Below are 72,089 nucleotides of genomic sequence, written 5' to 3'. Positions count from 1 at the left end.
ACTCTAAATTATTTTTTTACTCTATTTTTTTTAAATGTTTTTCCCCGTGGTGCGCTCAGAGTGCGTGTACCGGAGAGCGCACCTTAGAACGCACCCAGCACTTACCCCGTGAAACTTTTTAAAAAAAATAGTTTCTTTGCCCTTCAGGGTCCTTCTAGGCCCTCCTCAAAAAACCTAGGGGGTCAGAGGGTGTCTACCCTGCCCCCTTTTAATAATTTGCCCCTTTTTTTTAACATCAGGTGTCTTGATTTTCCCGAGACACAACATGGCGGACTCTCCGGACTGTTAAGAATGTTGACAGACACCCAATCAGCTTTCCGCTCACGCACTCCCGTAGCGCGCCGGGTGCGCTCCCCGGTACGCGTACCGGTGAGCGCTCGGAGCGTGTCTATAGATATATATGTAATTTTGAAGTTGCTTTTCATAAAAACCACAGGAGCAATTTTAAACAAATATGGAAAATACCCTACTACATACCAGTGCCTATCATTTTCCCAACTTTTGTGTAATTCCTTTCAACCGTTCAGGCTGTAGCCGTGTCTGAATGTCCTACGGAAAATTGCATGGGAAAAACACATCTGACAGAATTGAAATTTAGAACCAATCAAAATATTACTTTTGTTTTGAATTTGTGTGTGATGAAGTATGATTGGTTATGTATATATCTTAAATGAGAGTAAAACACGGCCATTTTGTGATACTCCTCTCTGAGGTATTTTTGAGAGGAATTGTAGCTGCTCAATTTCCGGACTTTGAATTACACAGTACTTACTCTTCTACTTTCAAAAAGGTGAGTTGTTAATTTCTAAGGGGAACTATGTTGTACACTTTAAGATAATTTGGAAAATGTTTTCTGTTAGTTATTTACAGTCCTTCTGTTATAATTATGGATTAAGATAGGCTTCATCACATGCAGTGCTTTATATTTCTAGTTCCTGCCTGATACTATACACTGCCCAATTAATTTTAAAGAACTAAATACTTGATTAAGCAACTTTGATGTTATGTATTACTAAAAACGATAAATGAAAGTGATTACTTTTTTCTGCAATTTACAGCAAGAAATTTGAAATTAAAATGAATCAGAAAGAGGAGACCAAGGACATTTCATTTGAAATTTCAACGACATTTATTGAAATTGAAAATGTCACAGATGTCGACAGCACCATTTTATCACAAGGAGGAGATGACATAAATAATTTTTGGGATGAATCTCTTGACGAAGAATTAATTAAATGTTTGGATACAATAGAATCATCATGGCACACTTATAATGAGGACATTCCTGATCATATGATTGAAGAGGAAATTCCAGATGAGGACATGCCACAAGTTGTATTAAATTATGAAAATTCTGAACAAGAAATGGATTTCCTATGGTAGCTAGGTCCAAACTATAACTACCTAACGCCAGTAGGTAATATATGGGAAATATATATAGTTCTGGGGGTGCCTTCTTTGCACATGTCTAATCATGGTGGAGTTCCCAAAACTGTATTTTTTTCTGGGGTCACCCCGTAAAAGAATAGTGTGGCTTATCTTGCATTCCACCTTTGGAGCATTTACTTTCTTCTCACCTTCTGGAATGCTGAAAAACTTCCAGATGAAGTGCTCCTTAACTTTTGGTTGAGGAGGGTCCTCATGGAGAAACTCATCAGAGTCACTGCTGCTTGGTGCTCTTGCAGCCATTCTTTTCAAAGAATTGAAGAGGTGAAAAAGGGAACAGGTCTTGCTCTCTCCAAAGTGAAAGAGGTAGTGAAGGAAATGGGTGGGGTTTTCATTAGTTGTAAAAAAACTGTTAACAACCAATGAAAAGTGTTATTTTAAGGTCAAATGACTTGACGCGCTTACGCTACGCGCTCCGGAGCGCTTATGGGGGCGCTTATGCGGCACGTACGTAGGCGCTTCCGGGGGCGCTTACGTGGCACATACGTAGGTGCTTCTGGGGCCGCTTACGCGGTGCGCCTGCATTACATTTTGTTAGATTTTAGGAAATGCGTTTAAAGTTAAAATACGGTTATTTAAAATCAAAAATACTACTTTTATAAGTATGCCACTGAATGTCTTGCATTATTATTTACTTTAAATACATACTTATATTTTTTTTCGCACGCCGGTATAGCGCTCTCGCTATATGTACGGGTGCGTTTATGGGTGCACGTACCCTGAGCGCTCCGAGGCAAAATGTAAAAAAAAAAAACACAGGAAAAATACATTGAAAAATGTATTTTAGAAAAAAAAACTATTAAAAAAACGTAATAATTCACTTTAAAAAACGTAGGTTACAAACTCGTTATAGTAAGGAATTAGCTTTTAAAAAACCTTTAAAATTCACTGAAAAAACCATAGGTTTCACACTCGATATAGTTAGGAATTAGCATTTAAAAAAACTTTGAAATTCACTGAAAAAAACATAGGTTTCACAACAGTTATAGTTAGCTGAACATTTTACTCAGTGATGTCATTTGGGATGTCATCAGTGATGTCATTTGATATGTCATCAGTGATGTCATCAGTGATGTCACTGACCATGTCATGAATGATGTAATATGTGACATCATCAGCAGTGATTTGCGGGCGCGCGAGTTATAGTGAGTCCAACTAACTATAACATAGGAATTTCAATGGTTTTGTATGAGTAACATGTTCAGCTAACTATAACTGGTGTGAAACCTATGGCTTTTTTAGTGAACAAGCGGCGTTCGCGCTGCGAAACGCGTCTCAGACACTTGGGCGAATAAAGAAATAACGAGCACGAAATTTGGGTCCGTGTCCTGCTTTGACCGCATTGCAGGAATTGATACGCGGTGCAGGATTTGAAATATATATATATATATATATATACATATATAAAAATATATCTTCCTTTACTGGACATTAGTTACCCTTCCCAATATTCCCTTATATTTCTCATACATACAGGCATAATTTCCAGAAAAAAAATGGGGAGGGGGTATTTGTAACACAAGCCTTATTGGTTACCCATCACTATCTCAGCCTACATGAATCCACATCTCCTCGTCAATGTTTAACCCTCTTGGGGCCTTGCTCTGCAGTTTAATGATATATTTGGACTCTAGGGTGCATAATCTTCTCACCCTATCTGCATCTCTCTCACCTTTCCCTACCCGATCAAAGCAAAAAAATGTAAGTAAATTGCTGTTACTATTGTGCAGAAGTTCAAAATGTCAGGCGACAAGATATGTTGGATCTTTATTATTGGTTGCCCAAAGATGTTCTCAAATCCTTTTTTCGTGGGGTGGACCGTGCTTCCTATGTACTGTCTGCCACACGGGCACTCTAAACAGTAAACCGTATACTCTGAACTACAATTCAGAAACTTTGTAAGTTGTGTCTTAGATTTCTTGCCTGGTATAGAGTATTCCTTAACTTTGCTGCTATCTTTGGTGGCCTTGCATCTAGTGCATGGATAAAGTCCCTTTATTGGATCCAGTTTCTTAGATTTGGCTCTGTAGTGACTCATGACCAAATGGTGTTTCAATGATGTTCCCTTTCTGTATGTCTCGAATGGTGAATCTGATATCAAAGAAAAACCAAAGGAAATGATGGACGGAGCGTTGACAATACAAGCACTCACCCCCAGTCCACTGATCTGGGTTTAATCCATCACCGTTCTTTAGCCCACTCTGCCACCCCAGTTCAGACATGGCCATATGCAAATCAGTCTGACCCTGTGCCTCATGGGAACAGTCCAGCCCGAACTGCCAAGCCATGCCTTCCCTGGACCGGAAACAAGCTACCGAGGACCGGTTTCTGGCATTTCAGCCTTCTTCAACCCGGCTTGCTTGAATCCAGTGGCAAAGTGAGCAAGGGACTCACGTCTGAGCATACCCTGCCAACTTATGGCGAACAAAGAAAAACCAAAGGAAATTATGGACGGAGCATTGACAAGTCCCTTTATTGGATCCAGTTTCTTAGATTTGGCTCTGTAGTGACTCATGACCAAATGGTGTTTCAATTATGTTCCCTTTCTGTATGTCTCGAATGGTGAATCTGATATCAAAGAAAAACCAAAGGAAATGATGGACGGAGCGTTGACAATACAAGCACTCACCCCCAGTCAACTGATCTGGGTTTAATGCATCACCGTTCTTTAGCCCACTCTGCCACCCCAGTTCAGACATGGCCATATTCAAATCAGTATGACCCTGTGCCTCATGGGAACAGTCCAGCCCGAACTGCCAAGCCATGCCTTCCCTGGACCGGAAACAAGCTACCGAGGACCGGTTTCTGGCATTTCAGCCTTCTTCAGCCCGGCTTGCTTGAATCCAGTGGCAAAATGAGCTGATATTAGTCTGCCTATTACACTATATGATTGTAACATTCGCCAATTCCTTTTCAGGAATTCGAACACATGTGGTAATATGTAAATGGGTACATATTAAACTCTGGAGGGTCACTCACTAACCTCCCCCTTTTTGTGGTCCTTTTTTGGTCCTTGCCTATTATTCTGAATAATTTAAAACATCCACATATTCATTCAATACTCCAATGGAACCAACTGATTGTTCCATTTTTGTCCGCCTTTTTAAAATTGTAGTGGTCTAGTTTATCTAGAGCGTTAGGACTCAATGCTCTGCACGCTCCTAACCTGCCTTAACCAGCCGGAGGCCATCACTTCAGAAATATGTTGGCCCCAGTTGCAAACCCATCAGGTTGAAAGGCAGAGGCTGAGCCATGGAGTGGTAAGTGCAGTGGTAAGTGCAGCACTTGCAGCGCTCTTTCCTCACCTTTATGCCACACATTGACAAGTGCTGACTTAACAGGAACCTCATGTTCTTATTGCATTTTATTTTAACATGCTTTTCTTCTAGAGTGTGACTACTGGCTTCCCTCTCATACGGAGGATACATGATGCGTAATTTCAGTGTCTTATATGTATATGGTGTGTTTTGTAATATTTACATATATGTGCGTCCGTAGTGCTCTTCCATTTTGTGTGTTCGTGATGTTTGAGGTCACATATATTTGCTTTAGTATCACTCTCCCTTTGAGTTGAGTTGAGTTGAGTCCACTTACATGATGGATTTATTTCACGTATATTATCACCCATGGGTGTTCACTATGACAAAAGTGTTATGCAATGCACAAAGAAAAGCTGTCATATGCAAACAGCTCTATGGCTGTTCAGACTAACTCTATCTTATATTTCACATACAGTAATCATCAAGAAGGTGGCAAATATATACAAGCTAATTTTAAGCATACAATATGTGTTCGATTAACAAAATATAGCAGAAGTGGTACTGGGGAGTTAGTTTCCCTAGGTTCTAATGAAAAAGCGTAAAGGAGCACGGCTTTATAAATGTTGACCATTTAGAAAAGTAAGCACATAATATCCTCCTTTCCCACTTCCCCTTAACCATACCAACTAGAATCCAGAATAAATAAGTTGCACCTACAAGCCAGTTTTTTTTACTTATCACCTGCACAAAATCCTCCAGAGTATTCCTGCATTCCTCGTACAACCCAATTAAAAACATTAAGCATCAACTGGCAACTGCCACTACTGAAATAAACTCTGAAGGCCAACACATCCAGTGAGCTGGATAGTAATTGCCCAGCTTAATATTGTAGAACTGTGGCCCTGCCTCTGGGTGATTGTGGATATAAAAAGAAGTATAGCTATTCCATTACTGGTGAAAGTGGTAGATGTCATAGTTTTCTATGAGCTGCCCCCATTCATCATCCTCCAGCTTGGTGCCTATCCCAGCTACATTCCAGGACAAGATTTATATTTCCTTGACTTCAGTTGTTCTTTGTCTCTTCTTTGCACATGGCTGATTAGTTGGTAGGCTCTGCATCCCCCCCACCCCCGCCCCCGGGTCAAAACAGGCATGACAGATTTTGAGTGCCCCTTGATTGGCATGTACTATACCATTTTTGCTTCAATGGCTTTTAATAATTGTTTCAATGCCATGACCTCTTCCTTGAGCCGCCCAATCACCTCTAATAGATTTGCTGGATATGCAGGTGCCCGAGTTGGATCAATGAGAGAAGCCTTCAACACTTTTTTCACTTGTGTCACTGTCCTGTAGATATGGAACAGCAAACAATTTTTCACAAATTACATCTGGGTACACTGTAAATACAGCATTGTCCTCTGCATGTCCTCTGGGTGGACAAAATCGTTAAGGGACTGGGGTAGACCCATGGAAAGCCAAAACAAGAAAGTACCTCTAGTCAGACCTATATATTTTTTCAATGATAATCTTCACAATTTATTTCAGAAAGGATGCTATATGTGAGACGAAGACATTACATTTATTCAAACATACTATTTTTATGTTTTTCATTTGTTCTATTTTTATTGTAGTTAGTACATAGCAATTTATTTACATGTAGAAAATTAAGCACCACTTTTTTATAAATCACTCTTTACAATACATAATTGGACAAAAGAACCCCAGAAAATCCATCTTGCACTCATACCAATCATTACATCATGCAAACTACTACATTCGCTTCCCAGTCTAAAAGAATTGTGTGGACATATCAAACAAAAAAACAACAATAAACATACAATAAATTGTTTTAAAGGGACACCTATAAGTTAATATGACTAAAGGTTCTGAAATCTATACATTTTTTGATTCATGCATTTACTACAAATCTTTGTTTCTTTCTCTTTACATATAACAGATGATCTTCAATATGGGGGTCTCAGATGCGTACGGCCTACGTACGTTTCGGTGATTGCCGATATTTAGTTCACCTTCTTCAGGGCCAAAACAAGCTTAAACAGACAAACAACTACATACACCAAAATGCTAAAACCAGGGGGTTCTTGGGTTTCTGAAAAAAGAACATGTCACAATGCAAGTTAATTTTATTTCTTCTTTGATGCATCCTTATAACAAATCACATTATTGACTAAAACTCATTTTAAGTTGCTTCACATGCTATAGTATTTAGGGACAGGTAGAACCTATTGTTGGAACCTGTTCTGTAAGAGAGCCCGAGGTGGGAAATGAGAGCACCCAGTGTCTACTAGTGCATTATGAGTGTGATATACAAAGCAAGTAAAGTGAAACTTAAAAATATGCAGCCAGAGAAGTGAAGTTGGAGAGACAGTAATTGGAAACATCCTCTCACCATGTGTAATATTTAAAATAAAATGATATAGAATTTGGGATTGCTAAACAAGTTGCTATTGGAGATATTATCAGCTATATTTTAGGAAATGACCTATGACGCGGAGAAGCGGTAGAGACTAATCCCCAGCTCTTTATGTAGTGAAAGGCTCAGTTTGTTTAGATTCTGCGTCAAAGAAATCATTGGCAGTCATGAGACATTGTGTTAGCCAACAACAATGTACATATGGGCATAAAATCTATGAGGGTGTTACCTGAGTCTAAGGTCGATCCTGCATATGCCTGATTTGATGGATACAGTGGGAAAACCTGTTCCTTATAGGTGTTTCTTGTTTGTTGAAAATCTCCGTGTGGATCTACCTAAGGACATGTAGTAATGTGTATAAATATAAGCTTATATCTTATGGTTCTGCCATCTTAGTCGACAAAAGTACACATTCTTTATTTTTACCTTATGTTTATCAAAATTGAAAAGATCAAACAAGGACAGGCTGCACTTCCTTGACTTTTTGTATAAATTGCGATCTCACGTCCCGATCTGTGAAAATAAACCCAGGATTTTACATTCTATTTTAAAACCAACTTGTTCCTAATCGCAGCCTTAGCTATTTATTAGGACTAGATCAAGTACTCTGATAAAGTAGATCATTATTGTTGATATATGATCGGTTCACTATTGCAGTTACATATAGACGTAGAGAACCGATGTATTACTTTAGCTATTAAATGTCTTTTTTCGACTATCCACAAGTAAAACCAAATGTCTCGTATAGGTCTGTACAGTGAATCCCAGACACAAGCAGGGTTTTTTTAATTATGTAATAGACGGGCTTCTATCTAGTCGGTTCATACTAGGGAAGAGAGTTTCAGGCACAGTGGAACACCAAGGCATGAAAATGGGATTTTGAGGAGGGATATTGTTTAGGTAGTGTGCTGCTTTATAACACATATGAATGTGATCACTAAAACTCAGTTTCTCACACTTATGTTTCCTTTCTAGTTCCAAGTGATAGTGTGTATGCATTAAGGCCTGGGATACTGACCCCATATCTAGCCCATGCAAACAAAAACGAAAAGCTTTACAACATTGCTAATCTTGCTCATCAATGCACCAGAGCGATGATTGAATTAACATTTGGCATGCTGAATTCAAGATTTCGGTGCCTGCACAAGGGTGGAGGTGCAAACCAACTTTTGGCAACATGTGCCATGTTGCACAACATAGCAACCAGGTGCGGTCTACCCATCAGTTTGAAGGACACTGATTCTGAAGATGAGGATTGTGAGCCACTTCTTTAGCAGCCTGGACACCAGAGAACAGAGTACAGCGCTGGAGAGGAGATGCCTAAGCGGTCACATTGCAAAACATTGCTTCTCAAGGTAAATGCTATGAGACACTGGACTCACTGGAATGCAGCAAATTAAAGCAACCTTTAATGTCAGGCTAGTATATCCAAAGTTTAAGGTGTAAACTATATGAAAACCAAGTGGTCAGTATAGATCAAACACATTTGGTTACATCACCTAAATAACTATAACTATTCCAATATGACCTTACAAATGTATTAGCTTTCTGCAGCTATGGCCTATATGGCCTAACCCATGTGTTGTCCTGCTTCTGAGTCACATCTCACGTGCATCACGGACAGAGAGGCTGCTAACACTTGAGATGTCCTCACTGTAGGAAGCTGGCTCTGTATATACTATACCAACGTGAGGTATAGTTTACACAGAGTCCAGTGAAACTCCAAAGGGAGGTAGAGGTAATGTTAGATAGAACCTTACTCTCTATTTGTGGTAGTCTGGTTGAGCAGTAAAGCAGTATCAGAGGACAGTGTTAAGCATATGGTGTACATTTCAGCAAATGAATTCACTCACTCAAAGACTGAACTTCAGACCAATTGCTTGTGTACTAAAATATTCTTCTTGTTTTTTTATGTTCTAGAACCAAGCAAGCCCGGCACAGGTAAATCATACATACATTACAGTAGTAAATGCGGATTGTAATACAGTTAAATTGCAATTGTAAACGTACTATGGTTTGAGAGAAACCTAATCACTTGTAAATACAGTACATAGAATTGAATGGGATTTTCAGTAAAATAGCAGTTAAGTTACTTTGGATTACTTTTCTTACTCCGTACTGTATGCCTGGATGCAGCACTGGGACATTTCCTGTAAACAGATGAGTAAAAGCATTTTTGTTAAATCATACAATTTTAAAGAATTTCTTTAGGTTTCAAAACTCCACACTTAGAAACGTTTTCAGGCAAAAGTGTCAATGTTAACCTAAATATGTCAATTGTAAAGAATTCACACTTACTCGGTGAGGTTCCAGGTGCTCAGGTGTCAATGCTCCCCATACAAATAATAGCCGCAGGCTCCAAGGTGGTTTCAACTATGGTTTCCAGATCAGTGTGTATTGGGGCATTTGGAGGGTCCACCTTCTGTTGCCCTAGATTCCGAAAGTCGTGTTGCCACCTTTTCTTTAGTTTGTGACCTGAGGTCATTCCACCTCTTACGTGTCTCTTCTATAGATCTGTTGGTTACTCAAACTGCATTTATTTTTTGTTGCATTTCCTGCCAGTTTTTTTGCTTTTGTGAGCCTGCGACTGTCATGGGTGCCCTTCCAAATAGTACCTCATGGTTCTCACAATACTCTTCAGTCAGGATATCAACTTCTTTTTAGTGAATTTCAATTTTCTTTTCCCGCCTCCTGCATCCTTTTCTCCACGTTGGCTGGCCATTACTGCGGACGTACCTTCTTTAGCTTGCTATAGCTGTGCTGGAGCTGGCAGCTGCACTCCACCTCAACTCCACATCCACTTAGGCTGGTGTCCAGGTAGATACTGTGAGGCATTCCTTGGTTCAGTGGTGATTAGCCATGACCAGGACATTTTTTTTTCGTTTTGGATTTGTGTTTGCAATTTGCGACTCCTTCCACAATTTGCAACTCCATTCGCAATGGGCGCCTCAAGTTGTATGTACATGAAGAATTGCAAATTCCTGATTGACCTTAGCAGTGATTTGCAATCATGGATTTGCAATTCTTTACATTTGTACATCTTCCCCTTGATTCTTTAGCCTTTTATTAAACTAAATACATTAAATGATTTACATTTTGTAGCTCAAAAGTGTATGTTGAGCTTGGTAGGCACTATGGGCCAAATTTGTAGAAGAGTTGCGTCGCCATTGCATCATGCAGGGCGATGCAGTTCCTATGTTAGAATTATCAAGCCATGCAAGGCCACCTTCCGTTACTCTGTCCCAGGGAGGCGTCCCCTGGGTGGAGAGTGGGTTTTCCCACGCATCCACCCATGGATTTTGGTGCATTCCCAGATTTATCATTACTAGTAGACCTGAGAATGGGTCAGAATGCTACACATCACCAAGGGAGGTAAACAAGGAGAAATATCTTGGGTCCTCCTCGTTTTTCCTCTTTCTATGTATGTTGCATTCTGCAGCACATGCAGAAAGAGAAAATGTCTCAGGGGATTGCTTTTGTGCAGGAAGTTGTTTTTTCCTGCTCAAAAACAATCTTACTTACAATGCAGACACCCTTCCACCATGGTGCAAAGGTGCCTGCATTAGCACTGGGCAGTACATTGTGTGCTAGCGCAGGGAAAAGGCAGGAATGCGCCGTGTAAGGCTGAATATCGCACATTTCTGCCCTTTCTCCCTCACAACTGGTGGCGTCAGGGTGTGTCATCGGTCCAGGCATCATTGGGAACTGCTCTCTTAATCAGCAGCATGTTCTCATCATAGTGTACCACCTCGTCCAAAAACCAAATACCACATCCATCCACTATTTTAGCAGAACGCGTAATATCACATTTATACAGAGCTACTTTCATCCAAGAACTAGTTCTATTGATGTTATTGAGAAAAAAAAACTGAATACAACTGAACTTCAAATATCTGGGAGACCTGAATTGCTGTAACTTAGCATATTGGGAAGAAAATAACCGGATGTATACCTTCTTCCAATAACTGAGTTGGCTAGCTTATTGCTTGAACTCAGTGTGGACAGTGTCCGCTAGGGCTGATCATTGTCTACCAATTTAGTATGCTTTTTCTGAGCTCTGAGGATTTTTGGCAGTCTCTTTCTGGGATGCACATGGACAATGCTTACCAATCATTCTTCAAAAAAACAATTGATGGACAGAAAGTTGAACAATGTCAAACTTTCACCGCAGTACAGAAATCTGGGGCTAAATCCATCATATTTTTTCGCCTCATACCAGCAATTTTCACACTAGGTGGGACGGGTATGCCTAGATGTGAGTCTCTTGCTCATTGTGCCACTGCATTCAAGCTAGCCTGGCTGACAAGGGTGTTACCCTGAAAGCGGCCCCATGATGCTTGTTTCCAGTCCAGGGATGACCCAACTTGGCAGTTCAGGCTGGACTGTTCCTATGAGGAGTAGGGTCTGAATTTACATATGGTTGGGTCCAAACTGGGTGGCGTAGTGAGCAAAAGAATTATGGATTTAACCCAGATCACTTGACTGGGGGTGAATGTATGAGTCGTTCAGCATTCCGTTGATCATTTGTTGCTGCAAACCGTTCTTCGCCGTAAGTGGGATGGGTATGCCCAGATGTGGGTCTCTTCCTTTCTGTGCCACTGGAATTCCAGTTAGCCTCGCTGATGAGGGGTGCTACCATGAAACCGGGCCCAATATGTTTATTTACTATCGAGGGAAGACCCGGCTTGGCAGTTCGGGCTGAATTGTTCCCATGAGGAGCAGGGTCAAGATGGATTTACATATGGTTGGGTCCAGACTGGGGTGGCGAAGTGAGCAAAAGAACAATGGATTTAACCAAGATCGTTTCACTGGGGGGTGAATGTTTGATTCATTCAGAATCCTGTTCATCAATTGCTGCTGCAGCACTAACCGTTCTGGACAAAAACCTGGGGGTCTTTCAATAACAAACTTTGGGCATGATAAGGCCACCTTAAAGTTCATCCTTTCAGTAAAGGCAGCCAGTGGAGCTGCAGTAAGAAGCCAAAAATGTCACTGGGTTTCCTTAAGACTGATGCAGAGAACATGGGTTATTAATATACAACTCCCTGTTACATCTCAACATAGTTCTTTGAGACTCACTGCTCAACCCCTGGTAACTGTAGCACAAGCAGCAGGCAATTCCAATGAGAAATATGCATGACGCAGGCCCACCAATTTAGAAATCGAGAAAGCAACAAGATACAATTTCGAAACCAAGGAAGAAGATTAGAGACAAATGTAATAATCAAATATATACTAAAACAATCAACATCTGATAAGAACTGGAACATTTTGAGACAAAAAGTGCCAAGAAACCCGAAACTCAATGTAAAAGTTCAGTTAGTGTCTGACTATGACCCAGCTGTGATTTCAGACTGTACGTGATGGATTGGAGGTTGGGCGAGCCAGGTGGCTCACACCAGTCAAAGTTTTTATCCTAGGACTCAGGGCCAGACTGTGTCTTGACTTAAGCCTAGTCCATTCCTAAATGTTATGTATTATAATGGAAGGTTACCAGATGAGCCAGACACTTTCTACACTCTTTACCAGAGTTTGAATACATCCAACAGCCCGTGTCTCTCTTTACCGGTGGTTGTTCTTCGTATGCGCGGGAAGGTGGCGAGTGAGAGGTCGTCTGTTGAGGTAGGCTGGGCCGATCTTGTGGAGTGCCTTGTGTGTGTGGGTGAGGAGCTAGAAGGATATCCTCTTGTTGACTCGGAGCCAGTGCAGGATTATCAGGCGGTGGGTGATGTGGCCGTGGCGTGGTATGTTGAGGATCAGTTGTGTCGAGGCATTATGGATGCATTGTAGTCATTGGATGAGCTTGGTCGGGGCTCCAGCATAGAGCACGTTTCCGTAGTCGAGGCCATTGCTTACGAGGGCCTGGGTGACTGTCTTTCTTGTATCTGTCAGGATCCATCTGTAGATCTTGCCGAGCTTGCGGAGGGTGTAGAATCAGGAGGAGGAGACGTTGTTGACTTGCTTGGTCATTGGAAGCGTTGAGTCGAGGATGATTATCAGGTTGCATGAATGGTCAGTGGGTGTCAGGGCGGCCCCCAGTACTGTCGGCCACCAGGAGTAGTCCCAGGCTGAAGGGTTGGTGCGGAGGATGCGGACCTCCATCTTGTCGGAGTTCAGTTTCAGATGGCTGGTCTTCATCCAGTCGGTGACTGCCTTCATTCCTTTGTGGAGGATGGCTTTGGCCGTGATGGGGTCCTTGGTGAGGGAGAGGATCAGCTGAGTGTGGTCGGGGTAGGAGTTAATGTTGAGGTCGTGCTGTCGGGCGATGTGTGTGAGCGGGGCCATGTAAATGTTGAACAGCATCGGGCTGAGAGAGGATCCCTGGGGTACGCCGCAGATGATCTCGGAGGCTTTGGAACGGAGTTGAATACATTGTTTTTTACCTATTTGCCTCTAGTAACAGCATGTCACCTGCGTTACTACTGTAGTGTACACCTCCGAACTACTGTAGCGTAGTTCCTATATTCGCAATAGGCTCTGCGCACTGGAATAATATATCCTATAGATTTGACATAGAACTTATGTCTACTAGGTCTCTATCGAATAGAGACCTAGTAGACTTAATTGTGAGTGCCAGCTAGCTCAGAGGCCCCAAGAAACTTTCTCAAATTCACAAGAAAGGATTATTTCTGACAACTGCATAAACATGACAACTTTGTTTCCCCAAGAATAAACGTATCTTCAGTGTCGTGGAAACAATAGATAGATATTTTAGTCAGTCAATTGTGCATGCTTCATTTCATCAGAGGTGGAGAGAAATGGAGAGACAGACGTTTTCAATGAAAGGATTTATTGAACAGTGTTCTTTCTCCTGCAAGTAAAGTGAACTGCTACAATTGTAATACTGGCTGCAAATTATAATGCGTACAGCAAGATGAGTATTGTAAAATAATACTGTAAAAGCATTGTATGGTTTCTAAACCATAGATAAATAGATACATAAATAACAAAGGCTAAAAGTACTCAACTGATGCTTCTAAAATACATCTACCCCGATGTACCTAACCTAAGTCTAGTACAAGGGAAGAAGTAAGTGTGGTGTAGCATAGGTTTAGTCTATTTGCCAAGAATCAATTCATGATTTCTCTTTAGGATCTAATAAGATCCGTACCTTGGTTTAGAATGAAGGAGGTCTGGTATAAGTATGGGGTGGATTTTTTTTGCTTGGTCGCGCTTGAAAAATACAATATCGCACGCGCGGCATTGACTTACCATAATTCTGAGTTCGCCGAGTTGTTTTTCTCCCGGTTTGCGTGTGCTGCGCTATTTTGGATCTTGCTGCGTGATCGTGCGAGAGTTTTTCGACCACGAGTACGTCATCGCGGCCCGCCATCTTGCACAGCTAGAGTTTGACAATGCGAGTACGTCATTCGGGCCCACGATCAGGCATCACTGGAGTAAAGAATTGCGAACACATAGATGCGACGCGCAGCTGACTTCCGGCGGGAGATTTGAACAGCTCGTTTTCCCGAACTTGCAAAAATTGCAATTCTGCACAAGAAATCCACCGCAGGCAGCATAAACCTTCTGAAAATGATGATTTTGATCAGAATAACTCCTCAGATTGACATTTGGCTGCACTTTTATGTGCAAGGAGTCCATTTTGGGGGTGGGGGGGTGGGAGGAAGGAAGTGCCCCAGAGTCTCCAACTTCCTGTTCCTGTCCAGCAGGCTCCTCCCAGTGCTTTGTCCATGTCCTGGTCACTTTTCATTTGGATCTGGAGCTGGAAGGATAACTTTTTGTGGCTGCCGCTGGATATTTGTATTTGAGGACTTTGTGGACTTTGGAGTTATTGGATCACTTTTGGATTTGAGATTTTACAAGTAAATTGGTGTTGTTTGTTTGTTTGTTTGGGGCATTGCAGTTGCTGCAACTACAATTTGAAAACTTTTTCACAACTTTAAAAAAAATATATTGTGGGTAGCCACAGTATCCAGTAGGCCCAGGGTTAGTCATGGGTGCCTGATACTAAGTATGGGCGAAATGCGCACATTTGCGGTACGTGAATTTGTGCGAAAGAGAAGTCGCAATCAGCATAATCCACGAATTCGTGCAAATTTGCGGATTTATTTTTGCGTTTAGCGTTTTTTTTGCGTATTCACGGTCCGCTTGCAGCGCACCGACCGCGAAGTTGCCCATGCGGTCGTACATGGGCTCGGCCATCTTGTGCGTGTTGCGTATTTACGTTTCCAGGCGCTACAGGCAATCTCGCGTTGTGTGCGGTACGCTATTATGAGTTTGCGCGTGTTTTTGCATGCTCGCGGGGGAAATATTGCGCAAACGTACCCACGCGGTATTCAATGGGAGCGGACATCTTGTTTTTCATGCATTGCTATGGTTCTGGGCCTGGCTTTTCTATCCTCTTTTAATCTTTGCAATCCTTTGTTTCTTTGAACTTTTTTTGCTCTTTTTTTCTCATTATCTATCTCTCTGTTTGTCTAGATCTATATTTTATGGTTTTTTTTCAACTTTTTGTTACTTTAATAACTATTTGTTTTGTTTAGCTCTCTCTTTTATTTTATTCATTTTTTCCCTCTATTCTTTTCTTCTTTCGGCCAGGACCATCGCAAAGGGATCCGGCAAGTCAAAGGGGAAGGGTCCCGCACCCCGTAGCCGGCTCCCTTGCGGGCGACTGAGGGGAGTGGATGCAGTGGCCAGGGAGGTTTTTACCATGGTGGAGGTTGCCACCCTGATATTTTTTGTTCAGGGCCACCTCACTAAGACCGTGGCAGCAGGGGGCGGGCCCGGACAAGGGTATGGCCTCCGGGAGTGTCAGCAGCGGTGGGATAAGGTGTGCCGGGTCATGCGGAGGCAGTCGGGGGTCCGGCGCACCTACGACCAAGCGACGCACTGGTCGGTCGACGTCCTCGACCGGGAGCAGGACCTGCTCTACCTGCTAGGTGTGGGGATCCCTGGCCTTTGTGAGTAACTATTTAATAACTACTTTGTATTCGTCTGCTCTGTGTTATATTGCTAATATATGTTTTTCCCGAAGAGCAAGAATGCTGCCTATTCGATTACATTGCAGGTAAAATAGTGTTTAAATAGCTTCTGTGATTTCAGGTGCTCGCCTCCTCAGTGCCGTTGTTACTATGCTTACTTGTTTGCAACTTTATGCTCATTTGGCCTGAGAATATGAATGAGTGTAGTACTTTACAGAACTGCGTAATGCTAGAGAGACTAGAGACTCATGTCTAGTTCTTCCTTTGTACTCCTGCTGCCACTAAGAAGAAGAGATAGTGATGGATTAATAGGTTAAGTATACTATGACTTGTTATTAGTAGTAGTAGGACATTTTATAGTGCTCTGCAATCATGAGGATGGACTTTGTCTGTCACTTCGCGTGCTGCTGAGTGCTGGCAGTCGTAGTAGAACCTTTTTGTTGTTGGTTTAGTTAGTGATTTACATAATTTTCCAAGTAGACAGTCTGCGAATACAGCAATACTGTACTAGTAGTATCCTCCTAGTTGACCAGATCAGATACGTCAATACATGTAGTGTAATTGTTGCTAATTTGTTTCCCCAAGATAATTTTAGATTGTGGTCAAAGAAATCAAATATTTCAAAAAAACAATCGTCCATGTTGTGTTTCTTTATTTTATGATCATCAGCACTTCCCAGGGGCAAGGTTACTAGCACCATTGAGACTTCGGTGGAAGAAGGTGGACAGTCACAGGATCGGTCTCTTGAAGGCTCTTCTGCTGGCCCCAGTAAGTTGTTCTATTGTTATATTAATACTTCTACTTCCCTAACTTGTACAGCTCCTATTCATTACAAACTGTTTCCTAATTCTATTTTTTACAAAATAGTCTTTGATCTTCTTCTAATCTAGACTACTTTCTACATTCTTATCCTGACTCTACCATCACTCTCTGTGCTACTACTATTTACGATTATGAGTCGGTCTGTGTAGGTAGCTAAGCTTGCCCAGTCGGCAAACGGTGTTAAACAAAACTCTGATCCAGCAATAGCTCTAGGCACTGACTTCAGTCATCTGGGTTGCCCTTGCTGTCTAATCCAGTCTTCTTAATGTAAGTGCTTTGCAATTTCAAACAACAAAATGTCAATGTTTACACCAAGAAAAAGGTAGCAGTTGCCTTTTTGATTTGCTAGGAGCACATACCATACCGCTAGTGTTTCAGGGACTATTCTGCACATTAAGAAGTATGGACAAGAGAAATAAGACATTATTGATGATAGGTGCAGTTAGACTTTCCACATACCTCAGTCCGAACAGAAGTTGAACCCCCAATCCCCTGACCGGCTATCTGGTGTGTCCGACCAATGATTTTACAACCCAGAAGAACAGAAGAAGACTACCGCCGAGTCCCGGCCTATCTGAGTCACTGAAACATGACTGCCAAGTGCAGTAGTTCAAACCCTTCCGCTCACTCACTCGTGAACAAAGACCACACAGTATTTTTTCTTTTTAAAGTTTTAATTTCAATTAAGAAATGAAAAAATTATTTCTTTATCTTTAATGGCGTAGTATTCGGAGCGAGCACTGCTGATAGCTGACGTTAAAGTTTAAACAACATTCCCATAAATCAAATTACTTTAACGTAATAGTTAACAGACACATACAATTATTATAATAACTGTGCGGGAGCCACCACCTTCTTTAAAGTACTTAAAGTACTGCTGGTGATGACTTACTAGTAGTTGGTGAATCGTCCTGTTGGCAGAAGGGCAATGTAATCTTCTTTCTGTAATTAGAAAAATGGTGCACGTTAAGCAAGCATTCATCAGTTGTCCTAAGAAGTGTAGCATTGAATGGAATAAGCATATAAAAAGTTAACACCCTCCCCAAAACCGTTACTTTTTTTCAATCCCAGTAATAAAAAATGTGTTATGTAACATTCTCTTCCATTACGAGACGAAATAGGGGGTTGTGTATGGCATCTGAAAATATGACATGTTTTTTCTAGACGTCACAACATCTGATGCGGCACAGATAACCGCCGGGGCCAGCAGTGCGGAGGGCTCCACTCTAGGGGCGGATGTGGCGGCGCCACCAGGAGGAGCTGGAGGGAAGGCTCAGCGGCGGCGGACAGTGGTAAGGTATTATACTCCTTGCTTATTGAAATTTTTGAGTAGGCTCGCAAAGGAGTGTATGATGTACTGTACAGTACACTGTACTGTTAAGAACAGTTACTAATTTATAACTACTTTTTTGGCTATCACGGAGAAGACAGTCAACCTTGAATTGTAAAAGCATTAGCGGCGGTACTTCTCGGGTAAGCAATGGCCCCCTCTATTTGACTTCAACTCAGCTGGCAAACGTATCATGAAGTCAAGTCATATCAGATGTACTTTAGGGATGTGAAGAACGAAAAGTGAAAGAAGGGTGAAGGACGAGCGAGTCTTAACATTTATGACTGTAAAGAATGGTGTTTTTGAATGCAAGTCAAGAGAAGAAGATGGTGGTTTCCAAAATATAATGAAAAGGGTGTTAGTTGGTTGTTGAGAAAAAGATAACTTGGTACATTTGAGACATTAAGAAGAATGATAGACGTACTTTGGAAGCCTGCATGTTATCTTCTTTTTCCTCATCGATAGCAGAGGTGTATGATATAGTAGAGCAGACGCTGAGTGGATGAAGATTGTTACTTTGCACAGCATGTCCGTGCCAGAGTAGCAAAGCTGAGGAAATCCAAATACTAGAATTTGTGATTTTTCGCAAATACTCCCTGCCTTGACTAACAGTACAGTACCTTACTTTGCAAGCACAGCATCTATTGTGGATGGATTGTATAGTTGACAACATTATATCAAGTCAAGTCCCTTCCTCCGCCAATTATGGGTACCACACTCACTCCCTATGTTAATAATTTTATTTCAGCTGTGTCATGGGTGGACTATCATTGTAATTCACTCAATCTATCAAAACAAAGCACCTGAAGTCATCCATCATATAACCAAAGATCATGTGATCGGCAGGATAATGATATATGATCTGAATTGAATAATCTTCATTCTTCTTTTGTAGTAGTCAAGGCGTGGGGGAGCAGTGCGAAAGATATCTTTACACTGAGCAGTAGCCCTTGATGTAACCAAGTATGGCCAGTGGCAGTGCCACCCCTATAGAAAAGTAAGAGCTTCCTATCCCCACCTGCATGTACTGCTTAAAGTACTGCAAGTCTGCGTCATCATGGCTTGTGTCTGTTTTCTTGGGTGCAAGCTGAGTGAGCTGCCATGCCGGCTACCACAAGTTCACGTACCAGTAATTTCTTTTGCAAAACAAGAGAAAAAAACAGAAGACTTTTTTTAGTACTCTCTGACTATGTATGTATTAGTGAGTCCATCCATAGTCCTGCTAGTGGAATTCCTGAAACTCCCAGTAATGTCACAGGCCTACAAAGACAGCGGAAAGATACATGCCAAAATGTTATACTGTGTTTGCTACTTGCTGGTGTTACTGAGAGTCAACATTCCGTTGAATTATTTTGACTTTATGTTAAAGACTATTGGCTACAGTATTTTTCTTTCTTTCTTCATATAGATGCTACTCCGAAAAAGCTCACCAGAAATGAGATGGCTCTCCGGGCCAGGGCCCGTAAGCTGGAGGCTATTTGTGCCGAGTATCGGCGGCTGTGGGCTCGGGAGCAGGAGGAGGAGACAGCAACCACTGTATCCTCCTCCTGTGCCCCCGTGTCCACCAGCCAGAAGCCTCCAGGAAAACGGAGCCGTGGCCCGAGAGCCTCCCGCCGCTGCCGCAAAGCAGCAACACAATCAGCTGCCCCCCCCCCCCAGAGCCTGGATGGTACATCAGCGGCGCCTCCGTAAAAGAGTGGAGTACCTGGTATGGTTGGCCAACAAACATCAGCGCCAGCTCCGGTACCTCCGCAAAGAGTTACGGGACGTGCAGCAACAGCTGTCCACACTATGCCACCGGAGGAAGTGACTGTCCCTTGCCCCTTTTTTATAGACTGTTGGGGGGGGGAATTGGGTGTTTCGGAAAGGGGACTTTTGGACTTTTGGACATTGGTTGGGGTTAGGCAGGGGGGTGAGTTGGGTTAATTTATTTTATTTTTTGACTACATCAATATATTTCTGAATAATTATTTTTCATACCAAAACATAGTAAACGCGTTCATATTATTTTGTGTGGGGGTGGGCGTTGGTTACTGGACGTTTGGTTTCTTCCAACTTACCAGCATGAATGAAACATCTAGTCCTGAAAAGTACCAAAGTGCCAGTAACCGAGTTAGTGAATTCCCTAGCCCTACTAGTACTTTACTATTAGTACTTGCAGTCTCTGCTCTCCTCCCAGTCCTAGCCCATTATTCTACCTCTCCAAAATGCTTATCTTACCTGTGATTCGAGTTTGAGAACAGGGGTAGCCACAGGGCTGCCTGCATGGCAAATGGTGATTAAGGTTGGTTGTTGACTTGAATCCTCGACGGATGAAATATCATTGTTGTGCTGGTAGTAGTGGTGGTACACACTGGCAGTAGCAGCATATGAAAAAAAGGAAATGAAACATTGAGTAGACTGATCGTAGCATTAGAAACAGTATGATAGATAGTACGCTACAGAACAGTGCCATAAATTGTAGCCTAAGCAGTGCTAAAGTATTCTAAATATAAGAGTTAGTTTCGAGGACTGTGGCTACTTTAAGAAGTATTATGAAGGCAAAGAATACTTAAACATAAGAATTAACCATTTGATTCGTCATGTGCACGAGCATGATGTTTGATGCTCAATCCACGATGTTGCACATGAAATTCCATTTTCCAACATTTTTCTGTTGCTTAGACCTTATCCTCATTTTTCTGTTGCTTAGACCTTATCCTCCCCTGCAAGTGTGTGGAATTTCTTGTTGTCATTTAGTCATAACTCAATGAAAAACCACACAGCCTGGGGGAAGAGGGTTAGGGATTTTGAAGATTGGATGGGAATGGGGTTTTTTGGGAAACATTTTGTGGAGAGAAGAAAAAAAACACTGCATGGACAAACAACAAATGAAGAGAAACAAATGTTTGGATTCAATGTTTGGATTCAAAGATATCCATAAATCTTTTAAGGGACATAAATGTAGTTCACTACTGCATGCAGGAAGTTGTTTGCTAAACGGATGGTTAGGTTACTGAAAAGTTGTACTTACTACATCTTATTAGTAAGTATGAGGAAACAATTTGACATTGACACTAGTACAGGGCTGTATTAATTGCGCAATTTCACTTGCCTTTCTGCCCTCATAGAGAATAAACACTTATTATTAGTACATTAAGTTAATTATAAAAATAGCAAAGAAACTTATGAAATAGCTGGAGAGATGACTTTTAAGCAGAGAACAAAGAAACGCACCTAGTCACATTCGTAGAAGTTCAAGTTTACAACAATAACATTTAAAAGATAAGGAGAAGTTAAGAGAATACTGTAAATTTATGTTGTAGTTGTCCTATTGAATTGGTGTAGTTGAATGCATCCAGCCATTCCTCTTATTCGCGATATACTCCTCCAATCCAACATACGCTCCGTTGATTAAAATTGGTGACCAGACACACTGTCCAGTGGCTGCCTGATGAGTAATTGCGGATTGCGTCTGAGTTCAGCGTTTGTTCCATGGCACATGGTGAAAGCCGTCCTGTAATTTTTGATGAAAAAAAAACAGGAATCCAACCAGTTAAAAATATCTAAGGTACGCTGTGTAATGCAAAAATAACGTTTTCAGAGCTGACATTATTATTATATACAATCATCACTGTGCGTAACCTGGTTCTCCTTTAGAAGGATAGTAATAGTAACCATGATTGAATTCTGCGGATCCACCATGGATTTCCTTAAAAAAAATTGCAAACAAAATTAGACATTCCCAGGAGTGCTCCGAGACCCCTGAACCACAAAATGTCAAAATTTAGAACACCCCCAAGTAGCCCCCTAAAAACATGTGATACTGCTACCAGGTTGAACCCTAACTTCAAATCGTGCCAAAAAGCACTCTGCAACTAGGCCCAAACCCCCCTTTTCCTCCATGGATTTTCTTCAAAACACTTGCATTCAATATTAGACATTCCGAGGAGTGCTCCCAGACCCCTGAACCCAGTTGCAAACATGTAGAACCCCCCAATTAGCCCACTAAAATCATGCGATAGTGCTACAGGCCTAAGTTCAAACGTGCCAAAACGCACTCTGCAAGTAGGCCCAAACCCCCCTTTTCCACCGTGGATTTTCTTCAAAACACTTGCAATCAAAATTAGACATTCCCAGGACTGCCCCTAGACCCTGTAACCCAGCACAAAACTGTAGAACCCCCCCAAGTAGCCCCCCAAAAACATGCAATACTGCGACAGGGATGAGGCCTAGTTGAAAATCAAGCAGAAAGCGCACTTTGAAACTAGGCCTAAAAGACCCCTTTTCCACTATGGATTTTCTTCAAAACACTTGCAATGATTATTAGACATTCCCAGGAGTGCTCCCAGACCCCTAAACCCAGTCTCAAAAATCTAGAACCCCCCCAAGTAGACCGCCGCAGAAAAGCACATTTTGAAAAAAAAATTTCACATTGGATTTTCTTCAAACCACTTGCAATCACAATTACGCATTCCCAGGAGTGCTCCCAGACCACTGAACCCAGTTGCAAAAGTGTAGAACACTCCCAAGTAGCCCCCAGAAAAAATGCGAAAGTGCTAACCTTAACTCCAAATCGTGCCAAAACGCACTCTGCAACTAGGCCCAAACCCCCCTTTTACACCATGGATTTTCTTCAAAACACTTGCATTCAAAATTAGACATTACCAGTGGTACTCCCAGACCTCTGAACCCATTCGCAGAAATCTAAAACACCCCCAAGTAGCCCCCTAAAAATATGCGATACTGCTACCAGGTTGAACTCTAACTCCAAATCGTGCCAAAACCCACTCTGCAGCTAAGCCCTAACTCCCCTTTCCCACCATGGATTTTCTTCGAACCACTTGCAATCAACATTATACTATCCCAGCAGTGCTCCCAGACCCCCGTCCCAACCCCACAAATCTAGAATATCCCCAAACAGCCCCCCAAAAACACGCAATACTGCTAGGCCTCAGTTTAAATTGTGCCAAAACGCTGTCTGCAACTAGGCCCAAACCCCCCTTTTCCACCATGGATTTTCTTCAAACCACTTGCAATCAAAATTAGACCTTCCCAGAAGTGCTCCAGGACCCCACTGACTCACCCCCACAAATCTCGAACACCCCCAAACAGTCCCCCAAAAACATGCAAAACTGGTATATTAAAAAATGTCAAATTGCTCTGTTCACAAAAAATTGCTGTTTTCAGCACTTCCACTACTTCGATCCTCTTGAAACTTACATGGACATTTGTTCCAGTGATTCCCAAGAACCTCAGCAAGGCAGAACAAAATCTAACCACTGCGCTCTTTGAAGAAGAAGAAGAAGAAGAAGAAGAAGAAGAAGAAGTAGAAGGTCTACGACACTAGTTTTCACCCAAACACACGCGCCCGCAAAACATCAAAATTCTGCCAATTCTGGACCAAAGAATGCCAAACCCCCCTAAAACCTTGCCAACATCATTATGAAGGAGTCTGCATCGGACCCTGAGCCCTAGACTCAGCGGGAACCCTACCAACTTAAACCCAAAAACCCTAGTAATTCGCACTGAACCCTAAACCCTGCTTTGTCTGTCTGTGTCAAAGAGCCTAGGTATGCTACATCAGAATGCTTCACTCAGTGGTGCCTGCCTTGACCATCTGCATGGCCCTGCAGCAAGCATGGGCCAAAAATCCGTTCCGCCCAAGAATTTGCGATTTTTTCAGCAATTTCGCAAGATTCGCGAAAAAACAAAAAACAGCAAATTTCGCAAACATAACGGATGTTTGACCCAAGCTTGAGGCAGTGCCATGCAGACGGTCAAGGCAGGCACCACTGAGTGAAGCAACCTGATGTAGCATAACTAGGCTCTTGGTCAGACAGACAAAGCATATCCAATTGTATGCAGCAAGCCACATAGACCCAATTTTACATGAGCTGCTGTCTGGACTGGACTCTGCCTGGCATAACAACAGCAGTACACTGCCTCGCCCTCGACCACTACATACCACGAATAGACAGACATGTAGTTCTGCTGTAGTAGTTGTTGTAGAATGGTTTACCTGTTTGCCACTCACGAATTGGCCATAGTTCTTCCGTAAACCGACGCTAATGATCCATCCATCCCAGTTAGTGACTGTAAAGAAAAAATAATTATTATTTAATCAATAATCATGGTATATTGGCAAGTGCGTCCACTCCAAGGACATTTTGCATATTGTAAAATGCAACATAGTGGGCCCTGAATTTGAAGTACAATTTAAATTAAACAAGGTAAAAAAAACAGTTGACTTGAGTTACAATTACCGTGTAAATGATTAAATAATAACTAAGACAAGACATATGATTCATTTCATGCACAAAAAAACATACAGCAATTGGTTTCATCAGAGCCAGACAGTCATTGCTGTCCACTGCATGCCATCTTCTCAATTATTCATTACCTGTTCTACTTTTTGTCCGAATCTTCTTCGGAAAGTGAGGGCCCACAGGGCAGCCTCTCCTGTCAATTTCAAAAGCAAATCTGTCAGCAATCAGCAAGCATGTAGTCAGTCAGTAATTTCAGTCCCACTTGAGGGGACTCGTCTATGAAAACAAAGTTTCTTTATTCTTGGTAATCCATCTGCCTTGAGGGAAATGGATAGGTGGAGTCTGGAGAAGGAGGATAGAGGAGCATGATTGAGTTGTGAACTTGGGAACCTCAGGAATGCAGACTGCGGCACCTTCAAATCACTAAGGAAAATAAGATGAAGACAGTGCTGCTGATGGACTTGTTGTGAGAGATTTGTTGTGGTAAAAGTTGCAAAACAAAGAAAGACACACAGGAATAAAAGTGAATAAGGACGAAAAAAAGGAAGTCATTTTCAGGCCTCGGTGTCAGGGAAGTAGAGCTCGTCCTCAAACTCTTTGAATTGAGACGGGAGTAGGACAGCTAACGGAGAAGAACTTACGTCTCCTAAGACGGTGTCCTCTTCTTCCTGCGTGCATTCACGTAATTTGTAATCTGGTGGTATGAAGTTCTGATTTATCTTGATCATTGTTAACCTCTCCACATTTTTGGGAGAGAGGCTGGTCCTTTTTGAAGTTACAATGGCACCAGCAGCACTGAAAACACGTTCAGAAGACACACTTGCGAGTAGGCAAGACAAATAATTTAGAGCCAGGTTGGTGATCAGTGGCCATAGAGGCCTTTTCCTATACCAATACAGCAATGGGTTTTCGATTAACAAAGACCTCTGTTGGGTCATCCAGATAGGCCTGCACCATCGACTCAAGGTTATCCATGGTTGCTCCACTTTGCGTACCATCTGTGACCTTTGCAGCACTGGAACGAGCAAACCCTTGATGAGTTAGCCAATCCGCTTCCGACAATATTATGGCTGGGCCTGGTACAGGTGAGGATGATGATACGGTTGCTGCTGGTGTCGTTAACGGCTGTGAGGGAAAGTGACCTGCTGATTCAGTTGTACTTCTGCTCGCTCCTTGAATTTTCTGCCGCTCTTTTTCGAACCGAGTGGCTGACACAGCCAATGTTTGTACTTTGAAACATCTGCTTCATCAAAAGGAATTAATGCTTTGCTGGCCACTGCCTTTTTGTACCGTGGATCCAGAATAGTGGCACAAATGTAATGTTGTTCTGTATGTATGGGTTTTAAGCCTTTCATTGGCAACTAGGCGGCTTAATAACCTCTCCGCCAACTGATATGCGTCTTGCTTTTCAGCATCATCTTGGAACATTGAAGACAACGCCTTCAGTTGGTGCTCTAGCATGACCAACAATGGGATAGCCCTGCCCAAAGAACAGTCCTCCCTGCTGACTTCACGTGTGAATACCTCAAAAGGACGAAGCATGTCTGTCCGGCTTGCAACTAGCTTCCATTCCTCCAACTCCAGCCTCATGTCTTTCATAGTAGAACCCAGTTTATAGACATAATCATTTATTACCCCCCACTGCTCAGACAGACGCTCAAGCATGTAAAAAGTTGAGTTCCAAAGTGTTGCCACCTCCTGGATGAGTTCTTTGACTTGCAGTCTACGTTCATGTTGAATGCTCCTCAGCTCCGTCCGGGCCTTAAAAGAATGGCTGAAATGTGTGCAGATTCTTTGGCAGGTGGTCAGTAACTTGCTGACTGTGTTTCCTTTTTTCAAGAAATCTTGCACCACGATGTTAATACTGTGCGCCAAACACGGCACTCTGAAATAGCCACCTTGCTGCATGGCCTTCACTATATTACTGCGATAATCCATGGAAACATAACCAACTATGCGATTTCGTGGATGCAGCCATTCAGAGACCTTCCTATCAAACTCGTCCAAAAGGTTAGGTGCAGTATGAGTTTTCTCCATGGCAAACATGGCTAATGTTGCATGTTTCCGAGTAGCTTGAAAAACTGTGTCCGGGTCAACACCTGGATTTGTCTTGTCTCTAACCCCTGCAAAAGAGACCCATTGTGCAGTGGTGCACATGTAATCAAGGGCTTGGCAACTGGTCCACATGTCTGTTGTCAAGTGGATAGCACTCTTCTGCAAAGCTGTCACAATCACCTCCAGCACATCTTGATGTAGTGCTGGAACCGCAACTCTGGCAAAATATGACCGCCTAGAACCCTTCCATTTAGGGCAGACTGTTGCCACAAATTCTAGAAAACCCACCCCTTCCACAAAAGAAAAAGGGAGAAGGTCCAGCGCTAACATTTTACCAGCTTCGCGTTATACAGACGTAGCATTGGGTGGTTGCGTTCAAATGGCGCATACGACCAAAACATACTTCTAATGGTGGGCTGGATGATGGAGACTTCTTCAAACCAGTTAGGCTCATTGATGTAGTTTTTCGCATTGGTGTCTCTCCCAGACTCTTAGTGTGCCTCATACATGTTGCAGGAGTAGAGGGTGTGGGCGCTACCCACTGCAGTGCTGCTGCCAGGGGTACTGGGTGTACCAGAAAAAATGTTGGACGGTTCTTGACTTCCCCCCTGCACAATCATCCCCTTGCCAGCATCAGATGCAATGTGAATGGATACATTTGTATCAGTTCTACTTTGGGCTTCCCGGATGTTCGCATCCCACTTGATAGTGTGGTGTTTTTTTAGATGACCTCTCTGGCCTCCGGTACCATAGTTGGTACCAAGCTTACCCCGGCTAACTAATACTTTACAAATCGAACAAACAACCATGTTTTCCCGCCTTTTCGCTAACAGTAAAGAAGTCCCAAACTGGGGACTGGAGATTTCTGCTGGTGGTGGAGGTGCTACTTTGACTTTCAATGCCAGATGAAGTGGAGGAAGGGCGTGGCTGAATTTGTTTCTGTTGTTCACTTACAGCAGCACTACTTTAGGTAATGGAGGTCGAGGTGGATGGAGGTCCCTCCCGGCCCTTCTGACTAAAAAATATGGAAGCTGTAGGTCATGTTGGTGTTGTAGTTAACTGCGTTGGTGGTGGTACCAGTGCCACGCTGCCCACATCCCGCACAGAAGCCATTCGGGATAGGGTGAAAATGTCTGTCTGCTGCATGCCCGCTGGGGCTGGAGTGACAACTGTGATGAATGGGTCATCGTCAGACTGTTCATCAGCAGCAGAAGACACCACTTCTTGTTCGTCGTCATCACCCATAAGTCGAAGCCTTGCGAGAACCTTCCTTTTAGGCTTAGCTACCTTTGTCGGCTCATGGCGTGCCTCACTCTCAGACTGCATTTGTGGGTTCCGATCAGGATCCAGGTCATGAGAATGAAGGGCGCTTGAAGAAGAACTTGTAGTAGTAGCCCTCCTTGACCTTTTTCTTGCTGGGGATCTGGAAGACAATGGATCATCATCAGGAGGAGTGGCTTCCTCGGATGATACCTCCGCTTGAATATCAATTTCCTGATGTGCCCCTACTTTTGGAGGAACTAGTGTTGTAGGCAGTTATGCCGCTCCATGAACCTCTAGTTGCGCCTCTCTATGAGCCTCTCCTTGCACCTCTCCTTGTGCCTCTCCTTGCCCATGTACTTGCGCTTGTACTATTTGCACCTGTGGTTGTCGTTGCGGTTGTGGTTGTTGAACACTGGACAGCTGAGTTACACCCGGCGTTGATTGGATGGTACTTTCTTCTGATGAGCCAACATCACTGGTCGATGGTGATTGAGAAACTAAAGTGGGTGCCTCAGCAACACTCATGGTCTTGGACCTAACTTGGCGTGGTGGCACTGAGCCCAATGAAACGGAGGTGCTGCTTCCAGCTTGGTCCCCGGCGGACATCGCTGCTGCTGCAGGCGTAGGTTTTTTTCCCAAAAAAGGTGTCGGTGGGCACACCAGTCTCCTTGGTAGGTGGTGCCACTTGCTTCTTCTGCTCCTTCTTACTGACAGTGGCACTGGCAACTTTTTTTGCTGAGGCGCTACGGCCACCTTTCTTTGGGCCCATCTTCTTCAGATGTCAGAACAGCAGGCCGCAGTGGCACGAGTTGCAGAGTTGTCTTGTCTGTGGCCACATGTGACGTCACGTGACGTTGTGCTGCACATCCCGCTGCAGGACTTCTTCCTGGCACTGGTGGTTCTCTTGTGCAGCTAAAAGCAATGTAAGCCAGAGGAACATCAGTTAAACACCCCAAAAAGTCAGAAAAGCACACACAACGCACCACAATCCAATGAAATCCATGCCCTTAATGATGTTTAAATTCAAGACACCCCACAGAAAGACTTGGTCCATGCACCACTCACTACCCCTGGGCCTAATGGAAGAAAGCAAGGCAAACTGGGTGCAGGCCTGAGCACACTGCCTGGCTTCAAAATGGGCCCTTGACCCCCAGCCACATGTCCAGGCCCTGCCTGGACCAGGCCTCAAAATGGCCCCCACCCACATGGCCAGGCCCAAACAACACCCCAAAAAGTAAAAAAACACTCAACAATCAACACAATCCAATGCCATCCATGCCCTCAATTATTTTGAAATTCAAGAGGCCCCACACAAAGCATTGGTCCATGTACTACTAACTACCCCTGGGCATAATGGGTGAAAGCAGGGCAGGCAGGGTGCAGGCCTATGGCTCAAAACACACTGCCTGGCTTTAAAATGGCCCCTTGTCCCCCAGCCACATGGCCAGGCCCTGCCTGGACCAGGCCTCAAATTGGCCCCCACCCACATGGCCAGGCCCCAAGAACCCCCCAAAAAGTTAGAAAACACACAAAAATCAACACAATCCAATGCCATCCATGCCCTCAATGATGTTTAAATTCAAGAGGCCCCACACAAAGCTTTGGTCCATGCACCACTCACTACCCCCGGGCATAATGGGTGAACGCAGGGCAGGCTAGGTGCAGGCCTATGGCTCAAAGCACACTACCTGGCTTTAAAATGGCCCCTTGTCCCCCAGCCACATGGCCAGGTCATGCCTGGACCAGCCCTCAAAATGGCCACCACCCACATGGCCAGACCCCAAAAACACCCCACAAAGTCGAAAAACACACAGAAATCAATACAATCCAAATGCCATCCATGCCTTCAATGATGTTTAAATTCAAGAGGGCACACACAAATCATTGGTCCATGCACCACTCACTACCCCTGGGCATAGTGGGTAAAAGCAGGGCATGCTGGGTGCAGGCCGATGGCTCAAAGCACACTGCCTGTCTTCAAAATGGCCCCTTGTCCCCAGCCACATGGTCAGGCCCTGCCTGGACCAGGCCTCAAAATGGCCACCACACACATGGCCTGTCCCCAACAACACCCCACAAAGTCGAAAAACACACAAAAATCACCACAATCCAATGCCATCCATGCCCTCAATGATGGTTAAATTCAAGACACCCCACAGAAAGACTTGGTCCATGCACCACTCACTACCCCTGGGCCTAATGGAAGAAAGCAAGGCAAACTGGGTGCATGCCTGAGCACACTGCCTGGCTTCAAAATGGGCCCTTGATCCCCAGCCACATGGCCAGGCCCTGCCTGGACCAGGCCTCAAAATGGCCCCCACCCACATGGCCAGGCCCCAACAACACCCCAAAAACTCTAAAAACACACAAAATCACCACAATCCATATGCCATCCATGCCCTCAATGATGTTTAAATTCAAGAAACCCCACAGAAAGACTTGGTCCATGCACCACTCACTACCCCTGGGCCTGCTGGCTAGTGAGGCTTTACAGGCACCCCAAAATTAAAAACAAATCAACATATAATAGTAAGCTAAAATTCCATGACATAAATGAGAAATAAGTTTAAAAAATCACAGAAACAGTTGTATCATGCACCCATGACTAACCCTGGGACTACTGGATACTGTGGCTAACCACAATATATATATTTTTAAAGTTGTGAAAAAAGTTTTAAAACTGTAGTTGCAGCAACTGCAATGCCCCAAACAAACAACACCAACTTACTTGTAAAATCTCAAGTCCAAAAGTGATCCAAACTCCAAAGTCCAAAAAGTCCTCAAATACAAATATCCAGCAGCAGCCACAAAAAGTAATCCTTCCAGCTCCAGATCCAAATCAAAAGTGACCAGGACATGGACAAAGCATTGGGAGGAGCCTGCTGGACAGGAACAGGAATTCGAAGACTCTGGGGCACTTCCTTCCTCCCCCCCCCCAAATTTATTCATGCAATTTTATATAGCGCAGACTTTACCCGAAGGTGTCAGAGCACTTCACAATAGGAACAGAAATGATACAGGATGAAAACATTACACGAGAACAGATTACAAAAGCAAACATTAAGTTACATACTGTACAGTGACAATTGTGAGCAAACAAAAATACACGAGGTAGTAAAAATTGTGAGCAACCAAAATACATGAGGTAGTAAAAGGTGCACAAGAGTAAAAAGTGGCAAGTGTGCAGGTTACAAGTGAAAACAAAGTATAATTTGAGGTATAATACTGCAATATATGCTAGACACTCAGGCACAAGAACAAACGTTACGTAGGTGAAGGAGGCACTTGTGCAAGTATCAAAGGTAAAAACATGAAAGAGGTAGAAAACCGTGTGTTACAAGGGCAAAGTGGTGAGCGCATGTTGCAAGAGGGTACCAAACACACGACAAGGATAATACTACAGTAAAAGGCAAACACTCCAACAACAAGAACACACTGGGAAGGCACTTCCATGGTCATGGAAAGAAGACATTTTCAGTAGTGGGAGGTCTTCCTTCAGATAACAGAGAGGACGTGAGTTACTTTTGGAGGTGTCTCTGGAGGAGGAGAACTTTGAGGTCCATTTTGAAGGCCTGGGCGGAGGCGGTGGTCCGGAGCTGAGGCGGAAAGGAGTTCCAGATTCTCACTGCATTGCCTGAAAAGGATTGGGCCATCGTTCTTTCCTTCTTGAAAGTAGGAGGTTCAAGCAGTAGCTTCTCCACATTGCGTGAGGGTCTAGAGCCCCCCGAGAGTTTCAGTTTATTAGCCAGGTAGCGAGGAGAGGAGGAGTGCAAGGCTTTGTGGGTGATACAAGCGGTCTTGTAGATAGCTCCAGCCTCGAGGGGAAGCCAGCGGAGGGTAGATAACATCAGTGTAATGTGATCGCTTCTTTTGGCCCCATAAATGAAACGAGCTGCTGAATGGAAAACAGACTTAAGAGGGGACAAGTGGGAATTGGGAAGGCCAGTAAGAAGAGAATTGCAGTAGTCTAGTCTGGAGAGGACCAGCGATTGCACCAGGGTTATAAGGTCCTGCTCCGGGAAGAAGCAACGGAATCCCCAAACAAGGCGCAGTTGGTATTGAGCAGATTTTGCAATGGAATTGATGTGTGGAATTAGATTGAGTTTTTTGTCTAGTATGACACCAAGGGATTTTGCGCTGCCGACAATGATGGGATTAAGGTTTAGTAGATTCATCTGATCCATCCATGATTGAACCGGGGGAGGAGAGAGTGAGGAGGAGAAGAGGAGGAATTCAGTTTTGGAGGGATTCAGAATCAGTTGATGAGTTGACATCCAGTTTTGAATGGAGTCGAGAGTGGAGCTTAGGATGGAGAGATCGTGAGTGGAGGCAACCTTGAGGTAGAGTTGAGGGTCGTCTGCATAGAGATGATAGTGAATCCCGGATTTTCTTAGGAGATTTCCCAGTGGTTCTGAATAGAGATTGAACAATGTGGGTGCAAGTATAGAGCCTTGGGGAACACCTTGACCTACAGCCACAGGAGATGAAAGACTGTTCGCTATTTTGATCATTTGGGATCTGTCAGAAAGGAAGGATGCAAACCATTTAAGCACTGTGCCCTCCATGCCTATTCTCTGTTGAAGTATATTGAGGAGGGTGTTGTGATTGACAGTGTCAAAGGCTGCGGAAATGTCAAGGAGAATTAGAAGACAGGACCCCCCCTGAATTGAGTATCCTCAGCGCGTCATCAACCACTTGCAGTAGGGCTGTTTCAGTGCTGCAGTTTTCAAAGAAGCCGGACTGACAATTGTCAAGAAGATCATTGTCCTTGATATGACAAGAGAGTTGTTTTGCTACACATCTTTCATTGACCTTCGCAAGAAAGGGAAGGTTAGTGATGGGGCAGAAGTTGTTGAGGTCATTCGCATCAGCAGTGGGTTTTTTAAGCAGAGGGGTGACCTGCCCAGTTTTGAAGGAGGCGGGAAGGGAGCCTTGCCAGAGGGAGAGGTTGATCAGAGTGGTCCAATAAGAAAGGGAATGGGTATAGAAGTCAATGGCCATGGCACTGGGGATAGGGTCAAGAGAATGGTTGGAGGGTTTTGTTTCGCGTATGCACTTGAGAAGGGCATCTTCAGATATGGGGTCAAAGCTCTGCCAAATGGCTAAGGATTTGCATTCCTCTGGCGGGGTAGGATGAGAGACCTGATCCACAAGTGATTTCACTTTTTCATCGAAGAAAATAGCGAAATCCACTGCTCTCTTCCACCTTGGAGGTTGGGGGAGAGCAGTCAGGAATCGCAGCTTTCCCAAGGAAGATGTGCTTGTGGTACTTGGATCTTGCTGAGCGAAGCATGGTCAAACTGTCAGTGGAGGGCACTTGCCTCCATTATTTCTCCAGGAATCTTAGTTGCTTCCTTTCCTCATAAAGGGATTTGTTGAACCAAGGTGCTGAGGGAGTGGGCTTTAACCTTTTGCTTTTGAGTGGAGCGACATTATTAATTTCAGCTGCAAGAACTGTGAGGCATTGGGAGGTGAGTTCGTCAACATCTATGTTCGGGTCTAGTCTTGGAAGTGATAACAAAGCTGATTCACAGAGGGGACCGACATCAATATATTTGGCATCACGGAACCATGAGATAGCCCTCTTGGGTTGGCCAAGAGTTATAGAGTGTGAAAGTTGAAGAGAGAATGGGATGAGTAGGTGGTCAGACCAATCTACATGAATTGGGTTAGTGGTAGAATGCATGCCTGCTTTAGAAATAACTAGGTCCAGGATTGTGCCCTTACAGTGTGTTGATTCAGTGCAGTGTTGGATAAGATCGTTTGCAGAGAGGAAGGTGGCCAGTGAGTTCGCAGAGGAGTCTTGCGGTACGCCCCAGTGGAGATTGAAGTCACCCACGAAGGTCTGATTGTCACTTCGTGAGTATTGGTTGCTGATGAAGTCAGTGAGTTCTTCCATAAACGAAGGGCCACTACGAGGCGGGCGGTAAATGACATGGAATCTGAGGGGTGGGCGGTGTTGCACTTGAAGCTCAAGAGAAAGGCATTCAAAGGTGTGGGAGGAGCTGTTAGGAGAGGCCTTAAGTTGGAGGGCATTTCTAAAGATGACTGCAACACCTCCCCCCGTGTTGTCAGTTCTGTCATTCCTAAATAAAGAATAGCCTGTGGGTAATAGGAGATCAAATATAGAGTGAGAGGTATCTTTGAACCATGTCTCTGTGAGGAAGAGCATGTCAATCTTGTGAAGGGTGATGGTATCGGAGATTTCAAGTTTGTATTTTACTGCAGATCTGCAGTTGTGAAGCATGCAACGCAGCTCTGTCAGAACTGTTTTGGTGACGGGGGCACTTAGGCTCTGAAGGGTATTAGGGATATTGTACTTATGCAGGGGTGCTCGGGAGGGTTTGGGTGGATGCTTTGTTCTGACAGAGGTGATGGTCGGAATAGTGTAGATAGTGGGGTTGCTAGGGTATGCCTGTTGAAGAAGGGTGGCGTTCAAGGGCTTGTGTGAGTTAACGACGTTTTCAGATGACAGGTTGGGCTTGGTTGTATTGGGGTGAGGAGGCGAGGTGCATCTCGTGGGAAGTTGGGAAGGAGTAGAGGTGCATGTAGGGGAGGAGATCTTAGAGCATAAGAGTGCAATGGCAGCTGTAAGCTGGGAGATGGAGGTGATAAGAGAGGCAAGCGTATTTTCCAGTGAGAATGAGGCAGAGCACGGGAGGTTGTGTGGCTCGATTGGGACAGGGGGGGTGGAATTGGTGGTGGAAGGCAGGGAGAGGTGGGGGGACCAGAGGTAAGTTGGGGTGTGGGGTTCATGAGTGGAGAAAGGTGGAGGTTGGGAGCGGAAGTTAGTGAATCGGAGGTTAAGGGAGAGTTGTCTTTGTTGGTGTTGCAAGAGGGAGAGGAATTAAGGGCAAATTTAGGGGGAGAGGGGTAGGGATCACGGCGGTAGGGTGGAAGGCGAGGGGAGGCCTGTGTGGAGTCATGAGAATATAGGAGGTTTGGGAGGAAAAGAGGTGCGGTGGATGTGGAGGTCCAGTCAGCTAGGAGAGGTGGCTGTGAGGGAACGGGCATCTGGCAGAGTGGGGGGGGGGGTGAGAGAAAGGGAAGTTGAGGAAAGGAAGTAGTTCTGCTGGGCCCGAGGGAGAGAAATGGAAAGGGTTACTAGGAGGGGAAAGGGAGTAGTGCAGCATTACTGGAGGAGTAGGAGGGAGGAGAGTGAATGGACTCCATGCACCAAAAAGTGCAGGCAAATGTCAATATGAGGAGTTATTCTGATCAAAATCATCATTTTCAGAAGGTTTATGCTGCCTGCGGTGGATTTCTTGTGCAGAATTGCAATTTATGCAATTTCGGGAAAGCGAGCTGTTCAAATCTCTCGCCGGAAGTCAACTGCGCGCCGCATCTACGTGTTCGCCATTGTTTACTCCCGCAATGAGTAATCGTGGGCCCTTATGAGGTACTCGCGTTGCCAAACTCTCGCTGTGCAAGATGGCGAGCCGCGATGACGTAATTGCGTTAGAAAAACTATTGCGCGATCACGCAGCAAGATCCAAAATGGCGCAGCACACGCAAACCGGGGGAAAAACAACTCGGCGGACTCAGAATCACGGCAAGTCAACGGCTTGCAAATTTGCCCGATTCGCAGATGGCAAATTTGCCCAAAAATCCGCAAATTCCGCAAACGAAACGGATTTTATGCCCTTGCTTACATGATACAACTGTTTATGTGACTTTTGTTGAACTTAAATCTCATTTATGTCATGGAATTTTAGCTCACTGTTATATGTGGAATCTTTTTTTTTATTTTGGGGTGCCTGTAAAGCCACATTAGCCAGTGGGCCCACGGGTAGTGAGTGGTGCATGGACCAAGCCTTTCAGTGGGGTGTCTTGAATTTAAACATCATTGAGGGCATGGATTGCATCGGATTGTGTTGATTTTTGTGTGTTTTTTTGACTTTTTGGGGTGTTGTTGGGGCCTGGCCATGTGGGTGGGTGCCATTTTGAGGCCTGGTCCCGGCAGGGCCTGGCCATGTGGTGGGGGTCAAGGAGCCATTTTGAAGCCAGGCAGTGTGCTCAGGCCTACACCCAGTTTGCCTTGCTTTCATCCATTATGCCCAGGGGTACTTAGTGCTGCATGGGCCAAGTCTTTCTGTGGGGAGTCTTGAATTTAAACATAATTGAGGGCATGGATGAGATTGGATTGTGGTGATTTTTGTGTGTTTTCCGACTTTTTGGGGTGTTGTTGGGGCCTGGCCATGTGGGTGGGGGCCATTTTGAGGCCTGGTCCAGGTAGGGCCTGGCCATGTGGTGGGGGTCAAGGGGCCATTTTGAAGCCAGTCAGTGTGCTTAGGCCTGCACCTAGTTTGCCGTGCTTTCATCCATTATGCCCAGGGGTACTACTCAGTGGTGCATGGTCCAAGTGTTTCTGTGTGGTCTCTCTTCTATTAATTTAAACATCCATTTTGTATTAGAATTGCAAGTTTTTATTTTGTGTCTTTCAATTTTTGGGTGTGTTGTTGTATTAATAATAAATGCAATGCCAAGTTGCAAATATTAATTGAAGCACGACATATGCAACATTTATTTAACTGATGTTCCTCTGGCTTCCTTTCCTTTTAGGTGCACAAGAGAATCACATCAGTCATCGTTCATCATCATCCGGGCCAGAAGAAGTCCTGCAGCGGTGTGTGCAGCACAACATCACGTGACGTCACGTGTGGCCACAGACAACTCTGCAACTCCTGCAACTGCGGCCAGCTGTTCTTACATCTGAAGAAGATGGGCCCAAAGAAAGGTGTCCGTAAATCCTCTAGCAAAAAAGTTGCCAGTGCCTCTGCCAGTAAGAATGAGCAGAAGAAGCAAGTGGCGCCACTTACCAAGGAGACTGGTGCGCCCACAGACACTTTTTTGGGGGAAAAAAACTACGCCTGCAGCCGCAGCGGTGTCCGCCGGGGACCAAGCTGGGAGCAGCACCTCCGCTTCATTGGGCTAAGTGCGCCCACGCCGAGTTAGGTCCAAGGCCATGAGTGCGGCAGAGGCAGCCACTTTAGTTTCTCAATCACCATCGACCAGTGATGTTGGCTCATCGCAAGAAAGTAGCATCCAATCAACATAGGGTGTAACTCATCTGCTGAGTGTTCAACAACCACAGCCGCAACGACAACCACAGGTGCAACTAGTACAAGCGCAAGGAGAGGCGCAAGGAGAGGCGCAAGGAGAGGCGCAAGGAGATGCGCAAGGAGAGGCCCATGGAGAGTCGCATGAAGCGGCACAACTGCCCACAATGCTTGTTCCTCCAGAAGTAGGGTAACATCAGGAAATCGAGATTCAAGCGGAGGTATCATCATAGGAAGCCCCTCCGCCTGATGATGATCATCTGGCATTGAAAGTAGCACCTCCACCACCAGCAGACATCTCCAGTCCCCAGTTTGGGACTTCTTTAGTGTTAGCAAAAAGGCAGAAAACATGGTTGTTTGTTTGATTTGTAAAACTGTAGTTAGTCGGGGTAAGCTTGATACCAACTATGGTACCGGAGGCCAGAGAGGTCATCTCCAAAAACACCACACTATCATTTGAGAGGTGCACATAAAGAATATCCGGGAAGCCAAAAGTAAAACATATCCAAATGTATCCATTCATATTGCATCTGATGATGACGAGGGGCTGACTGTGCAGGGGGGAAGTGAAGAAGCGAAAGACATTTTTTCTGGTACACCCAGTACCCCTGGCAGCAGTACTGCAGTGGTAGCGCCCACTATCTCTCTACCACAGCAACATGTATGAGGCAAACTAAGAGTCTGGGAGAGACACCATTGCGAAAAAGTACATCAATGTGCCTAACTGGGTTGAAGAAGTCTGGATCATCATCATCACATATGAAAACGGTCCAAAAAGCATGTTTTGGTTCGAGGCGCCATTTGAACGCAACCACCCAACGGCACGTCTGTATAACGCAAAGCTGGCTAAAATGCTAGCGCTGGACCTTCTTCCTTTTTCTTTCGTGGATGGGGAGGGTTTTCTCAAGTTTGTGGCAACAGTCTGCTCTAAATGGAAGGTTCCTAGCCGGTCCTATTTTGCCAGAGTTGCGGTTCCAGCTCTACATGAAGATGTGCTGGAAGTGATTGTGTCAGCTGTGCTGAAGAGTGCTGTTCACACTATCCACCTGACAACAGACATGTGGACCAGTTGCCAAGCCGTGGATTACATGTGCATCACTGCACACTGGGTCGCTTGTCCAGGGGTTAAAGAGAAGCTAACTGCAGGTGTTGACCATGCCACAATTTTTAAAGCGACTCGGAAACATGCAACAGTAGCCATGTTTGCCATGGAGAAATCTCATACTGCATTAAACACTTTGGATGAGTTTAAGAGTAAGGTCTCAAATTGGCTGGTGCCAAGAAGTCGCATGATTGGTTATGTTTCCACGGATAATGGCAGCAATATAGGTAAGGCCATGCAAGATGGTGGCTACTTCAGAGTGCCGTGTTTGGCGCACAGCATTAACATTATTGTTCAAGATTTCTGGAAAAGAGAAGACACAGTCAGCAAGTTACTGATCACCTGTCGAAGAATCTGCACACATTTCAGCCATTCTTTTAAGGCCCGGAAGGAGATGAGAATCATCCAACGTACCCATGGAGTGCAAGTCAAAGGACTCATCCAGGAGGTTTTAACACATTGGAACTCAACCTTCTACATGCTTGAACGTCTGTTTGAGCAGTACTTGTTAATCAATGAGTATGTCAATAGCATTAACATACGGTCTGCTGCTGTGAAAGATATGAGGCTAGAGCCGAAGGAATGGGACCTAGTTAAAAGCCTGACAGACATGCTTCGTCCTTTTGAGGTCTTCACCCGTGAAGTCAGCAGGGAGGACTGTAGTTTGGGCAAAGCTATCCCATTGTTGTTCATGCTAGAGCAACAACTGAAGGCGGTGTCTTCAACGTTCCGAGCTGATGTTCACAAACAAGACACATATTAGTTGGCGGAGAGCTTATTAAGCCGCCTACTCGTCAATGAAAGGCTTAAAAAAATACATTCAGAACAACATTACATTTGTGCTACTATTCTGGATCCATGGTACAAAAAGGCACTGACCAGCAAAGTATTCATTCCTTTTGATGAAGAAGATGTTTCAAAGTACAAACAATGGCTAGCTGTGTCAGCCACTCGGTTTGAAAAAGAGCGGCAGGAAATTGAAGGAAACACCACAAGTACTACTGAAGCAGCAGGCCTTCCGGCGTCAAGGTCAACTTCTGTGGCCGAAGGCAGTCACTTTCCCTCACAGCCGACAGCAGCAACAGTTTCTTCTTCATCATCACCTGCACCAGACCCAGCCCTAATATTGTCAGAAGCGGATTGGATAACTCAGCAAGGGTTTGTTCGCTCCAATGTTGATGCAAAGGCAACACTTGGTACGCAAAGTGGAGCACCACCCAGGGAGGCCCTTGAGTGGATGGTGCGGGCCTATCTGGATGACCCAACAGTGGTCTACATTGATCGTGACCGATTGGTGCATTGGTATGGGAAAAGGCCTCATTGGCCACTGCTCAGCAAGCTGGCTATAAATTATTTGTCTTGCCCACTCGCAAGTGTGTCTTCGGAACAAGTTTCCAGTGCTGCTGGTCCCATTGTCATTTCAAAAAGGCCCCGCCTCTTGCCAAAAAATGTGGAGAGGTTAACAATGATCAAGATGAATCAGCACTTCATACCACCAGATTAGAAAATACGTGAATCCATGCAGGAAGAAGAGGACACCGACTTAGGTGACAGAATCTCTTCTCTGTTAGCTGACCTACTCCACGTTCAATTCACAGAGTTTGTGGACGAGCTCTACTTCCTTGATGACAACTAGGCTTGAAAAACTTACTTTTTGTTTTCTTCCGTCCTTTTTGACTTTTATTTCTGTGTGTCTTTCTTTGATTTGCAACTTTTAGCACAACAAAACTTTAATCACAACCAATCCATCAACAGCACTGTCTTCATCTTATTTTCCATATTGAAGGTGCCGCTGTCTGCATTCCTGAAAATCACAAGTTAACAACTCAGTCATGCTCCTCTATCCTCCTCCTCTAGACTCCCCCTATCCATTTCCCTCAAGGCAGATGGCCGGATTATGCAGATTTTAAGAATTGTCGCTTCAGTCCGTACACAAGTCCCCTCAAAAGAAGTGGGACTGGAATGACTCACTATGCTGACTGCACCTTCTGAAATTGACACGAGAGGCTGCCCTGTGGCCCTCCACTTAAGATGATGACAAGTGGAACAGGTAATGAATGATGAGATGGCATGCAGTGGTGACACTGGCTGTCTGGCTCTGATGAAAGAAATTGTTGTTTATTTGTTGTGCATGGAGTGAATCCTATCTATGTGATCTGTTATTATAATTTAATCTTTTACACACTAAATGTGACTCATGTGCACTCTGTTACCTTGTTTAATACAAATGTACTTCTACTGCAGGGGCCAACCACTACGTTGCATTTTTCAATATGGAAAATATCCTTGGGCTCAGTGTGTAGACAACATTGAGTTTGCCAATAACATACCATGATGATGATGATAAATCTTGATGATTAAAGCTACAGAATATCTTTATTCTCTACACAGTCACTCACTGGGATGGATGGATCATCATCATTGTCGGTTTACGGAAGAAATATTGCCTTTTCATGAGTGGCAAGGCAAACAACAGGTAAACAAGACAACAAAAAACACAGCAGAGCTACATGTCTGTCTAGTCGTGGTATGAGAGTGGCCGAGCCAGTGTAGTGTATGCCACAAACCAGACAGCAGTTCATGTAAAATTGTGGCTATGTGGCTTGCTGCATAAAATTAGATATGCTTTGTCTGTCTGTGTCAAAGAGGTATGCTACATCATCAGGTTGGTTCGCTCAGTGGTGCCTGCCTTGACCGTCTGCATGGCCCTGGCCTGCTGTGTGCAATTACTATCCTTGAAAAGGAGACTCAGAGTACGCACTTTAGATATGATGCCTCTATGTGTCGCCTCTGAAAGTGTTATTTTTGCACTGCACACCATACCTTATATTTTTTCTCAGTGCTGTTTTAATATTCCTTCCTGTTTTTCCATCAACAATTGCAGGCCCGCTTTTACCTTGTGCCATGGGAAAAACATCAATCCGCAATTCCGCATCCGCCAGGCAGGCAGTGGACAGTGTGTCTGGTCACCAAGATTGATCGACGGAGCGTCAGATGGAATGGAGGAGTTACGCGAAGAAGAGGAATGGCTGGATGCATGCAACTTCCCAAATTGAACAGGACAACAACAACATACAGTTACAGTATCCTCTTCACTTCTCCTTATCTTTTAAATAACTTATTGTTGTGAACTTCTATGAGTGCGACTCTTTGCTTCAAATTTATCCCTACAGCAATTTCATAACTTTCATAGCTATTTTTAAAACTGATGTAATGTACTACTAAGTCATTCTCTCTGAGTGAAATTGCGTAATTACAGCAGCCCTGTACTGTCTAATAGTTTAGTACTACTTAGTAAGTTGTAGTTACCAGCACTACTTTTCAGTAACCAAACCATCCATTTAGCAAACAACTTCATGCATGCACTTCCTTTATGTCGCTTAAAAGATTTATGGATATCTCATATGTTCGTATTGAAAGATTTGTTTTGCTTCATTTGTTGTTTGTCCATGCTGTGTTTTTATCCTCTCTCCACAAAACCATCCCAAAAAAAAAACATTCCCATCCAATTTTTAAACCCTAACCCTCTTCCCCCGGGCTGTGTGGTTTTCATTTAGGTGTGACTAAATTACAACAATAATTCCACACACTTGCTGGGGAGGATATGGTTAAAGCAACAGAAAATAAATTTCAAGGATGGTGAAGGAATCCGAGGATATGTTCTTACTGTGTTCTGCACTATCTATCGGACTGTTCTAATGCTACGCTCAGGCCACTCAATGTTTCATTTCCTTCTTTTTCATATGCTGCTACTGCCAGTGTGTACCACTACTGCTACCAGCACAACGATGACATTTCAACCGTCCTGGTTTCCATCCATACCCAACCTTAATCAGCATTTGCAATGCATCCAGCCCTGTGCCTAGCCCTATTCTCAAACACGAATCACAGGTAAGATATGAATTTTGGGGAGGTAGAATAATGGACTAGGACTCGGAGGAGAAGAGAGACTGACAGTAGTTCTAGTAAAGTACTAGTAGGTCAATTGAATTCACTAACTCTGTTAGTGGCACTTTTGTACATTTGTGAAAGTTTTAGATAATTCATGCTGGTAAGTTTGAGGAAACCAAACGTATAGGAACCCCTGCCCACCACCCATGGAAGTAATATGAACGCGTACACTATGTTGAAGTATGTAAAATAAATAATTATATATTATTTACCATAACAAAAATAAACTAGACCCAAAGACCCACCCCCCTCCCTAACCCTAACAAATGTCCATTTCAAATGTCCCGCAAAAAGTCCCTCATAATCCCCAACTCCCAATTCCCCCCCCCCCCCTTACAGTCTTTAAAAAAGGGGAAAGGGACACAGTCACTTCCGGCGGTGTCCTGTGGACAGGTGGTCCGGCAGCTCTTTGCGGATGTCCCGGAGCTGGTGTTTCTGCTTCTCCACCGTGCGCTCCAGGTAGTCCACTCGGCGGCGTAGCCGGTGCAGGCGTGCCATCCAGGCTCTGGGGGGCAGCTACTGCTTTTGATGTTGCAGCTGAGCAGCGGTGGCGGGAGGCTGTCGGACCACGGCGCCGTGCTGGAGGCTGCTGGCTGGTGGACCCGGGTACACTGGAGGAGGATGCAGCTGTTGCCGCCTCCTCTTCCTGTTTCCGAGCCCACAGCCGGCGACATTCTGCAACAATGGCTTCCAGCTTCCGGGTCCTGGCCCGGACAGCCATCTCCTTGCGGTTGAGCTTTTGTGGAGCATCTATATGAAGAAAGAAAGAAAAATACTGTAACCAATATTCTTTAACAATAACACACAATAATTCAACAAAAAGTTGTCTCACAGTAACACTAGCAACTTGCAAGCACGGTATAACCTTTTGGCATGTATCTTTCCACCGTCTTTGTAGGCCTGTAACATTAGTGGGAGTTTCAGGAATTCTACTAGCAGCACTATGGACTCACTATATAGTCAGAGTGTCATAGAGTACACCAGTCTTCTTCTTTTTTTATCTAGTTTTGCGAAACAAGTTACTTGTACGTGTACTTGTACGCATAATGCCAGCTCAGTCAGCTTGCACCCAAGAAAAAGAGACACAAGCCTTGATGACGCAGACTCGCATTACTTTAAGTAGCACATGCAGGTGGGGATAGGGAAGCTCCTACTTTTCTATAGGGGTGGCACTGACCATACTCGGTTACATCAAGGGCTACTGCTCAATGTAATTTATATTTTGCACTGCCCCCCCGGCCTTCAATACTACAAAAGGAAAATGAAGATTATTCATTTCTGATCATGTATCCAGCCGATCACATGATCTTTGCTTATATGATGGATGACTTTAGGTGTTTTGTTGTGATAGATTGAGTGAACAACAGCGATAGTCCACCCACGATTGACACAGCTGAAAGAAAATTATTAACATAGGGAGTGAGTGTGGTACCCACAATTGCCGGAAGAAGGGACTTGACTTGATATAATGTCAACTATACATGAATACATACACAATATATGCTGTGCTTGCAAAGTAAACTAATGTACAGTTAGTCAAGGGAGAATTTCTGAACAATCACAACTTCTAGTATTTGGATTTTTTCTGCTATGCTAGTCTGGCACAGACATGCTGTTCAAACAAAGTAACACTCTTGATCCACTGGGCGTCTGTTCTACAAGCACCTCTGCTATCTATGAGGAAGAAGATACCATCCAGGCTTCCAAAGTAAATGTCTATCATTCTTCGTAATGTCTCAACTGTACCAACTTTACTTTTTCTCAACAACCAACTAACACCCTTTTCATTTTATTTGGTAAACCACCGTCTTGACTTGCATTTCAGTTTCACCCAAAAATATATTTCAATGCACACCACACATGCATTTTCTGATTCACCCATATAGGTAGACATCTTTTCTTTCTCCTCCAACCATCCTTGCTTCAAGCAGCCATGCATCTGATTCTTTCCTATCAGCCACCTCTGCATGCATTCAAAAACACGTATCATTCTTTACAGTCATAAATGTTACGACTCCCTCATCCGTCCTTCCACCTTTCTTTCCCTTTTAGTTCATCACATCCCTCAAATTCATCTGATCTGACTTGGCTTCGCGATAAATGTTTCACAGCTGAGTTGACGTCAAATAGAGGGGGCCATTGTCTTCTCCGTGATTGGCAAAAATGTAGTTCTAAATTAGTAACTGTTCATAACCGTACAGTGTACTTCTACTAGTGTAGTGTCATACACCCCTTCGCGAGTCAGCCTACTCTAAAATGTAAATAAGTAAGGAGTATAATAACTTACCACCGTCTGCCGCTGCTGGGCCATCCCCCTCAGCTCCTCCTGGTGGCACTTGTGGCACCACCACATCTGCCCATGGAGTGGACCCCTCCGCGCTGCTGGTCCCGGCACTGGTGGTGCGAACTGCTGCATCCGATGTTGTGATGACGCCTAGAAAAAACATGTCATATTTAGATGCCATACACCACCCCCTATTTCATCTCGTAATGGTAGAGAAAATGTTAATAGATAAACTATTTTTAATTATTGGGACTAAAAAAAAGTCACAGTTTTGGGGAGGGTGTTAACTTATATGCTTAGACATAATATGCAACACTTTTTAGCACAACTGATGAATGCTAGCTTTTTAACGTGCAACATTTTTCTAATTACAGACAGAACCACCTACTCCTCATCACCACCAGGAGGACTTGAAGTTCCAACAAGGTGAGGGCTCCGGAGTCCCGCACAGTTACTATTAATGATTAGATGTGTTAAGTTGAAGTATATACATGGGAAAGGTGTTTAAACTTAAACATCATCTATCACCACTGCTCGCTGGGAATACTGCGATATTAAAAATAAAGAAATTGTTTTTTTATTTCTTATTTGAAAATAAAACTTTAAAACTAAAAAACACTGTGTGGTTTTTGTTCACAAGTGAGTGAGCGGAAGTATTTGCAGTTGCACTACTGCACTTTGCAAGCATGCTTCCGTTACTCTGATAGGTCGGGACTCGGTTGTCTTCTTCTTCTGTTCTTCTGGGTTGTATAATCATTGGTCAGACACACTAGATAGTCAGTCGGGGATTGGGAGTTCAACTTCTGTTCTGACTGAGGTATGTGGAAAGTCGAACTGCACCTATCATCAACAATGTCCTATTTCTCTTGTCCATACTTCTGTATGTGCAGAATAGTCCCTGAAACACTAGCGGTATGGTATGTGCTACTATCAAATCAAAAAGCCAACTACTAGCTTATTCTTGGTGGACATTGACATTTTGTTGTTTGAAATTGTCAAAACCACTAACATTAAGAAGACTGGAATAGAGAGCAAGGGCAACCCAGAGGACTGCACTCAGTGTCTCTAGAGCTATTGCTGGATCAGAGTTTTGTTTAACACTGTTTGCCAACTGGGCAAGCTTAGCTACCTCCACAGACCGACTCATAATAATAGTAAATAGTAGTAGCACAGAGAGTGATGGTAGAGGCAGGATACGAATGTAGAAACAGTCTACAAGAAGATCAAATACTATTTTGTAAAAAATAGAACTAGGAAACAGTTTGGAATGAATAGGAGCAGTAAAAGTTAGGGAAGTATAATTATTAATATTAACTACAGAACAACTTACTGGGGCCAGCAGAAGAGCCTGCAGAGGACCGATCTTGCACACCTTGTTCCACCAGAGTCTCAGGTGTGGTGGTCTTCTTGCCTCTGGGAGGTGCTGATGATCATGAAATAAACAAAATCATGGATGATTGTTTTTTTGAAATATTTGATTTCTTTGACCACAATCTAAAATTATCTTGGGGAAACAAATTACCAACAATTGTTGCACTACATGTATTGATTGACCTATATGATCTGGTCAACTAGGATAGATAGTACAGTATTGCTGGATTCGCAGACCGTCTACTTGGAAAGTTATGTAAATCATTAACTATACCAACAACACAGGTTCTACTGCGACTGCCAGCACTCAGCAGCACGCGACGTGACAGACACAGTCCGTCATCATGATTGCAGACCACAAAAAAATGTCCTACTACTAAATAACAAGTCATAATATACTCAACCTATCAATCCACTACTATCTCGTCTTAGTGGCAGCAGGAGTACAAAGGAAGGACTAGACTTGAGTCTCTAGTCTCTCTAGCATTACCAAGTTCTGCTCAAATGAGCACAAAGTTGCAAACAAGTAAGCATAGTAGCAACGCCACTGAGCAGGCGAGCACCTGCAATCACAGAAGCTAGTTCAACATTAATTTACCAGCAATGTAATCGAATCGGCAGCATTCTTGCTCTTTGGGAAAAACATATATTAGCAATATAACACAGAGCAGAGGAAAACAAAGTAGTTTTAAATAGCTACTCACCAAGGCCAGGGATCTCTACGCCTAGCAGGTGGAGCAGGTCCTGCTCCCGGTCCAGGATGTCCGACCACCAGTGCGTCACTTGATTGTAGGTGGGCTGGACCCCCGACTCCGTACGCATGGCCCGGCACACCTTATCCCACAGCTGGCGACGCTCCCGGAGGCCATACCCTGAACCGGGCCTGCCCCTACTCCCACGGTCTCGGGAGGTGGCGCTGGATGTAAAAAATCAGTGCGGCCACCTTCACCGCTCTGAATGTCTCCCTGGCCGATACATCCTCCCCCCTTAATTGCCCGCTAGGGAGCCGTGTACGGGGTGCGGGACCCTTCCCCTTGCTCTTCCCGGCTCCCTTTGCCATGGTCCTGGACAGCTAAGAAAAAAAATAGAAAAGAATAGGGAAAAGATAAAGAAAAGAGTGAAAAAACGTAGTTTTAAAGTATCCAAAAGTAGAAAAAACACAAAATATAGATGTAGAAACAGAGAGGGATAGATAATGAGTTAAAAAGATCCCCAGAAAGTTCAAAGAAACAAAGGATTGCAAAGATTAGGGGAGGATTGAAAAAGCATGCCCAGAACCATAGGACTGAATGAAAAACAAGATGGCCGTGCCCATTGAGGACCGCGTGGGTAAATTTGCACGATATTTCCCCCGCGAGCACGCAAAAACACTTGCAACCACGTAAGCGCGCCCCGCGCACAACGCGAGAATGCACTTGTGCCTGGAAATGGAAATACGCAACGCAAACACGATGGCCGTGTCCATGTACGACCGCATGGGTAACTTCGCGGTCGACGTCCTGAAAGAGGCCCACGAACACGCTAAGCACCCCCGAACACGGAAAAAAAAATCTGCAAATTCACGGAATATGCGGAAGGCGAATTCGCATTCGCACAAATTTGCGTACCGTGAATTTGCAAATTACACCCATACTTAGTCTGGTATCTCTGTCTTGGGACTTGATTTCCTAACACCCTGCGAGGGGAGCTTGGGAACACTGGAGATGGATTACCAGCGAGAGGAAGGACAGCTTCTCAATCAGTGCGTCAGCTGGAGGGTCGGCTTCCTTTGGCACTTGCTGTAGCGAGCTGCGTAGCGCAAGTAGATAGTTGAGCTGCTCCGAACCACTCTGTCTTTGCTAGAGCAAGTGTAGGCATATTTATACCTTGAAGGTGCCTAGTTTGACGTAAAGTCTGGCATAATAACGTCAAGGGAATGTTGGTTCTTTGAAAACTTCATGAATTCTCACAAATCAATATTCAAGCAAGGGGTTGTCCCTGACTGGTTAAAAAGATATTTCCAAAAAATTGTTGGGGCTTTTTGGAACGGGTGGAAGTAGCCATGCCTGTATTTGGACTGCATGCGCTATGTCTAAATATGCCTATGATTTCTATGACTATGACTATATAAGGGCAATGTGAATTGTACCTATATAAGGGCATGAATGGGCAAATTTGGCTTGGATCCTTAAACACCATACAACACCACTCCACTTTATTATGTTCGACATTACTAAATTCTAAGCATTTAAAACATATCTAAAGCATGATGTGTAAAACCCCTCCCAAAATACATAAAATGCATCCAAAATGGTTGTACACAAAAAGATGAGCATTTGTGCTGTACGCATTTTAAATGCAATGTTGTCCTTCAAAGCATGTTGTTTGACATTGGAAATGCTACCAGAACGAGTCATGAAATTACTTTTCTGAAATGGCTCTTAAATACAGAAGAGAAAAAAATCGAGACCATTCCATGACAGAATATATATAAATTGTTTAGTTTGTAGACAAGGTCAAATATTGTCTCTTGGGAGTATTTCAAAGAATTCTTGTTCTCTAAGAATAATTCTACTTTAAGCAGATTACTTTGTGCCCCCAAAAAATGCAACTTTGGAAAAAGTCAAATCGCAGAAAAATGGAGTTCTAAAGTTGGAAGTTTTGTTTCGAAAAGAGAAGTTCGAATACAGAGTCCCATAGAACGCTGTGTGCTAACTTCAAAAGACATTCTCGTTGTTTGGAGAAAACATCAAATCTTCTAAGCTGGTAAAGAATTTGTCTACTACAGTAGGTAAAAGTTGGACCACTTCGTTAAGTAAACAGATTGCACAAAAATGTGAAGCATCGCCGTCAGCGTTAGCCGCATCAGCAATGTTCGAAGGAGATGGAGTTGGTACCTGTGTGCCTGTCGATCCACGTATCTCACGTCAACAGATTACATCTATGAAACTTCAATGAATGCCGTCATCAGGATTGGAAGCCACTGGGGACAACACAATGCATGGGCCGTTACTGAACGGAGCAAAGTATCAACATCCGTTGGCAGTGCTGATGGAATTGTTAGACAGATGTCCAACACGCATTCTTCTCCAGATAGCAGGCATTGTAAACAGGTAAGATGCAATCTTGTCAGATTGGTCGGAATGATAGAAACCACGTGGTATTCAGATCTCTTAAATGAACCAAGCCCAGAATCTGTATCATGCACTTACAACACTTCATTGCCAGGAGAGTGTTCTCTATGGTAATCTAGGTGTCGCTGGTGACCGGACTTGCCATATCGAAGCAGAAGGAACAAGAATAGTATTCCTGCTACAAGTCCCAAAATGAGAGGCAGGCCGCCGAACACAGAGTGCATGAAGTTTGGAAATATGCCGAGGACTGCTTCAAAAGGTGCTAACAGTCTCGAAAAAACTGTCTTAAATACAGTTATAATACCATTGGTATCAGACATGTTTAAGATACGACCAAACATTTCGACGAAATGTACAGGGCCGTTTGTCGATAAAAGGGCATGTGTCTCTGCAGAGGACCTTGCAACTTGTAATTCATACGTATCTTTGGACGAGGTCAGTGGCAGAGTTTTTTTTAAAAGAATGGGTTTCATTCTGCTTACATTATCAATTCGTATAAAAGAGATGTTCAGTGAATTCCATAACGGCGACTCCCCATATGTCTTAGTTTTAGGAAACAATACTTGCATACAACAAGTGACCCTTGCTGACACAGTTACGAGATAGGCTATTCATGGCAACATTCCACAGCAGTTATGATCATTCAACATTATACAGCTTCCGTTAGAAAGCAGCTGGAGAACCTTTCAGGTGGCAGGATAAGTTGGTCGCAGAACCATCACAGGCTCCATGTAAATTAATACCCTGACATAAAAGTGTACCGCTTAGTGCACTTTTGCAGTTTGTACCACTAGGAAATACTTATTTTCCCCTACTCCAACATCTGTGTGTATATGGTAATTCCCAGGTTGACTTAATGTATTCTCTACCCAACCTTTCATACACACCAGTTGGTATATGTTTCAAACAATATTGAAAATGAAAAATTGTGACAGGCAGATTGATTATTCTGTGTAATAGCCATTCTGTTGCAGGTTTTTCTGGACATAAGGTGTTTTTTACTCAGGATGTTTCCGGACCTGCGCTTATTTCCAACCATGCCCCCGTTATTTTGGATATGGATTATCCCTCTCCTGTTCCTACTTTCAGGCGCTGGCGCTTCAATAACTCTCTCCTTCTAGACCCTCTGTTTGTAGAGCTTTTTTTGTTGTTTATGGCAGAATTTTTTCATACTAACCTTTACTCCACATCTGACTTTCATTTTATATGGGATGCTTTTAAAGCCGCCGCTAGGGGCTGCATTATTGATTTTGTATCTCGTAAGAAGAAAAAAGCCATAGCTCATTCCACCCAAATTCTTAAACAAATTAAGCCTCTGGAGCATCTCTATTTCACTACTAATTCCCGGATACACTGTCTTCTCTTATTAAAGCTAAAATGCAATATAACAAACATTCATGGGACTCTGCCCCCAACGCTAAAATGTATGGTGGGTGTAATAAGGCAGGTAAATCACTGGCAAATTATCTCAAAATTAAAAAGCAAAAGACTAAAATGATATCTATTACTGATCCGCAGGGTATACCACAGTCTTCTGACGCCAAAATCCTTGATTGCTTTGTCAATTATTACTCTACTCTCTACACCCCAGAATCCAACCCCTCTTCAGCACAAATTGATTCTTTTTTTCAATCCATCCCTAAATCCTCTAATAATGCTGTTGATCTTTCTTCCCTAGATGCTCCTATCTCAGAGGCTGAAATACTTAATGCCATTAAACTTTTACCCAAGGATAAAACGCCTGGCCCTGTTGGATTTACAATAAGTTTTTATCTTCACTTTAAAACCGTTTTAATACCACATCTACTTTCTTTGATTAACTCTCTTCTTGCCAGGGGAGAATCAAAAGGCTCTTTTACTCAAGCCATCCTCTGTCTCATTCCCAAAAAAGACAAAGATCCATCCCTATGTAAAAATTATCGGCCCATATCCCTCATTAATACTGATTGTAAAATATATGCGAAAATTCTAGCCTTACGTATTAACCAAGTTATTCCTGATCTCACAAATATATATCAGTCTGGATTTGTTAAAGGTAGATCTATTACAGATAATTCGAGAACTCTCCTTAATATTATACACCTTGCCTCTAAAATGGACTCCCCTATTGCGGCTATTACATTGGATGCCAAGAAGGCTTTTGATCGGGTTAATTGGGATTTTATGTTTGGAGCACTAAGATGGCACGGAGTCAGTCCTCCTATCATTCGTTACATTCAACTGCTTTATTCAGCCCCTTCTACTTCTATTTGGGTTAATGGTTCGCAATCTGATTATTTTTCTCTTCGTAGGGGCACTAGGCAAGAGTGTCCCCTTTCGCCCCTTCTTTTCATACTTGCTTTAGAACCGTTTTTAGAAAAAATGTATTGTTCTTCTTCTTCTTATACTGGCTTTATTTATAAAAATGTTGAGATCAAATACACAGCTTATGCAGACGACATCATGCTTTATATTTCTAATCCGCTCACTTCTTTACCTGCTCTTTTTTCTTTGTTACAGGATTACTCTTCAGTTTCAGGTTACAAATTGAACATAGATAAATCCAAAGTTTTACCACTCAAAAAGTTTTGTCTTTCTCATCTTTTTCGTGGTTCTGGTTTTGAATGGAACCCTGCACATATTAAATGTCTTGGTATTCTTTATGCCAATACTATCAGAGAAACCATTAAAATTAATCACAAAGAGGTGCTTAAAAAACGTTCTTCCCTTATAAATGGCTGGTCTCCTCTCTTTCTGTCTTGGTGGGGAAGACTTGTCACTGTCAAAATGATGTTACTTCCCATTATTAATTTCTATCTTTCTATGCTTCCTATCTCTCTCCCACATTATTTTTTTAAATCCATAAATAGTTTACTAACGAAATTCCTATGGAGTAATCGTAAAGCTTGTCTGTCTATTTCTCGCCTTCAACAACCCAAAAACTTAGGTGGAGTGAATTTCCACAACATATCTTGTTTTCACTCCGCCTTTACACTTAAGCAAGTATGGTCCTTTCTTTTTGGATGATACTGCCCCTCCTCCCATAACTGCATGGAGTCCTCTAGAACTTGAGCAACTTGCCCCTTTTTCATTCCTTAATGCTACTCGTCTTACTCACCTCTGGCACGATTCTTAGCCCCCACTCTTAAACACTCTAAGGCACTTGCTTTATCTTTGTTTCGCTCCTTTCTCTCACAAGCTGATCTACACTCTCTTACTCCCATATGGTACAACAAATCCCTTAAAATTAAAAATAAAGTACTTTTTTGGAAAGAATGGATTGATAAAGACATTATATCTGATACCCACTTTCTCTCATATTCGTGATATCTTCCACCTCTCCAATACACACTCCTCTCAATATCCTTTGCTCAAACAGCTTCTCTCTGACTTTATTTCGCAGCAACCTCTATTTCCCTCCTCTCCCTCCACCTTCCTTCATACACCAGATTTTTCACTTCTTAGCAAGGCTGCTGCGATTTACAAAACACTTTCTCAATTTGACATTATTAGGACTAAATCTAAACTTGAATTACTCAGGGAACAAGAACTAGCTCAAGAATTTTCCTTCCAGTTATGGGATACTATCTGGTCTAAAATACACACAGTTTCCCGATCAGCTAGTACTACACAGACTTGTTATTTTTTTTTATAAATGGATCTTTTTTACTCCTTCTGACTTATATACATTTAAGCCACTTGATTCCAAAAAATGTTGGTCTTGTTCTCATGACAATGCTGATTTTTTACACATTTATTTTACTGTCCATTAGTCAAAAGCCTTTGGTTGCGAATTTGGTCACAATTGAACAAAATTTTAGCTACTGATTTTCCTTTTGAAATTGTACATATATTCTAAGGTGTCTCCTCATCTATTTGGGATATTCACTGTAATGTTCGTAAATGTATTGATCTTTTCATAGCAATTCCCTTTCAGGTTATAAGCACCAACTGGAAAGATACCTCCAAGGTTTCTTATAATGCCTGGTGGAATTTATTATGCCATCATCATAGACTTGACCGTGCCTTTGCCACCATGACTACTTTATTAATTAAGCATGGCCTAGTATGGCTCCCGTTAACTGACTTTCTCTCCAGAGGTGTTACATGATTTAAACCTGCAGTTCTGTTATATATAAGTAGACTTGTTCACATTTGCATTACCCTTCATTATATGAGCTGATTTCATAGACTGTTCCACTTCCCCTTTCCTTCTTTCTTCTTCTTTCCTTCCTTTTCTTTACTTCTCTCTCTCTTCCCACCCTCTTTTTTCTCTCTTAAAAAGAAAATCTTCTTTAAAAGCTTTCTTCCCTTAGTACAACTCATTTACCCCCTTCGGGGTTGTTACTGTTAGATTTTTCTACTTTAACAATATACTGACCTTTTTGCTGCCTATTTCTTATGTACTGATGTTTACATTGTATACTCTCTTCAATAAAGCTTTTTTTTTTTAAATCAGGTGCTCGAGGTAGTGAAGCCCGCTCCCGGGAGGGATTTGACTATAACTCTTCTCCAAATGGACGTTTACTGGATCAGGCGCTTAGACACTCAGAATCCCAAAGGGATCAATGACAGAGTAGATTTAGGGTATTTTTTATAATCTGCACTATATGTATAGGCTAGACAGACTATTGTTGTAAATACAACGTATTTCATTTGACATGTACTCTTTATCACATGGATTATTGCAATACGCTGTACAACATGAGGTTAAATGGATATGTGATCTAATTTTATCCATAATATGCACATTGACTTGATGACTTGTTCATCTGTTTTTATTTTCTATCACTCATCTTTTTCACTTATGTTTTTTTCATTTCATTCATTAGTAGGTTTGTGAGCAGAGAGGCACTTTTTATGTACTATGGGCATTATTTTGTCTTGAGGTGTTTGTGGCAGTTAAGGTTTTTTTAGAATTGCGAGTGTATTTCATGGAATTTGGGGGCACGGGACGGTTTTGTATCTAGATTCAGAGGACTTTGTGACACGTTTAGCGTGATTCGGTTAGTTTAAAGATGGCGTCATTAGTACTGGGGAAATTCTGGTCACTTTCTTTATGGGCTTGGACGTACAGATACTGAGTCTGTTGTTGATTACCTAGTCGGGGATATTTTCGTTAAACGCGCATGCGTCGTGTTTCACTCGTTTGAATAACTTGAAGCCGAATTGAACCAAATTGAATAACATTCACGAGATCCTCTCTTGTAAAAGGTATGTGAGACATATACATTGTGGTTTTTACAGCTGTCTTGATGAGCGCAGGCATTTTGTTGTTTACGAGGTCTTTCCATGCTGTTTTTTTTGTATTGTGAAGCACACCGGTACTTTAAGGATTCCAAGGGAAGACTTCTGCAATAAGCGTTCAGGACGATTTTTCAGGTTAGCAACGTTTATCTGAGGTTGGGTCTTTGTTTAGTGAGGTTACTAAATGTGTATTAGTGACACCCTGCATTTGCTTAACAGAGCTAGTTGCTGGCAGCATCTTTGAATATTCTGAACTGGAGGTTGTCACAACGTACGGTGGGAGTATTGAATTTCAAGCGTGAGTGGGAGTTCATTTCATCTGCATTTTGTTTGGGTATTCTCAGGTTGCATGTTACTGTTGTTCACACTTGGGGAATCGTGATACATGAGTTGAGGAGAGACACTGGTTTTGGTTCCTCATTTTTTCTTCTTTTTTTATGGCTTTCTCTTTTTTTATGTTCGTACAAGTCATCACAGATCCATCTGGAGCATGTTAGGGTATATTCATACTCGCATGCTAAATCACTGGGTGTAGCATTGATTAAGCGCCGGAAATTCAAATGATCTCATGTGTAATATTTCTGCTTCTTGATACCTAAGGGTTCTATGTAATGTAAGATACATTGTATTTATTTTTGTTTACAGATCAAGCCCTGGAAGAAGGGCTGAGGGCCCGAAATGCATTGGGCAGTTCTTTATATTTTTTCGATGTTGTGACATTTGTGACATTTGAGGAAAATAGAATTTTGCCCTGTCATGTGTCCCTACGTGTTCCCCATTATATGTTATATGTGCATGATCGATATGCATATTTACCCCCTTGCCCGAATAAAGACGCAATTACAGTTGTGTCCAACGTTAGTATGCCAGTTATCTAGTCCTCCTGAAAGCAACAAGTATTAGGCCTATGTTGCCAACGTCTTTACATTGTGCACGTTAATTCATCGAGTTGTCTCTGTTTCTAGGCCTCAAAGGGCCCGGACACCAGATTCAAGCTCAAGTCTCCTGAAACCACTCCGAGGAGCGATGCAGCCCCTCCCGCATCCCTGACCCTTCGCTTACTTTCTGACAAGCAGCGCGGTGCCCGGCCTGGCCTGCCTGCCTGTCTGCCAAGAATATGTTATGCCTCTAGTTATCAGTTCAGCTCCCCGGCTTCACATTCCTAGCTAACGAACTGCATAAACATCTTCAGCAATAAGTCTAGTCTTCCTGTCTCCATGCAAGAGAATTACCGAATTAATGTTCATAGAAGATTCATAGCACACGCAATACTTAAAGAAATATATGCATGCACCAGCCTTAGTGTCAAGTAGCCTTTACCCTGATGACTTTTAGATTCTATCAACATGTTCTCCAAACACGAGATATCCGATATGCTATAGGTACATGTCGTCCTGACATCCCAGACTTTAGTCTCCTCTTCTAGTGCCAGAAGTCAGAGCCCCCAGCTCTCCCTAGATACACGTCATGGCCCGTTTTCGCGCACCAGTAGGTTAAAGGTTCCAGCTGCCCAGGTAGCCCCCTCCATGTCTCCACCCATTCATGACACTTCTGTGACGTCTACATCACATGTCTCCGTGCACGCCCTGTGCACGCCTTCTTTTCACGCCCATATGTTCTTATCTTCCGTTTGTCACTTGTTATGCCTACTGTATTCAATGCAATTGTACTGTTTTACTATATATACTGTATAATGTTAATGAGACGTTGCAGCTGCCATTCCCCTTTCTCCTGAGACTGTCATTCTGTCAGACTGTCATGGAACTCGATGGTACATTGGCTCGAGCTATCTGATTAAAGCCCTTTTGACTCAGACACCTCGGATTCTGCCTCTTATTTATTGAGCTATCCTTTGTCAGTTAATGCATAGAAAAATAGTACCGGTAATTATTTATTTATTTACCACACATTGATGGATTTATATCAAATATGTTTTTTGAAAAAAATAATGAAGCAAAAGATAACAAATATTTGTTTTTAATGTATACCTTTGAGCTTACATTGTGATTTATTTTATAAGTTTATTGTGAAAACTGTGGGTAACATTTACCATCCTTGGGTGGAAAGGCCAAAGTGTGCAAAGGCCAGGTGGGAAAACTTGACACGTTTTAGTTAAAACCATAAATAGAACAATTGTATTTTAAACATAATTTTATCCATTGTATGTAAAAATGGTATGACAGTTTCAAAAGAAAAATGTAGTTTTTTTACCAAAATCTGTGTATTATGTGGGGCATTGTATAACAGCGGGTATTAAGCCCAAAGATGATCTTATAAAAGCTTTGAGAGAAATACCATTCCTGCAAAATAAGGATGAGTTCAAGTCATTTATTGGGTTGAGTTATTACTATGCGAGGTTTGTGAGTTGTTACGCTACTCTTATCGAACCTTTGAAGAAACGTTTAAGCAAAACAGAAAAGTTTGTGTGGGAAGAAGAACAAAGACATGTCTTCTGAAGTAATTATATCCACACTTGCTAATGTACCAGCGTTAAAGATTTTTTTAAGTGGTACAACTTGTACTGTATCTGCTGATGCTAGTGCAGTGGGACTGGGTACTGTCATTGATAAAGAGTCGGTGCAGAAGTACATACTATAGCGTTTGCAACTAGAATTTTATCGGATGCGTATAAAAGAGATACAGCACAATAGCTTTAGCAGAAGTATAAAGCATTATTTTTTGGGTACCAAGTTTATTTTGTGTAGTGACCATAAACCATTGATGTGACTTTTGAATGACAAGAGATGGTCTGCAGCTTCTTCCAGGTTTATTTGTATCCTTTTTAAGCAACTGGAGTATCATTTTGATATCAGTTATATTCCAGGAGGTAATATTGCTGGGGCGGATTGTTCATTACAGTTTCCCTTGGCAAGTAAGATGGAGGAATTTATTAGTTTGAGTTCAGAATGTATTGTAGCAGAGGTTTGGCAAGCAACTGTGTTGCAGAAGATGCTTGGCTTTTGAAGGTGATTGATTTTGGTAACAAAGGGTGGCCAGCACTTAAGCATTTGCAAGGGGAATTCCATTGCTGTAGACAGGTAGCATACCAACTTACAGTTGAATCTGGCATTTTATTAAGAACAGGCACGTTTGTTCCAGCAAGTAGCATTAAATGCAAGATCATTGGTGTAGCTCATTCCGGACATCTAGGATCTACATGTACCAAGAACATTTTAAGACGTCATTTTTGGTGGCCTTACATTTACAAGAAAGTTTAGGAATTTGTGGATAGATGTGAGAGTTGTTTGCTATTCAATATGCATTAGAGGACTAAGGAGTCTCCTTAGATACCAACTAATTTTCTTGAGTACTCTAGGATTAAGTTAGCCTTAGGTTTTTCAGAACCTATTTCCTAACTACCGGAAGAATCAAAATATATCATTGTTGTTGTAGATTACTTTTCAAAGTGAGTTTCTCACACATTTGTAGGAGAAGTTAGTACCCAAGTAGTGATTGATTTTCTTGAGGATGTTTTTGCATCAGAAGGCAATCCCCTAGAGTTAATCATAGATAACGGGGTGAAATTGATACATTTCTTAAAGGCAGAGACATCAAACATTATACAGTAGCTCTTTACAGCACCAAATGTCAATGGAGCTGTTGAGAGACTGAATAGGATACTTAAAGAAGGGATTCAAATGGCTATCACGTGTGATGTAGATGTGAAGAAGTTTTTCAGATATACGATGTGGGTCTATCACAACACACCTCACACTGTCACTGGAGGTTCTCCTTTTTCATTCCTGAGAGGTAGGGAGGCTCGTATAGGTTTACTACCCACATGGTTGGATGATAAAGTACCTTCAAGAGTGTTGCAAGAAAGGTTAATAGATGAAGAGTTGAGATGTAAATTAGAAAGTTCACAGAACGGAATGAAACACATTGTTTGAATAATATCAAAATGAATGTAGGTGATTGGGTGATGTTACCTACTATGAGGCCTAAAAGGTCAAAGGTGGATTTTGATTTTCATGGACCATTTAAGGTGTTTAAATTGGCTCATACCTCTGTTTTGTTAGAAGACAATCGCTGGTGGTCGAAAAACAAATTAGTTCTTTTAGAAGATTTTCAAAAGAGCATTCTTATGAAGAAGAAGTTAAACTCCCCTAAAAGTAATACTTTTTTTCCAGTAGAGATGTTTCTAGAATGTGATTTTTCTATACATGAAGACATGAGACATGAGAATCTTCTTGGGGTTCCTACAAATAATTTTGGGGCAAATCCTTTATTAGCAGGATATGCTGCTGTTTCTTATGATGAGGAAGTTGCTGTATACAAAAGTTCTGAGATTACCACTACCAGATATGGTCAGGTTTCAAAGCAACCAAGTTATTTACCTGATTATGATGTATAATATTTCGAATGTTAGGTAGTCTATCCCATTTACTCTTTATCATGATTGGTATGTATGTTGTTTTTTGTTCTTTTGCTCTTTATTTTCAATTCTTTCTCTTTCCTTGTTTATTTTTGGGGTTTTTTTTGTTGTAAAGGGGAAGATGTTGTATCCCCATATTAATGTATGTTTCCTTGTGGAATATGGAGCGCCAGGGTTCTTAGCATGACTCTGGGATTCTAGATATGGGGGTTCGAGGGTTGACGGTTAGAGAGATGCTGGCCGGTGTGAATGGAAGCACTGCTGAGTCTACTCCCTGAACCTAAATAAAGAAGATTTCATCTTACCAGGAAAATTGTGACTCATTACACACAGCTTTTTCCACTCCTGTATTTACTGTTTTCTAACCTAATTCACAGTTTGAATAATAGGCCATCACATATCTTCAAACAGTAAATTAAACTCAGAAAAAAGTCAAAATGTCTTCTGGTGCATTACAACATGAATGTGTGGCTTGTGAAGTCACAACCCATTCACACTGTTTGGAATGCTTTTGCTTTCAGAAATCCGTTTCAAAATTACTCCCAATACGTGAGCATGTGTTGTGCCATAGCAGCATTCATCTTGAAATGGGCTTTTCTTGTAAAGGCAAAACGTTTCAAATTGGCTTTACATGCTCCCAAGTGTGAATTTTGTGTTTTTTTACTATGTTTAACAAACAATCTTTTTTCAGTGATTGTTGCTCTAGGCTATTGGTACAGCAAAGAAGTTCAGAAACATATATTTTAGCTTTTGACATTCACTTTAAATGCATATATATATATTACCTACTGGCGGTCGCCAGTAGGTATATATAGTTAGGATTTTTTCTCTATGGGTTTTTTGAAAATTCTATGTCTAATAACTTTGGCGTTTGTGGACGGAATTGGCTGAAATTTTCAGGAAAATGGAACATTTTGTTTCTGAGCAGCCCCTGAAAATTTTGGGGGGATTCGTCCAGGGGGGGCCGAGAAAAAAGGGGGGTCCCAAAACGTGTTTTTAACATTGAGTTTTCCATAGGGCGGTTAGCCTCACTTTTAGCCCGAACGGCTGAATGGATTTGCACGAAACTTGGCAAAATTGTAGGGACTGGTAGCCCGATGTGCCTTTTGTAGGTCTCAATATATGTGCTCCAGTGGATTTTGAGAAATTAACGTTTAAAAAAAGATATATATCTGTAAGCGCGCTCTGGGCAGCGCTCCGGTCCGCGGACCTTAAGCGTACCGGAACTTCGCGTAGCTAAGCTGATTGGCTCTCCGGTGTCTGTCAACATTCTAAACAGTCCGGAGCGGCCGCCATCTTGTCTCTCGGTAGGATTGAGAGACAAGAGGAGGCCAAAACAAAGGGGGAAATAACCATAAGGGGGCATACTAGCTCCTCCCTGACCCCCTAGGTTTGATGTGGAGGCTTTAAAGGGGCCCCGCTAAGCAAAAAAAATAAAAAAAATTTTTATTTTTTTTCGTGGTTAGCGCCCGGTACGCGAACCGGGAAGCGTTCTGGGGAGCGTATCACAATGAAAAATGAATGATAGACTTTTCAAATGCTGTATGTTAATTGATTGTTGGTTTTGTTGATTATTTTTTTATTTTTTTTTTTTAAGCTTTTTTTATTGTGTTTCATAATTTATTAAACTTTCTAACATTTCATTGTCAGAAATTTCATAATAATCATGGAATATAGATTGTAGTCTCTGAGGTTGTAAAATGTCCTCATTTGCAAGGAGGTTATCTACTGCTTGTACACATTGCAGTAGTTCTTGGTCCCAAGATTCATCCATAAATTCAATCTCATTTGGATCAATGATTTCTGTGTTGGACTCTGGAAGGACAATTTCAAATGAAATGTTTTGTTCACTTTCCATTTTTCCTGAAATTTGCATAAAAAAAATATATATTAGTAGAGGTAGGGCACTGTTGGGATTAATTTTAGATAGGCAGTTTTTAACAGAGAATTTATCTTTGGGCAGTGTATAGTATCAGAGTGGAAGTAGGAATATAAAAAAGTGTATCTAAATTTATAAGTACTACAGAGGGATAGTATATAACTAACAGAAAAAGTTTGCCATATTAACTTAAAGTGCTCAATATACTTCAGTTTTAAAAATAACAACTTACCTTTAAAAAGAAGTTGAAGTTATTAATGAAAATCCTATTAAAATGTACACCAAGAAGTAGTAGTCAAAATGGCTGTGCTTCCTTCTCTTCCTTTATATATATTCGGGTACATAACCAATCAAATGTGAGGTAAAAAAAGTAGAAAATGAAAGTAACATTTTAATTGGTTGTCAATTCCAACATTTCAGATGTGTTTTGTGAAGTAATTTACCTCAGGGTATTTAGAGAGGTCTACAGGCTAAATGGCTAAATGGAATTCCAATCAATTTTGTGAAAATGGTAGGGATTGGTATGTAGTATGAGCTAATCTATATTTGGTGAAATTGTCTCCAGTGGCTTTTCTGTGAACTACTTTCCCACCTTTTTTGATGGTGCGCTTCCCAGGGAGCGACCCGGTACGCGAACCGTTGAGCGCCCCGGTTCGCGTACCTTAAGCGTTCCGGGAGTCCACCATTTTGTGTTTCGGTCGAATTAAGATACAAGATGGAGGGCAAATAATGTTCAGAATGGGTAGAAGGGGGCACGGTAGAGTTATCTTGACCCCCTAGGTTTTCTGAGGGTGGCTGAGGAGGCTTATATGTGCGAAAAAAAAACATTTTTTTTAAAAAAATTCGCGAGGTTAGCTCCCGGTACGCGTACCGGGTAGCGCCCCAGGGAGCGTATTTTGTTGAAAATTAGTGAAAATAGTTAGAGTAAAATAATAATTGTGAGTGATTAGATGTAGGGTAGCTCTGAGAAGAGCTTTTGGGTTTATGGTACATTTAGGTACTTATAAGTAGGTACCAATGCACATTTTTAAATTCAGAGTGAAAACTCTGTTGCCCTCATCTGAGAAGTGAACTCCATCTCCTCTGTAGATATCTTGCATGTAGTAACGCAAGTTATTGTTGTACAGGGAGCCCATTCCATGGTCTCTCATGTAAGCTGAAACAGATTTGTTTACATGCTTCCTCGACTTCTCAATTTGTGGACAAAATTGGTTTGACCACCTCCATTTCTGTCTTTGGCATATATTTGAATATACCAAGGCAGTCTGAGGAAAAAGTGCCATTAATTGCTCAAAGGTGTCCTTTAAAAGCATTTCCAGACCTACACCAGTCAAAGTGCCCAAGTCATTACCTCCACAGTGCACAATTAACAGGTCAGGTTTTGGCAAATGCATAAAGGTTTTCACCAATGGTATCAATTGGTGACATTTTAATCCTCTCTGGCCAAACCACTTAATTTCCACATCTTGTAAATTGAGGTTAGGTAAATTCCTGCTTTCAACGTACCTTTGAGCCCAGTGAATATAACTATGACCAACAATCCAGACAGAAAACATGGTGAGAGAAGGTTCTCCTGCAGTCAGATGAAGTGTGGCAATGAAATGGCAGTTGAAAAAATGTGAGTTTGAAATGAAAAAAACTGTGGAGTTTCTGTGTTCATGAAGTAGTAACAGTGATTGGTGGATTTTGATTGATGAAAACAGAAAGTTAGGGTGTAGAGATGTGTTCTTTGAAAGATGTATTTTGAGTGGTCAATAAAAAATCATTAAATGAAAGAAAGCACTGGATATGCAGGTGCACTGAGAGTTCAGAGTTCAATTGCAACATTGTTGTGTGAATTTGCAAACACCAGAGTTTCTCCAAGAGGTGGTTGCTATGGAAAATAGGCAGAAAGGGCAGAGGGGGAAGGGTTTTCATTTGAAAAAAAGTGAGGGAAGAGTTTTGATTGGGTGACATGAGAAATATGTGTGAAGAATTACACCATTTCTGTGCTTTTGATAGCTGCAGACTCTGGAGTGCATACCTTTTGCTCTGCTGAAGACAAATTGGTGTGTTTCTGAGACTGTTTTCAAACTCAAAGTATTTGCTAAGGTGAGAAAATATTTCTTTACTTTAGATAGAGAATAGTGTGCTTTAAGGAGAAAATTATGATTTATGTGGCGCAAATTGCTTGTAAATATGCTCTCACATGTGCATGGAAAATTTAGATTTTGAATGTTTGTGTTAAATAGCTATGTTAAAAGTGACCAAACCATGCTGGGAAGGCAATCAAAAAACGCTTTCATGTGTTTTAATGACATTTTAAGTCATTTTCTGATGTGCAGTGTTTAGAAATTATGATTTTAAAATCGTTTTTGGGGAAAAGGAATTGTTTATAAAATCATGACAAGGACATAATGGCGTATGGTTCTTTATAAGGCAATTGACTGTTCCTGATGTTATTTTTCTCATTTTAGTGTAAGACCTTTCTCTGTGGCGCAAATTGCTTGTAAATATGCTCTTACATGTGCATGAAAATTTTAATTATCAATGTTTGTGTTACATAGCCATGATAAAAATGAATCAACCATGCAGGAAAACCAATCAAAAAACGCTTTAATGTGTTTCAATGACATTTTAAGTCATTTTCTCATGTGCAGTTTTTTGAAATTATGATTTGAAAATCGTTTTTGGGAAAAAGGAATTGTTTTTAAATGCATGAGAAGGACATAATGGTGTATGGTTTTTTATAAGGCAATTGACTGTCCCTGATGTTATTTTTGCCATTTTAATGTCAGACCTTTCTTTGTGGCGCAAATTGCTTGTAAATATGCTCCCACCTGTACATGGAAAATTTTGATTTTGAATGTTTATGTTACATAGCCATGTTAAAAGTGACCCTACCATGCAGGAAAGCCAATCAAAAAACGCTTTTATGTGTCTTAAGGACAATTTAAGTAAGGTTATGGATACATTTATGATGACTGGTGCAATGAAGTAGAAATCACTTACTTCATTGGTAGGCATTTACAATAAAATTTTCTCCTCTGTTTTGTTCATCAAGCGTAACTTTAATCTGCAATCCTGAGTAGGCCTCACCTTAAACAAACCTCTGGATAGGCCACATATTATTGTCATCCTGATTTAATCATTTATAATGCTAGGGATAGATTTATGATAGGTGTATACCTCTTTTGTGCCACTTAGAAAACATTCTCCATGGGGAAATGACTTAAAATGTCATTAAGACACATGAATGTTTTTTTTTTTTTTAAACGTTTGCAAATTTTTTGGGTCACTTTCAACATGGCTATGTGTCTGAAACAGTCAAAATCTAAATTTGCAATGTACAGGTGGGAGCATATTTACAAGGAATGTGCTTCATGGGGAAACGTTTGCAATTTTTTTGGGTCACTTTCAACATGGCTATGTGTCTGAAACAGTGAAAATCTAAATTTGCAATGCACAGGTGGGAGCATATTTACAAGGAATGTGCTTCATGGGGAAAGGTCTTATAATGTAATATGGGAAAAATGACATTAGAGATACTGAAATGCTTTATAGAGAAGCATACACCATTATGTCCTTGTCATAATTTTGCAAACCATTACTTTTCCCCAAAAACGATTTTCAAATTATATTTTGAAAACACTGCACATGTGGAAATTACTTAAAATGTCATGTACATATGGTGGTTCATCTGTAACAAGATAAGAAGCTTAGGGATACATTTATGATGACTGGTGCAATAAAGTGGACATTACTTACTTCATTGGTAGGCCTTTACATGTATTATCTCCTCTGTATTCTTCATCAAGCGTAACTTTGATCTGCAACCCTGAGTAGGCCTCACCTTAAACAAACCTCTGCATAGGCCACACCTTATCGTCATCCTGAATTAATCATTTAAAATGCTAGGGACAGATTTATGATAGGTGTATGCATCTTTTGCGCCACTGTGCGTCACTTTTGTGACGCAGTGGCGGTGCAAAAGATTTGCTATGAGGCGAGAAAATTACAAATTGATGCATTTAGGCAGATGTGTCATGGTGTAAAAAAAACGTGCCACATGAAACCGATGCAGCAGTGGATGTGCCAGTCATTTTGCGCCGCTGTTCCGCCACCCATGGTGTGCTGCATTTACAATGCGGCGCAGCATGGGGCAAAAATGGCACAGATGCGTGACGTATCTGTGCTGTAAAGGTGGCGCATTGCTGGAGTTGTATCGTAAGTGCGATGCAGCTCCAGCAAGGCTCAGGGGTGCCCCATCTATACAATGCTGCGTCAAGACCTATGCCAGCTTCAAGCAGGCGCAGGGTTTTGAAGCAGCTTTTTCCTATCTGATTGTAAATGCGGCACACCATGGGTGGTAAAGCAGTGGTGCACATTAACTGGTGCATGCCTGGGGATGTGCCATTTAATATAAATCTGCACTTTAACATTTGAGTATGTGCAGGGGACACAGAGTCGTTGAGGCTTATCCAAGGTTAAGAACAGATGAGTCCTGTTCAGTGAAAAATTAGACATAGGCTTCACCTGCTCAGCATCGCTGGACATGGTTAAATAATAGCTGCAAAATGTTACTCTTGTTAAATAATTTTACTATTATAATCTGTGAGATTTGTCTCTTACTCTGCAACATCTCATTGTTGTTATCTTTCTTTAAAGATAAAGACAACCTCAACATGAGCGACAATCTGCAATCAGTTGATTTTGACCTCATCATTGAACTTGTAATTGAAACATCAGTGGATGTTGATCCATTGGATGATTTAAATCCTGAGGATGAAGAAGAGCGTGATGAGGATGCAGATTTGTCTGAATTATATGATATCGGATGGGAAGCTGACTTGCTTCAGCCTTTGGAATTATAAACATTTATTTTTAAAATTTATAATCAATAAAAAGTAAAAAGGTAAACCGTTTAATTTAAAAATAAAAACACCTTCAAAAACAGGTTATGTGTAGTGTTTTCAATAAAATATTAAAATATGCTCATAAAATTAGATCAGATTCACATATAAAATAGCATAGGTAACATAAATATAAATGTCATTTCTTTTCTGGTATTTCTGTATTGTAAAAATGGCAATGACTAAAAAATCTTCAAAATAAAATGTCAAGTAGTGTGTTATGTTTTTGATCACTATTACTGATTTACTGTTTGATAATAATGTTTAATAACATTTTTTATTATATTTTTCCTCAGATTCAACTGCAGATCATTTCAAGATGCCTACAAAAATAAGAGAGATAAAGGCTGCAAAACGTCAAAGACAGCAGGAGAAAAAAAAAACGCAGCAGTCCTCTAACAAAAAGATTTCTCAAGCCATGAAGAAAGCACCGGGTAAGAGCTCTAAATATTTCATAAGAAATATTTCTAATAAAAAAAATATTAGTACAGAAAATGTTTCAATCCATAATATGACAAGTAAATCAAATGGAAAGAAAAGGACAAATGAAAATGTTACTGCTAGAGCAAGAGATAAATCTGTGCATGATAGTAGAAGGAAACAACAGTTTAGGGAGATTCGTAAACGAATGTTCCGCAACAGGATAATTGGCAATTTGTTAAAAAATATTAAGAAAGGTCAACAGAAATTAGTTTTTTATAGGAGAAAAAAAAAAGTTGAGAAAGTTATTGATCAGGCTTTTGAAATTAAACGTAAGTTATTTATTTTGATAATCAATAGAATTAGGAAGCTAAACAAGGAAATTTTTGATTTCAAAAGAAATAGTAGATGGAAGAGAATAGTTAATCGTAGTAATTTTTGTGAAGTTTTTTCTGGAGAATGGATACATAGTTCAAGCTGTGAGGCATTTTTTAATGAAGAGAGTTATTTCCAGGATAATGATTTGGTGCATGCAGTTGACATCAGTGGTCGTGCTTATGAAGTGAAAGATGGTTGTCCAGTTGAAAAAGAAAAACTTGTGACAACAGAGGCAGAAGAGTTGTTAGGTAATGAGGTTTTAGGAAGACGTGCTAAGGGTCCTGTGTACACCTGGAAGTGTAGTAGTATTTGCAGTGTGCGACAGGATTCCATCAATTTGCTTTGTGATTTTGTACGGACATTTAACAAGAAAAGTTTAAAGCAGAAAATAAGGTTGTTGCAAGAATTAGATCCTTGCAGAGTGAGAGAAGTGACAGGTTTGCATGGTCATTCACTGGCTTGTCTTTCCAGGAGAGTATGCCAGAGTGTTTTTCATCATTTCAGGATGCTAGCAGTGCATCATAACAAAGTGAGGAAGTTAGTTAGAATGTTGTATTATGCTAAGAGTCCAGCAATTATGCTGAAACAATTATGCGCTGCTCTTTTGCATGGTTCTGAAATAGATGTGAGGAATATATGTGAAGAAATTGAGTTTTGTTACTTTGGAAGTAAAGAGGAGAATGTTGAAATTGAGCAAGAAATAGAGGGTCATTTGGAAGATACTGTACATGTTTCCAGTACAGATAATTTCCAGAGGGAAATTGCGACGTTTGACATGAAATCAAGTGAGAGGCCTAATTTCAATTGTGTGTGTTGTAGACGCACTTATTATAAGAATCAGACTAAGTTAGTGGATTTATATGCAAAAAGTGAAAGGGAAAATAATAGTGAATGGAAGGATTTTGCAACATACTTGATGGTAGAAAATTGTTTTGATTTGGGATTAGATCAACGTGTGTGTACTTATTGTTGTAACAAATTAAAACAAAACCAGATGCCTGCTAGAGCAGTTCATAATAATCTGGAATTGGTTGAGATTCCTTCTGAATTGAAGGACTTAAATATTTATGAATCTATTTTGATTCAAAGTATCCATCCCTTTCAGGCTATTGTAAGAATGGAGCCAAAGACAGGGAAATTGCCTCCATCAGATTTACAGAGAGGATTAAAGGGAAGAGTTGTTTATTTGCCTCTAGATTTCAAGAAAAACATTAACACAATTGGAGTAGAAAAAGTGGAAGAGGAACCTCTGGTTATCTTAGTTAATGGGGTTCCGACAAAGAATAAGAAAATATGGCAAGATTTAGTAGATGTTAGGAAAGTTAAAAAGGCAACATTGTATTTGAAAAAAAATAATAAATACTATAAGAATGTATATGTTGCAGAAGAGGAAGTAAGTGAGGAAGAGGATAGCGATTTGTGTGCTGGTCAAATTGAGAAAGTAGAACCCTCTACTAGTGAGGAAATATATGAACATTATAGTGTTCATCCTTTGCATTCAAAGGAAGTCATGGGGAATGCTATTGAGTTGTTTCAAATGAAACAAGCCAAAGGGAGTCCCATTAGTGTTTGGGAGGAAAGTTTGGAAGCTCGGTGTTTCCCACAGCTTTTTCCAACAGGTCAGGGAGGAAGATATGATGAGCGACCTCATCAAATTCCTGCTTCTGAATACCGGACTTTGCGATTGTATGCAGGAGATGCTAGGTTTCGACAATGCATTCCTTATTTGTTTCATCTCCTGTTTGAAAGCGATCTGTCTGGACTGTCATATGCAGTGAACCACATCTTGAAAAGTGGTATACACATGCAAAACATCTCGGCAAGTGATTTTATGGATAAAGTGAATGTCCAAGATAGTATTTTGGAATCTCACCTGATTAATCTCATGGCGTGTCAGCGTGGTACTAATGAGTACTGGTACCGTCGTCATGGTGATTTAAAATGTATGCTGAGGAACTTAGGTACTCCCACATGGTTCCTCACTCTGAGTTGTGCCGAGTATGGCTGGGAAGACTTACTTCAATTTCTACGAGAGGCAAATGCTAACGTAGAAAACATCGAATTCAAGACACCCGGAGAACTGTGCTCTTTGGATCCAGTCAATGTATGTAGGTACTTCAATCATAGATTTGAAGCTATGATGTCTTTCATCATGAATAAGAAGAATCCACCTCTTGGAGAGGTGTTGGATTTCTTCTGGAGAAAGGAGTACCAAGCAAGAGGTGCTCCTCATATACATATGTTGCTGTGGATCAAGGATGCACCTAAATTTGGAACGGATCCAGAAGACTCAGTGATGAGTTTCATCCAACAGTATTCTACGTGTGCTGTTCCAAACGCAAAGGAGAAGAAAAGCCTAAGAGAAAAAGTTCTGCATTTCCAAAGCCATCGATGTGGAAAGTACTGCCGTCGTAAATTCCGAAACAAAGACAAGTTCTACACCAAATGTCGTTTCGGCTTCCCACGACCGGTGATTTCTAAAGGAAGAGTAAACAGTTTGATGTCTTCGCTGCGACATAATGTGATGAAGAAATCACCTAAAAACACTTACAATTTGAAGAGGAACGAAGAGTCCAAGTATATCAACGACTACAACCCGGTGATTTTGTCCATGTGGAATGCTAACATGGATATACAGTTTGTGGCTGATAACTGTATGGCTGTGGCACGGTATGTGACGTCGTACATCACCAAAAAAGAGAAGACAGAATTGAAGGATATGTGGGAGGACATTTCCCATGAAAAGAGCCTCAGCAAGAAGTTGTACAGTTTCAGTCTGAAGATGTTGTCGCATCGAGAAATCGGAGCGTACGAATGTTCTGACCGGTTGTCTTCAGCAAGTCTCTATGCCAAGTCCAGGAGTATCGTTTGGGCGAGTCTTGGTCTTGCTGCAACGCGTAATCGAGTTCTCAAACCTGTGCGGGAAATTGAGTATTTGGCGGAAAAGGAGCCAAACAGTACCGACATTTTGAAGACAAACATGTTGGATACATATTATCCAAATCGAAGCAGTCACCTAGAGAATGTTTGTCTGTATGAGGTTCTGCAAAATTACATGTTCAAGAGGAACATCAAAGAAGATACTGAGAAAGGAGTGTATGCTGTAATAGGAAGTGAGGGATGTCTGGTCAAGCAAAGAAAATGCCACTTGATAAACCATCGAAAATTGAGTGGCGAATCTCCTGAAAAAAAGGAGTTTTTCTATTTAGCACTTTTGCAACTTTTCAAGCCTTGGCGTGCAGAAGAGGAACTGCTTGGAGATTTCCTCTGTTACGAAGACTCTTTCAATGCCGCCAAGGAGACCATAGAATGTCCTGCTTTTCCCAAATATGTAGAAATGTTGAATGCGGAAATTGAGCAGGAAGCAACGATTGCAGCCGAGATTGCCAGAGACAGTTCTCAGGACAGTCAGAGTTCTGCTTCATTGAGTCAGGATCCACTAGGAGGACCTCTTATTGAAAATGAAGCTGCCACTGCTATGAATGAGGTGGAAAGAGCCATGGCACATGCTCAAGAGGATGCGGTTAACTTAGAAGAGTTGGAAAGGCAACTCAACGTTGAGCAGAGGAAAATATATGACAAAGTTACCATGCAAATTGATCATGGATTAAGTCATGATAAGAAAGAGTGCTCATGTACGTCGTTGAAGCCTGTCCGACTGTACGTGAGTGGAGAAGCGGGAACTGGAAAAAGTTTCCTCATTAAAGCAATTTCATGCTATTTGCAGGAAAGGACAGAGTCATCACTGTCTTGTGTTGTCACTGCTCCAACTGGACTGGCAGCACATAATATTAAAGGGATTACTTTACATCGTTTACTGATGCTGCCAGTGGAGCATGACAACAAATTAGAATATCACAAGCTATCTGGAGATGCTTGTTTTGAAGTTTCAAGAATCTTGAGGAAAATGAAACTTCTTATCATTGACGAAGTAAGCATGGTTTCCAATGTCATGCTTGCCTTTGTGCATTTGAGGATGCAAGAAGTTCTCAAAACAGAGTATGATGTGTTATTTGGTGGCAAACACATCATTGTTTTTGGAGATCTTCTGCAGCTGACACCAGTGAAAGGGCAACCTGTGTTCAAAATGCTCACGCATGAAGATACCAGGAAGTGCCTAGGCAGCATTGGCAACGTCAATATATGGTTAAACTTCAATTATGCTGAACTGCATGAAAATATGCGTCAGGCAAAGGATGAAGTTTACAAGACTATTCTACAAGATGTTAGAATTGGAAAAGTGACCGAGCATGGGAAAGAAGCTTTACATGCACGATTACTGTCAAATTTATATCCAGAACAAGATGTTGTGCCTGAGAATATTTTTCAGAAAATTACTGATAAGAAATCTGGAATATGTTTGATGCCAACTCTTGCAGAATGTGCCAAATTTAACAACAAAATGTTGCATTTAGAAAAGCAAGAGATTGTGAAAGTGGAAGCTATTGATAGAGTAGAGCATATGGGATCAACAATTATTTTGTCTGAGAATCTGAAAACAAAATTGGATTCATTAGAGAAGAGTATATCTAAAACTGCAGGTTTTGAAAAGACTCTGAATGTGTGCTTGAACTGCCGTATAATTTTAAGAAGGAATTTACATGTTGAAAGAGGTCTGGTAAATGGATCAATGGGTAATGTTGTTGATTTTGTGAAATACAGAAATAGAGATGGAATTGAATTTTTAAAAATTAAATTTGATGGCATTGAGGAAGTACAGCTGATTGCTCGTTGTTCTGCTAGATTTTTGCTTGTAAAAGACTTATATGTTCGCCGTAAGCAGTTCCCTGTTTGCTTGGCATATGCGGTGACAATTCATAAATCGCAAGGTTTAAGTGTAGACACTGCATTGGTGAATATTGGCAGTTCTGTGTTCAAGGACGGTATGGCATATGTGGCATTGTCACGAGTTAGAACTTTATCGGGATTGTACTTGATTGACTGTGATGTCAGAAACATTTGTGCAGATCTAGATTGTGTTAAGGAATACAATAGGTTAAGAAGAGAGTATGCGCCACATTTGCCTCAGTTTCCTTTGTTTGAGAAACGTCTGGTAGGCCGGAAACGAAGAAATGAGAACAATACTGGGCAGGTTGTAGCAAAAAGACAAAAAGTGAATGAACCTAAAATTACAAGCAGAAACAAAGAGGATTCTGTTGAAGATGTTGTTGGTTTTCAGTTTGAAAACAGTTCTGGTGTCAACTGCTATGCTAATGTAGTAATTAATGTTTTGTTTTCTCTAAAAAATGTAAAAGAAGAGATTGTGGTCAATTCTGATCAAAGATTTTGCAGTTTGTTAAATTCTGTGTTAGAGAAATGTACCACTGATAGAAGAAACATAGAAAGTGTGTCTGAAATTAGAAATCTGTTAGATAGATGTTCAGGCCAAACACAATTCTCTCAAAATATTCAGCAAGATTGTCAGGAGTTTTTAATGTATATGCTTCATGTATTACATGCTGAAGGTGTAGATGTAGATCAGCTGTTTGGGCTTTCTTATCAATGGCAGCATGACTGCGAGAACTGTATGGTATCAAGTACTACTAGTGTAGACTCAGAAAGATTTGTATATTTAACTTTGCCAGACAGTAAATCAGTCTCCTTTAATAAGCTAGTAAAAGCTGCTAATCACAACATGGAGTGTAGCCAATGTAAATCTGAAATGATGTCCACATTATTTATACGAACATATGGCCAGTACATCATTTTAATGTTCCAACGATGTAGGCCTGATGGAACAAAATTGACAACTTTAATAAAAAATTTTGTAGCTTCGCAGTTGTCAATATCAGGAAGGACTTTTGTAACTACAGCAATTATATATCATGACGGCCCTTCAATATCATCAGGACATTACACAGCTTATTTAAAGTCTAGAAATGGCTGGTCATTCTGTAATGATTCTGTTGTAATTTTCAAAAAAAAATTGCCGTATGACCTTAAAAACTCTTACCTGGTGTTTTTAAAACCAAAATTTTAGGAAAATAATCTCGGGATATGATCTGTGGAATTTCAAGAAGTTCTAATGGCTCCTACACAATTTGGCCTTGAGGATAAGTGTAGTTCAGAGACATAACTTCTAATCATAGGATTGGACATCATGGACATGTATGTGCAGTTTAAATGAGTTCAGAAAAACTGTTTCTTTTCATAAGCTAATTAAAGCAGCCAATCAAAACATGGAGTAGAGGGAATGTAAGTCTGCAATGCTGTCTACTGTTTTACATTACTTTGTGATT

The sequence above is a fragment of the Lissotriton helveticus genome, chromosome 6, assembly GCF_964261635.1.
Source record: "Lissotriton helveticus chromosome 6, aLisHel1.1, whole genome shotgun sequence".
Taxonomy (NCBI): Eukaryota; Metazoa; Chordata; class Amphibia; order Caudata; family Salamandridae; genus Lissotriton; species Lissotriton helveticus.
Note: the sequence above shows the minus strand (reverse complement) of the source record.